A 60,948-nucleotide genomic window follows, 5' to 3' on the forward strand; every position below is an offset into this window, starting at 1 on the left:
AATATCTAGCACCTGGTAGCTCCTCAGTAAGTGGTAGCTTTTATTACCTCATTCCAAAGAGAAAAATATTGAAATATTGTATTAAGAGCTCTATATCCCTTGTCATACCAGAAACCAAGGAAATGTAAATAATAGTCTTATGTTCTTTATTCTTCCTCCCTCTCTCCTCTCTCTTTTTTATTTTTTTGTTTTTTCACCTATTCCTCCATGCTAAAGATGGTTGTAGTTTCTGTGGTTTGTGCTCTGAAGTGAGAAGTTCTAGAGGTAGAGCCCTTGGTACCTGCAGCTGTCAGCTCCCCTGTGAGAAAGCGCTGTCCTCCGTGTGACACATTTTCCAGGGCTCATAGTGCTATCGTCTTGCAGCCCTAGAAAGTTGGCAGAGCCTCCACCTACAGACTTTTCACACAATAGATTTCTGTGCCTTAGAACCTGCTTTCTCTGACCTTAATCCCACTGGGGGAGGGCATAGGCACTGCTCTTTAGCCACTCTTCATGTGTCTGCTGCACAGCCACACTGGCAGAGCACCCAAAAGTAACAATTCAAAAGTCTATCCCCTCTGCTATTTCAGAAGATTTGATGGTGACAAGCACTGCAGTCCAGGTTTCAAGGAGAACTAGTTAGATGGGTATTCTTGGTGGTAATTTCTGAGCTAGTTTGAATCACTAAACATACTTCATCATCCTCTAGCATATTTAGTCCTGCCATGGATATAAGAATTGTAGAAATACAAGAGGAGCATCTTACCACTCTTTTTACAGAAGAGGAAAGAGTTGCCAAGATCTCATTTTATATATCTGTCGGCTCTTTTATACCCAATTTGGAAACCAAAAAGGTTAAATAATGGAGAAATCTATCTCTGTGTGAGGCCCAGCAGATTAAATTTTGAAGTTCTTCTAAGCCCCTGATAAGACAGTGGTCATCAGTTAAAGGTACAAACTATTATTAGGTATTGAGATAAACATACCTATTAGCTTATTGAGGAAAAATAGCCTTAAAGTATATTAGGAAATAATGATGTATAAAATTTTCCTAATTACTCAAAGGATGTTTCTAATTACCAAAAATTTTACTGACCAGAAATTCAGAAGATTCAGGATGGAAGAATTAAATGTGGTATAATCTATAAAGATATTGATCACTATGTTTATACCTGACACTAATATAATATTGTAAATCAACTATGCTTCAATTTTTAAAAAGTAAATGGAAGAAATAGATAATTATCTAAATGTATTTGTGGCAGGCAGAATAGTGGGTCCTGATAGATGTCTACATCTAGTCCCCAGAACCTTGGAATATGTTACCCCACACGGCAAAATGGACTTTGCCAGATGTGATTGAGTTAGGGATCTTGAGATCCTGGATTACCTGGTTGGGCTCAGTGTAATCACAACAGTCCTTAAGGTGTGAAAGAGGCAGGCAGAAGAGTTAAAGGAGTTGTGATAACAGAAAGAGAGGTTGGAGTGATATACAATTGCTGGCTGGGGGCCCAAACCAAGGAATGAGGGCACCCTCTAGAGGCTGGAAAAGGCAAGGAAACAGACTCTCCCACAAATCCTCCAGCCCTGCTTACATCTCGATTTTAGCCCCATGAGACCCATTTCAAAGTTCTGACCCCCAGAACTATAAGATAATAAATTTTTGTCATTTTAAGCCACTAAGTTTGTTTGTTCCAGCATCAATAGGAAACTTTTTTGGCTATTAAGGTTAATGTGCATTTTGGTGAGAACATGTTGATCAAAATGGTCAGCAAATTCTGTGATGTTCTTTTTGTGTGTGCTCAGTGATACTATAAGGTAATTTTAAAAGAAACGAAAGGGGAAAAAAATTTTAAGAAAGAAATGGAAGGCAGAGTTACTATAATCTAAGTGGAAGGATTAAAACCACAAACTTTATGGAATATATAGCTGTAAGCAGTTCCACACAGAGACACAAAAAGAGGGTAATAAAAATGCTATAAGGAATCTGGTGTTATTCCCAATGCATGTCTCCACAACTAGTAAGATATCACAGCTGTCAGTGGACTATTAACCATGCTTAAAGCCCACCTCTCCCCATATAGAATATCAGCCTAAAAATCCAGATTTATAGTTTCTCAAGCCCCCTAAAAAATGGCATGCACTGGAGAAAGAATATTTAATAAGCAAACAGCTCTATAATGTTGCTGTTGCTTCTCAATATCTATCAAAATTTTTATGTAGGATTACCTAAAGTATATATAAGTCTCAGAACAGGCATACCTTAGAGATACTGTGGGTTCGGCTCCAGACCACTGCAATAAAGCAAATATCACAATAAAGCAAGTCAAATGAATTTTTTGGTGCATATAAAAGTTATTTTTACACTATACTGTAGTCTATTAAATGTGTGATAACATTATATCTTAAAAAGTACATACCTTTATTTTAAAATACTTTATTGCTAAAAAATGCTAACCATCATCTGAGCCTTTAGCAAGTCATAATTGTTTTGCAATAGTAACATCAAAGATCAATGATCATAGAGCACCATAACAAATATAATAATGAAAAAGTCTGAAATATTTCAAGAATTACCAAAATGTGACACAGAGAAACAAAGCAAACAAATGCTGTTAGAAAAATGGCGCCAATAGACTTGCTCAACAGATGGTTGCCACAAACCTTCAATTTGTAAAAAAAAATAATACAATATCTGTGAAGGGCAATAAAATGAGGTATGCTTGTACATTACCCTCTGAGTTAGGTCAGATTATCAGAAAGCTGTATACATATACTATATTGTTTTGCCTCCCCTGCTGGGTCTCTTCCATTCGCCTTGAATTTCTTTCACTGGACTTCAGTGCCATTGCTTATATTGAGAGACATTACATGGTAGAGCCCTTGAGAGACTTTTTGCTGTCTTTGAGAATGTTATTTGCTTCATTATATATTGAATAGACTCCCCTCTATGAGAACCTCTGTATAAATCCATGTCTTAAGGTCTCAGTACCAGAAACAGGTAAGCTGCTTCTAAGCAGAGGGTGATTCTGCTTTTTAACTCTTATTGAAATATAATATACATCACATTACACAGTTGTCAAAAACCATAGAACTATACAACGTAAAGAATGAACACAAATGTAAATTATGGACTTCAGTTAACGTAACACTATTGGTTCTTCAATTATAACAAATGTACCACTAATGCAAGATGTTAATAGTAGGAGAAACTGGAGGAGAGGGAGTATATAGGAACTCTGTACTTTCTGTTCAATTTTTCTATAAACCTAAAACTTCTCTAAAAAATAAGGTCTTTTTAAAGTATACATACAGGAGATTCTGGGAAGATAGTGGCAGCAGTGGCAGCAGCACACCTTTTCAATCTCTGAATCCTCACGTAAAAACAGATAAGCAACTAGAAAGCAAAACTAAACCCTATGGACATTCACAGTAAAGCTTTAATGATAAAGTATCCCCATGAACCCCAAATGAAAGCAAGCAGGGACAAATCAAGAGTCACAAAACCTGCACTGTATCAGCATGTGTGAGAAGAAGGAAGAAATGAGGCAGTGTATGATGGATCTGAGAACAGAACTCCAAAATAGCAACAGGTACAGAAGGCACAGGTGAAACTGGGAGAGTACAAAGGGTACCCAGTAAGGACTGAGGAGGCTGGGGCAGTTTGGCCCCTATGAACTCTCAGAACGCAACTCCCAGGGCTTCCTTCCAGAACAGGGCCCCCTGCTGGAGAGAAAATGCAGGGAGTAGAATCAAAATTGAGCAGGACAAGGACAAGAGAGAGGCAAGGTCCTGATCAAAGTCCAGGAAGAACAGATCCCACAAATCTCAGAAAGCAGGCTTCATATTTTTAACATTATACCAAAACACAGAGGGATCTTTGTGAAGTTATAAAAAGTTTTCCTGCCTCATTCTAAAAGTTCAGGAAGAATACATAAAAATCAGCAACAAAAAAAGGATTTAGGTTGAATTCTCATGAAGTTGTTATGTTAAAAAAAAAAAAAAAAAGAGTAAGGAACAGAATAACATCCCTACAAACAAAAGAGCATCCAGAAAGACATACCCACAAAACAGACCAAAACTGTAACCTATTATTTCAAAATGAGCTGCAAGACATTAAGAATATGATATAAATCTTACGTGCAGCTCAATGGGTTTATACAAATGGATATACCCATGTAACCACTGCTCATTTTAAGAAGTGGAACATTACCAGCATCCTTGTGGATTCCCTTGTGCCCCCTCCTTATCAACAATGGTGTTACCTCCCCAAAGGTAAAACCATCTTGAGTTCTATCATTTTAGTTTTGCCTGTTTTCAAAGGTTGTATAAATGAAACTTATAAATACCCTTGTGTGCCTAGCTTTTTTCTCTCAATATTATGAGATTGACCAGGCTGTTGGGTCTATTCTTCATCATTGCAGTAAAGACACTGTATGTGTTTACCACAACTTTTCCGGTCTACTGCTGGTGGATATTTGGGTTGCTCCCACTTCAGTGCTATTATAAAAGAAGCTACTATGGACATTCTTTTCCTTGTCTCTTTCAGTCACTTCTGTTAGGTATATACCGTAGGAGTAGAACTGCTGGGTCATAGGGAGTATGTTCAGCGTTAGTAAATACAGCCAAACAGTTTTCCAAAGTGGTTTTGTCAATTTAAACTCTTACTAGCTGGCATGAGGATTCCAGTTTCTCCACTTCCTTATCAAAATTTGGTATTGTCAGGGTTTTTTTAGCAGCTATTCTGATAGGTGTGTACTTGTTAATTTGCATTTCCCTGATGACTAAGAAAGCTGAGTACCCTTTTATTTGCTTACTAATCATTTGGATATCCTCTTTTTTGATGTGCCTGGTCAAGTCTTATGTATATGCATTTGTGTTGTTAGACTTTTCCTTATTGGTGTGTAGGAGTTCTTTATACTTAAAGTCCTTCATCAGATATGTGTTTTTGCAAATATCTTCTCCCATTCTGAGGCTTGCCTTTTCATGATTACTGGTATCTTTCAATTAATAATAATTCTTAACTATAATGAAGTTCAATTTATCAATATATTTCCTTTATGGTTAGCGATTTTTGTATTTTGTTAAGAAATATTGCCTCTACAGTCATGAAGATCTTCCAGAAGTTTTACTGTTGTACCTTTCATGTTTATATATACAATCCATCTGGAATTGATTTTTGTGCATGCGATATAATAGGGTCAAGGCTCATTTTTTTTTCATCAGCCATCCAATGGATCCAGCACCATTTGTTAAAAAGACCATATTTTCTCTGCCAAATTGCAATGACACCTTCATTGTAAATCAGGTGTCCACATATGTCCACATATCTGCACTCTATTCTATTGCATGGGTCTTTCTATCTATCTCATACCTAATACATCCAAAACTGAATTCCTGATCTTCTTCCCTAAACCTGTTCCTTACTGTCTGCCCTGTCTCAACTGTGGACAATTCCATACTTCCAGTTGCTTAGGCCAAAATCCTTGGTATCATCCTGACTTGTTTCTTTCTCTCACATTCCACTTGTAATTCATCAGCAGATCCTGTTGCCTTTACCTTCAATTACATCTGGAATAACTACCTCTATCACTCCCCCCCTGGTCCAAGCCAACATCCTCCCTCATCTAGACCAGTGCAATAACTTCCTAACTGGTCTCCCTGATTAGTGGTAACTGATTGGATGTAAGGCATGGGAGAGAAGGAGGAGTCAGATGCCGTCCAGGTTTCTGGGCTTGGATGGTAGAAACTGCTTTCCAAAGTGGGATAGGAAAGAAATTGGCTTGGGGGTAGAGGGAAGAAAGTCACCCCTTCAGTCCCTTCTCTACCTAACAGCCAAAGTAACTGTTAAGTTAGCTTGTGTAAGTCAGATCATGTCCCTGCTCTACTCAAAACCCTCCAGTGGTGCCCCATCTCATTCAGAGTAAGAGCCAAAATCCTTACAATGACCAACAAAGCTCTACATAATTTGGCCTTCACTAGCTCTTTCCATACACTTCACTTTGATGTAGACACAGTAGCCTCTTTGATATGCCTTGAAAAACCAGGCATACGCCCACCTTGGGCCTTTGCATTTGTCATCTTCCCAAATACAAAAATGGCGAGCTCCCCCATTTTCATCAAGTCTTTGTTAAAAACGTCATCTTTTCAGGGAGGCCTTACCCTGACTGTCCTATTTAATTGTAACCCAATCCCCATTCTAATACTCCTTATCAGCTTTTCCTGCTTTATCTTTTTCCTTAGTTCTGATCACCTTCTAACTCTGAACTCAACAAAAGCAATGTTGAGACAGACCAGGCCAGATTCTACAATGAGAACCATACAGCAGAACCTTCTAAGGAATGCATCATAACATCCATAAATGACTTTTTTTTCAATAAATTTATTTATTTATTTTTGGCTGAGTTGGGTCTTTGTTGCTGTGTGCAGGCTTTCTCTAGTTGCGGCGAGCGGGGGCTACTCTTCATTGCGGTGCGTGGGCTTCTCATTGCGGTCGCTTCCCTTGTTGTGGAGCACGGGCTCTAAGCATGTGGGCTTCAGCAGTTGTGGCTCACAGGCTCTAGAGCACAGGCTCAGTAGTTGTGGCACAGGGGCTTAGTTGCTCCGCGGCATGTGGGATCCTCCTGGACCAGGGCTCGAACCCACGTCCCCTGCATTGGCAGGCAGATTCTTTTTTTTTTTTTTTTTAAACATCTTTATTGAAGTATAATTGCTTTACAATGGTTAGTTTCTGCTTTATAACAAAGTGAATCAGTTATACATATACATATGTTCCCATATCTCTTCCCTCTTGCATCTCCCTCCCTCCCACCCTTCCTATCCCACCCCTCTAGGTGGTCACAAAGCACCGAGCTGATCTCCCTGTGCTATGCGGCTGCTTCCCACTAGCTATCTATTTTACATTTGGTAGTGTATATATGTCCATGCCACTCTCTCACCCTGTCACATCTCACCCCTCCCCCTCCCCATATCCTCAAGTCCATTCTCTAGTAGGTCTGTGTCTTTATTGCCACTAGGTTCTTCATGACCTTTTTTTTTTTTTTTTCCTTAGATTCCATGTATATGTGTTAGCATACTGTATTTCTTTTTCTCTTTCTGACTTACTTCACTCTGTATGACAGACTCTAACTCCATCCACCTCATTACAAATACCTCCATTTCATTTCTTTTTATGGCTGAGTAATATTCCATTGTATATATGTGCCACATCTTCTTTATCCATTCATCCGATGATGGACACTTAGGTTGCTTCCATGTCCTGGCTATTGTAAACAGAGCTGCAATGAATATTTTGGTACATGACTCTTTCTGAATTATGGTTTTCTTAGGGTATATGCCCAGTAGTGGGATTGCTGGGTCGTATGGTAGTTCTATTTTTAGTTTTTTAAGGAACCTCCACACTGTTCTCCATAGTGGCTGTATCAATTTACATTCCCACCAACAGTGCAAGAGGGTTCCCTTTTCTCCACACCCTCTCCAGCATTTATTGTTTCTAGATTTTTTGATGATGGCCATTCTGACCGGTGTGAGATGATACCTCATTGTAGTTTTGATTTGCATTTCTCTAATGATTAATGATGTTGAGCATTCTTTCATGTGTCTGTTGGCAATCTGTATATCTTCTTTGGAGAAATGTCTATTTAGGTCTTCTGCCCATTTTTGGATTGGGTTGTTTTTTTTTTGTTATTGAGCTGCATAAGCTGCTTGTAAATCTTGGAGATTAATCCTTTGTCAGTTGCTTCATTTGCAAATATTTTCTCCCATTCTGAGGGTTGTCTTTTGGTCTTGTTTATGGTTTCCTTTGCTGTGCAAAAGCTTTTAAGTTTCATTAGGTCCCATTTGTTTATTTGTGTTTTTATTTCCATTTCTCTAGGAGCTGGGTCAAAAAGGATCTTGCTGTGATTTATGTCATAGAGTGTTCTGCCTATGTTTTCCTCTAAGAGTTTGATAGTGTCTGGCCTTACACTTAGGTCTTTAATCCATTTTGAATTTATTTTTGTGTATGGTGTCAGGGAGTGTTCTAATTTCATACTTTTCCATGTAGCTGTCCAGTTTTCCCAGCACCACTTATTGAAGAGGGCAGGCAGATTCTTAACCACTGCGCCACCAGGGAAGCCCCCATAAATGACTTTTTAAAAATATTTGTATATTTTGTTGACTGCTCTATCCCTAGCACTAAGAAGAGAGCCTGATATACAGTAGATGTTCAATAAACACTTTATTGAATAAACTCAATGAATGAATGAATGAATCAAGCACATCTTAAAGACTGCCAACATTTAAAGGTTTAATGAAAGAGGATGAACTTTCAAAGGAGACAGAAGGAACAGCCAGAGATGGAAAAAGAACTAAGAGAGTCTAATACCCCAGACATAAAGGGAATTTCCTGAGTGATAGAGTCTTTTGTTATTCATAACAAGCCCTTTTCAACCATACCTGAATTTATACTAATGAAGTTACTCAGGGCAGACCCCTAGATTATCTTCAGGATTGGGGAACCAACCATGTGATTAGAGGCTTGGAACTTTCAGTCCACCCCCTGACCTCTGGGGAGGGGAGAGGTATTGCGGATTGAACTCAATCACCAGTGACCAATGAGTTAATCAATTGTGCCTACATAATGAAACCTCAGTAAAAACTCTGACAAGATTTGGGGGAGAGTCCAAGTTGGTGAACTTGATGTGCTGGGAGGGTAGTATGCTAGAGGGCATGGAAGCTCCGCACCAATGCCCCTCCACCCTCTCACCTCTACCCCAGAACTTGTATTTGGCTGTCCCTGAGTTATATATCCTTTATAATAAAATTGTTATGGAAATTATATGCTTTCTTGAGTTCTGTAAATTATTGAATTGGGGTGGGGGGTACAGGGAGAGGGACATGAGAATCCCTGAATTTATAGTCAGCCAGGCAGAAGTGGCAGTAACCTGCGCACCCCATTTGCAGCTGGCATCTGAAGTGGGAGCAGTCTTGTGAGATTGGGCCCTTAATCCAGGGTCTGTACTGACTCCAGATAGTTGGAGTCATAATTGAATTAAATTATAGAACACCCAGTTGGTATCGGAAAATTGGAGAATTGGTCATTGTTTGAAAAAACCAAACATTCAGTCAGGAAGGGACAGAGTCTGATTTGAACCCAAATTTTGTTCCACAATGTAGTTAAAGAATAATTAAGGTTGCCAGATCATGCCACATGAAAAGAAAAGAGGGCAGAGGACAGATGTCACAAAATTTAGTAAGAAAGTAAATGATTCCACAAAGAAGCAAATTTCCAGAGACATAGGAATTAAACTTGGATGAGTTGATGTTGAGGAAACCAAGAGAAAAGGAAGTTTAAAGGAAAGTAATCAATACTATTAAATGCTGTGAAGAGATTAAATAAGACAAGGCTTGACAAATATCTACTAAATTTAGTAGTTGTGGATGACAATTCAAATGGTACCTGGGGCCTGAACATAAAGAGCTGAAAAATGTGTTTGTTTTATTTTCTTGAGAACTTTGGCCGTGGTAGAAAGAGAAGGGATAGCAATGGGTTAGTAGTATAGGAGTGAGGGTTTCTACTATAATTATTGATTGTTGTTTTGGGTGAAAGAGGCTTGAACAGGTTTAAAGAGAAATGGGCCAGAAGTGGAGAGTGCTTAATGGTAGATGCCAGGCCCACAGCTGAAGAGTCTGGTCAAAAAGCAGGCTGACAAGTTTTTACTTTTATTTTTATAACTTCTGTGTTGTTAAATTTTCTCAGCATGTACAATTGATGTTTTCTCTGTATTTAAAAAAAAAAAAAGAAAGAAAGAAAGATCCTTATTTCAAAAAACAATCCTTTCTTCACCCCTGGCTGCTGCCCTCCCCCTCCTCAGGGTAAGGTGTCTAAAGAACAATCATTCTATTCCTGTTTGTATGAATTTGTCCACATGCCACTCATCCCTCTGCAACCTCCAGTCTGGCCTCCAGCCTCACTTCACATAAGCAGCATTTGCTAAGGTCGCTAATACGTTCTGTGTCATTAAATCAAAAGACATTTTCAGGTCTCTCTCTCAAATTCCTGACTTTTCTATTTGCACACTGGACATCTCCACAGGTATCTCTAAAACAGAGCTCACCTTTCTTCCCTCTGCCCCCAAACACTTCTTTTCCCACTTTGAAGAGTACCTTCCACCATCCCCCATCCAAGCTCAGAAACCGAGTGACACCCTGACTCCTCCTCTCTCCATGCCCCAGGTCTCATCCATTACCAAATCCCTTCACTCCAACCCACCCCCACGAGTCTCAATTGTATTCCTGATTCCAATACAATTTTAATAGTCTCCATCATGATCTTTCTGAAATATCGATCAGATAATGTCCCTCAGAGGACATAACAGTCCTCCTTGGCTCCCGCTGCCCAGAGTAAACCCCCAGCATATCAGTATGGGTGGTAATGATCCTTCAGGATCTTGAAGGCCCCAGCCGCTTCTCCAGCCTCGTCTCTCCCTACACCCTTGTCCTAACCATGCTCAAACCTCAGAAACTGTTGGTAGTTCCCTGAATTTGAGTGACCCCCATGCTGTCCTCTGGCATGGAGGATGACGCCTGGACACCCTGTATCTGCAATGTCCTGTCCTCTCCTACCTCATTTCTGGGCCAACTCCTAACTGCCCCTCAAGACTTAACTCAGACCTCACCTGCTCAGGGATTTAGTAACTCATGCAGGGACAGTGTTACTGTTAATCTATTGTAGCTTTCCTTTCCAAGACTCTTAAGGCATTTGGGTTAGTGTCTAATCCTAAATGGTTTTATACAAAAGTAAAGGAAGTATGGCCTATAGTAATGCCACAACTACAGAAGTGGATTTGTTTTAGGTACATGTTGGTGCCTTAAAATTTGTATTGGGCATTTGTAAGTATTTATAAATGGTGCTTTTTATTACTCATGGCATACCAAGGTGAAAATAAGTTTTGTTAAATCAGAATTCTGTGAAGAATGCTTCTTATCCAGTACAACAGACCCCACTCATTACCAGAATCTTTATCTAACAGCTTGGATCAACCAATCCAGGTGTCTTTACGTAACAAATCTTACGGAAGTCTCTAACTCTGAATTCAATGAAAGTAATGTTGAATAAGACTGATCCAGCACTCTGTAATGAGAATGATATAGTAGAACCTTCTTAGGAATGCATTATAGCATCCATGAAACCCTACATTTGATGATGGCACTGGACCATGTAATTTTCTCCAGGGGTTTTATCTGTAAAATAGGGATAATAATGGTTCTTTCACACAATTATCCAGATGATTAAGTAAAGAGAACTTTGAACTGGAGATAAAAAGTTGGGAGCATCAGCATATGGATGGTGTTTAAATTGAGAATTGATGAGGTAACCTAAAGAGAGAAGGTTCAGAGAGACAAATAAAAAGCCCCAGCCCTCTTTCCAAATGTTTCCCATGCATTTGTTCATTCAACAACTATTTTCTGAGTGCCCATGATCAGTCAGTTACTGTACTAGACACTAGGGATGCAGGGGTGAGCCAAAGAGACACAGAGAAAGCTTATAGTCTCCTGAGGGAGGCAGAGAAATATATATTTAACTACAAACTATAATAAGTGCTTTAAAGGAAAAGTTCCAGCCATTATGGGAGAATTTAATGAGGACCTAATTCAGATTAAATAAAATATTGTATGTAAAGCACTTAGTATAGTGTCTGACATACAGTAAACCCTCTAGCCAAGGAAGGCCTCACTAAGAAAGTGACAATTATGCTGACAGCAAAGGATTAGTTGGAGTTGGCTACGTAGAGAATGGGGTGAAAGAGCACTGCCAGCTGAAGAACATACAAGAAGGTCCTGAGGCAGGAAAGAGCTTGGGATGTTCCCAGAGCTGAAAGGGGACCTGTATGGCTAGAGCACATGATAGTTGGGAAATGATAACACCTTCTACCTGGCCACCCAAGGTAGAAATCTCCCTTTCCCCCAAGTGACGAAAATCATTTTAAGAAACCACACAACAACACTGGATCCTACACCAAAATAGTAATGATGCAAATGAATTGTATCTGTCTGAAAATTAGCCTGCAGTCTGCTTTCCAACTTCCCCTTTCACAGTCACCCTTCTCCCACTATGTACCCTCACCTACCCAGCATCTCACTTTGGTGCATTGTCCCGGGGATAAGAAGTCAAGAATAAGTTCTTCCTGAGGAAGAGTCCTGTGATAACAAATCAGAGAGAAATTCAGCAAGAAATATTAAATGAGGCAGCATCTTACTGTCATCCAGGCTACGTATAAATGCAAGGTTCCGAATTTAATTTAAAATTCAAAAGTGAAATGGTTATCAGAGCGATACATATTAACACCATTATTTGAATTGAAAAATTACAGACTTTATCTAATAGAAAGATTGATTTCACTGACTGATTTTCCAATGAGGATTGATTTTGCCTATTAGTTCATATGGCAAACATTTTCCAAAACTTAAATGAGCTAAATATGCAGCCATAAGATTTTGACAAAAGTATATTTAAAGTACATATTCATTATACAATACACAAAAATTATAAACCTTATAACTATTTAAGTTTATGAGAAAAAATTTAAATATCAATTTTAAAATGTATGAGAACACATAATTTTTCAAAATTATTTTCAGGTTACTCTAGCAAAAAACAAAAATGTGAAGACCACTGGCTTACAGGGTTAACTCAAGAGTGTCTGCTAACTGAATGGGGTATAGGAATGTGAAACAAGGAGAGGTCAAGGGTGATCCCTAGATTTATAACCAGGAAATATAAATTTGAGATTAACTCACAATTCATGTATGTTCACATAGAGAATTGACAACAGTGCAAATAACTCCTGATGAGGGTAGCTGACTTTGTCTTGTGTATTTGCAATAACCTGCAATTATTGCCTTGTGAATTTATATTTGTATTAACAAATCCATTTTAGCATATGTGATTGCATTTATGTATCTGCTCTTTGAATTCTACATTAAAATAGTTGTATATCTCATTGGTTCCCTCATTACATAATAAGTATAATAATTTTAAAAATTCATGTATGTTCATGGTTCATTAAGGTACCTCTTAAATTTTTTCCATTATACTTCATTAAATTTTTTTTTTTTGGCCGAGCCCTGTGGCTTGCGGGATCTTAGTTCCCCGACCAGGGATTGAACCTGGGGCCCCTGGCAGTGAGAGTGCTGAGTCCTAACCACTGGATCACCACTGGTTCCCTAATAAAATTATTAAATTTTAGAGGAGATGGTATATTACGGTGTAGGGGTGGAAAACTTTTCCCTTCTTCCTTTCTGGCTGGTCTAATAATTAACTTGACATAAAGCAGATTAACAGAAGAAAAACAAATTTCATGCATATCGGAGCCCCAAAGATACTCAGGCAATTGAGGTTTATATGCCACCCTCAGCTAAGAAGAAGGGGTAAGGGTCTGGGGCTTCAAATGGGAGGAAGGCAATTCACAGGAGGATGAGAAGAGCAAATGTTTGGTGAGCAAATGTTTGATAAACAAATGTTTGCCATACCACATAGCTAAGTCTCTCTGATAAAAAGTTATCTTTGGTATTAGCTCTTTTCCTGCTGTCAATCTAAATTCTTTTAGGCAGTTAAGGGGAAGGTAAACAGCTCTTCCAGAGTCTGTTGGGCCTTGTTTGTCATCAACTTAAAATCCACATGCCAAAGTGGTATATTTTGGGGTCACATATTCTGCTCCCCCTCAATGGTAATATCGGAAATTTTGGAGATTTGTGAAGGTCTTGAAACTTAACTCTCAAGACTATCTAAGGTCCACTATAGCTTATATGTTCATGTTCATTCTGACTTCTGTTTTATAAAGAGGTCTAAGTTTGCAGTTTTTAAAAAAGTAATGTAAAAGTTTACCGGGGGGGTGGGGTAAGTTTACCAGGAAATAAGGCACCCAGTCTAAGGTTAAAAATTAAAGGACCGACTTGTAGTCCAAGATGCAGTAACAAGGACTGGATTTACCCTCTCACCTTAAAGAACACTGACCCCACCCCACTCCCCACAAAAAACACCACCACCACACAAAATATATGAAACAACAATATTCAAGATACTGGACATCAGCCAATGAAGGACAGTGATCCCTGAGAGACTGGAAATAAATGAAGAGAGAGCCCTACGATTAACTTAAGAGGGTTTCCAGGCTGCCACACAGGGGAGGTGAACTCAGGTGAACCTGTTGGACTCCCTGAGTTGAGGAAGTGCAGCTGAGAGTATGGAGAACCCAAGGTGGCTAGTGTTTGTGGGACAGAGTGCTAGAGAGGACAGACCTGTACAGAGAAAGAACTCTGGAGATCTGCAGAGGGTATTCAGAGTACTCATTGGTGCCTTTGTGCGAGGAAACTATCCCAAAGATGCTGAGGAGAGAACTATTGAAAGAATGAGAGTAAACAGGAAGAGAGCCTGCTCCCAACAGCTTAGACTGGAAAACATCATGTTTCATAGGGCATTGGATAGAGTATCAAAAAGGTCTTTCTTCAGTAGTGGGAAATCATTAACCCCTGCCTAATGGTTCTCAGCCAGGGGTAATTTTGCTTCCCCCGCCTCCAACCAGGGGACAATGTCTGTAACATCTGGAGACATTTTTGATTTGTCAGGGACTAGAGGCAAGGTGCTACTAGCATCCAGAGGAGAGGCCAAGGATGCTACTAAACATCTTGCAGTGGACAGGACAACAAAGTATTATCTGGTCCAAAAAGTCAACAGTGCTGAGGTTGAGAAACCTTGTCACAGGCTCAGCGCTGCTCTGGTCCTTCCTAACGAATCTTAAAAGCAAGACTCAAAAGGATCATACTGTTTCCAAGTAAATTAACTGCATCCCAGAGCAAAGCTCAAGATTTACAGGAATACAAAACTATCTGGCACCTGACAGGGTAAAATTCAGGATGTCTGGCATTCAGTTCTTCCTCATCTAAATAAAGATCACCGGGCTTGCAGAGGTGCAGGAAAATACAACCCATATTGAGGAGAAAAATCAGCCAGTTGAAACCAATCCAGAACTGACACAGACATTAGAAGTGTCATAAAATGACATTAAAACAGTTATTATACATGTATTCTATAAATTCAATAGGTTGAGATATGGCAGATATAAAAAAAGACCCAAATCAAACTTTTAGAGATAAAAGTTACAATGTCTTAGATGAAAAATACATTGGATGGGATTTAACAGCAGATTACATATTTCAGAAGAAAAGATTTGTTAACTTGAAGGTATAGCAATATAAACTATTCAAAATGAAACACAGAAAAGAGAATCTTTTTAATGAAACTTAAAAAGGAAGAAAAGGGCAACAGTGAGCTGTGAGACAATGTTATGTGGCCTAATATACAAGTATTTGGAGTCCCTAAAAGAAAGGGGAGAGAGGAGAGAACTGAAAGTAAAGTTGAAGAAATAACAGCCAAAAATTTCCCAAATTTGATGAAAACTATTAATCCACAGATCCAAGAATCCCAATGAGCCCCAAACACAAGAAATATGAAAAAAAAAAAATCAAGGCACATCATAACCAATTGTTTTAAAAAAAAAACAGTGATAAAGAGAAAATCTTAGAAGCATCCAGAGAAAAAAGACATCTCATGTATAGACAAAAATAAAGATGACATCAGATCTCTCATCAGAAATAATGCAAGCGAGGGCTTCCCTGGTGGCCCAGTGGTTAAGAATCCGCCTGCCAATGCAGGGGACATGGGTTCGAGCCCTGGTCCGGGAAGATCCCACATGCCACGGAGCAACTAAGCCCATAAGCCACAACTACTGAGCCTGCGCTCTAGAGCCTGCGAGCCACAACTACTGAGCCTGAGCGCCACAACTACTGAAGCCTGCGCGCCTAGAGCCCGTGCTCTGCAACAAGAGAAACCACCCAATGAGGAGCCCACGCACCGCAACGAAGAGTAGCCCCCGCTCGTCACAACTAGAGAAAGCCTGCGCACAGCAACAAAGACCCAACACAGCCAAAAATAAAAATAATAAATTAATTAATTAATTTTTTAAAAAAGAAAGAAAGAATGCAAGCGAGAATATAGTAGAGCAGTATCTTTAAAATACTGAAAGAAAAAAAACTGTCAACATAGAATTCTATACTCAACAAAAATCTTTCAAAAGTGACAGCAAAATAAAGATATATTCAAACACATGAAAGCTGAAAGAACTCATTACCACACTACCCACTAGAAGAGCCCCACACCACACACAGAGACACACAGTACAAGAAATAAAGGAAGTTCTCAAGCAGAAGAAAATGATACCAGATGGAAATCTGGATTTCCACAAATGAATGAAGAGCACCGGAAATTAAAACTACATGGTTAAATGAATAAGATTTTTTTCTTATTATTTAAAATTCTTTAAAAGACAAATGACTGCCTAAACAAAAATAATAGCAATGTACTATGAGGGTTTTAACATTTACAAACGTAAAATGCATGACAAAAAGAGCATAAAGGCCAGAAGAGAAGAAATTACAATACTGCAAGGTTCTTACAGTAGGAATAGTCCTGCATCTATCAAAGAAACTGAATGCATGGTTAAAAGCCTTCTCACAAAGTAAAGTCCATGCCCAGGTGGCTTTACTAGTGAATTATATCAAACATTTATGAAAAAAATGCCGATTCTATACAAACTCTTCCAGAAAATTGAAGAGGATAATACTTCCCAACTCACTCTATAAGGCCAGCATTACTTTAATATCACAACCAGAAAAAGATATTACAAGAAAAGAAAAGTACAGACCAATATCCCTCATGTGGTTTATCTGGGGAAAGCAAGGTTAGTTTTACATTCAAAGTCAATCAGAGTAATTCACAATATTAAACAAATTTAAAAAGAAAAACGACACGATCATCTTAATAGATGCAGAAAAAGCATTTGATTAAATCCAACGTCCACTCCTAATAAAAACTCTCAGCAAATGAGGAATAGGAAGGATTTCTCCATGTGTTAATGAGCATCTATCAATACAACAAATGTACAGCTAACATCATACTTAATGGTGAAAGACTGAATACTTTCCCCCTGAGATCAGCAACAAGGCAAGCATATCTGCTTTCATCACTACTATTCAACACTATACTTGAGGTTCTAGCCAGTGCAATAGGCAAAAAAAAAAGCTGTCCAGAGAGTGAAGGAAGAAGTAAAACTCAGATAACATGATCATCTACGTAGAAAATCTAAGGAATCTATTAAAAAGTTACAGATAAAATGTTTGTCTATGTAGAAAATCTAAGAAATCTAATCAAAAGTTACTAGAACTATCCGCACGCCTAGAGCCCATGCTCTGCAACAAGAGAAGCCACCGCAATGAGAAGCCCGCGCACTGCAACGAAGAGTAGCCCCCGCTCGCCGCAACTAGAGAAAGCCCACACGCAGCAACGAAGACCCAGCGCAGCCAAAAATAAAATAAATTCATATAAAAAAAATTTAAAAAAACAAAAGTTACTAGAACTAGTAAATGAGTTTAGCAAGTTTACAGATATAAGATCAATATATTAAAAAGTAATTGTATTTCCATATATGAGCAATAAACAATCAGGGATTGAAATTTTAAACGTTATTTACAATAGCATCAATACATATGAAATACCTAAAGATAAATATTACAAAAGATGTACAAGACCTGTATTACAAATTATAGCTGAGGGGAATCACAGAAGATTTAAATAAATGGAGATATACAACCTGTTCATGAAAAGTTTTGTTGATGAGTATAACTTGCTCATGAGAAGACTCAATATGCTAAGATGTCAATTCAAAACCCCAGCACGTTTTTTTTTTTTTTTTTTTTAGAAAGTAAATCATCACCTTTTTTGACCAGGATTCTTTATTTATTTATTTATGGCTGTGTTGGGTCTTCGCCAGCACGTTTTTTGTAGGTATTGACAAACTTATTTTAAAATTCATATGGAGGGCTTCCCTGGTGGTGCAGTGGTTAGGAATCTGCCTGCCAATGCAGGGGACACGGGTTTGATCCCTGGTCCAGGAGGATCCCACATTGCGGAAAGCAACTAAGCCCGTGTGCCACAACTGCTAAGCCTGTGCTCTAGAGCCCGTGAGCCACAACAACTGAAGCCAGCGAGCCACACCTACTGAAGCCCACGCACCTGGAGCCCGTGCTCCGCAACAAGAGAAGCCACCACAGTGAGAAGCCCGCACGCAGCAACAAAGACCCAATGCAGCCAAAAATAAATAAACAAATTTATTTTTTTTAAAATTCATATGGAACTGCAAAATATCTAGAATAGCCAAAACAACTTTGAAAAAGAAGAACAAAGTTGACAATAATTTCAAGACTAGTCACAAAGCTACAAGAATCAAGACAGTATGGTACTGGTGGGACTTCCCTGGTGGCGCAGTGGTTAAGAATCCACCTGCCAATGCAGGGGGCACGGGTTTGAGCCCTGGTCCGGGAAGACCCCACATGCCACGGAGCAACTAAGCCCACGTGCCACAACTACTCAGCCTGTACTCTAGAGCCCGCGAGTCACAACTACTGAGCCCACATGCTGCAACTACTGAAGCCCGCATGCCTAGAGCCTGTGCTCTGCAACAAGAGAAGCCACCACAATGAGAAGCCCGCGCACCACAACGAAGAGTAGCCCCTGCTTGACGCAACTAAAGAAAGCCCACGTGCAGGAACGAAGACCTAATGCAGCCAGAAATTAATTAATTAATTAATTAATTTTAAAAAAAAATCTACAAACAAGAAATGCTGGAGAGGATGTGGAGAAAAGGGAACCCTCTTGCACTGTTGGTGGGAATGTAAATTGACACAGCCACTATGGAGAACAGTATGGAGGGTCCTTAAAAAACTAAAAATAGAACTACCATATGACCCAGCAATCCCGCTACTGGGCACATACCCTGAGAAAACCATAACTCAAAAAGAGTCATGTAGGGCTTCCCTGGTGGCGCAGTGGTTGAGAATCCGCCTGCCAATGCAGGGGACACGGGTTCGAGCCCTGGTTTGGGAAGATCCCACATGCCGCGGAGCAGCTGGGTCCGTGAGCCACAACTACTGAGCCTGCGCATCTGGAGCCTGTGCTCTGCAACAAGAGAGGCCGCGATAGTGAGAGGCCCGTGCACCGCGATGAAGAGTGGCCCCCACTTGCCGCAACTATAGAAAGCCCTCACACAGAAACGAAGACCCAACTCAGCCATAAATAAAAATTAAAAAGGAGATTAAAAAAAAAGAGCTCCTGCTTTTTAAAAAAAAAGAGTCATGTACCACAATGTTCACTGCAGCACTATTTACAATAGCCAGGACATGGAAGCAACCTAAATGTCCATCGACAGATGAATGGATAAAGAAGATGTGGCACATATATACAATGGAATATTACTCAGCCATAAAAAGAAACGAAACTGAGTTATTTGTAGTGAGGTGGATGGACCTAGAGTCTGTCATACAGAGTGCAGTAAGTCAGAAAGAGAAAAACAAATACCGTATGCTAACACATATATACGGAAGCTAAAAAATATATATATGGTTCTGAAGAACCTAGGAGCAGGACAGGAATAAAGATGGAGACGTAGAGAATGGACTTGAGGACATGGGGAGGCGGAAAGGTAAGCTGGGATGAAGTGAGAGAGTGGCATGGACATACCTACACTGCCAAATGTAAAATAGCTAGCTAGTGGGAAGCAGCCACGTAGCACAGGGAGATCAGCTCCGTGCTTTGTGACCACCTAGAGGGGTGGGATAGGGAGGGTGGGAGGGAAATGCAAGAGGGAGGGGATGTGGGGATATATGTATATTTATAGCTGATTCACTTTGTTATAAAGCAGAAACTAACACAACATTGTAAAGCAACCATACTACAATACAGATGTTAAAAAAGAGTATATACTATATGATTCTATTTAAAACGTGAGAAATTGCAAACTATAAGTGACAGAAAGCAGACCAGGGACTTCTCTGGTGGCGCAGAGGTTAAGAATCTGCCTGCCAATGAAGGCGACACGGGTTTGAGCCCTGGTCTGGGAAGATCCCACATGCCTCGAAGCAACTAAGCCCGTGCACCACAACTACTGAGCCTGCGCTCTAGAGCCCACAAGCCACAACTATGGAGCCCGCGTGCCACAACTGCTGAAGTCTGCCCGCCTAGAGCCCGCGGTCTGCAACAAGAGAAGCCACCACAATGAGAAGCCTGCGCACCACAACGAAGAGTAGCCCCCGCTCGCGGCAACTAGAGAAAGCCCGCGCACAGCAACGAAGACCCAACACAGCCAAAAATAAATAAAATAAATAAATTTATTTTAAAAATAAGAAAGAAAGCAGACCAGTGTTTGCCTTGAGGGTGGGAGGAAGAGTTTACAAAGGGCATGAGGAAACTTGTGGGTGACAGGCTCATTATCTTGATTGTAGTGATGTTTTCATAGGTGTCTACATGTAGCAAAATTTACCAACTTGTACACTTTAAATACATGCAGTTTATTATCTGCCCCCATTAAACCTCTATAAAGCTGTTTACAGTATTAAAGGAGAATGGTGAAAACACAAGTTTCACACAGTTGGCTTATTTCATTAAAGCATAGTTTTATCAAAAACAAGGATGAAAATTTATTCTTTGCGTAAGCCACACAAACATCCAAGAAAAACTTCCATTTCCAAGACTACCAATCCTATTCCTAGACCGTCATCCGCCCCATCTCCCTCCAAACTCGGCCAGACATTTCATATGTGTTGTCGACATGAATACCTCAGATAAATACCTGGTGAGGAAGCCAGGTCAGAGTGTGGGTGACTCTTCCAAATGCATTGCCACTACCTGACAAATTTGAAAGTTATACTGAGTGTAACTGACCTAGAAGAGCTGTTGGTACATTTACAATCTTAGCAGGGCTGGAGTCTATTTATGGGTTTTGATGGACTCTAGCTACATTGTAATTTGTACATACATACAATTTTAAGTTATCTGTATAACCTATCTTCTTATTCACTAACAGAAGTCATCTTGATTTATGGGTTTGTTTTATAATGTGCCTCTATCTGCATGCACCACATGGAAAGACAATAAACACAAAAAATACTTCGAGTTCTTGCTGCTAAACAAGTATTGAAGCAATGTGTGTGAGTTATTAAAAGAAGTACTACAATTAACAAGACAATTTGGCACTGTCCACGCCCTCAGGAAACTGGAATACTATATTGAAAAGGAGACAACTTCTCTTAGAGATACAGGGTATGTGTGTTGGGGGAAGGCGGGCCATGAGATAGTCTCCTAAAATTACAGAATATCAACAGCCACCCCTTATGCAGAATCATCTTCAGTTTGAGTCGCTCTTACAAGCCTTAACTCTCAAATTCTCTCTGTCTCAGAATGCTATACCCTTACTCCCAGTTAATATGGTGGGTTTAAAATACACCGGCCATTCTTTGCTACCGACAAACTGATGGAGAAGTTCATGTAATCAAGGAAAATATCTGATACTAATTGCTCACAAAAAAAAAAGTAGAAGGGGACTCTCTGAACTTAGACCCAAGCCCAAAGCCAAGTTTATTTATCTCTGATAAATCTCTCCTTATAATAATTCCTCCAGTCCCACCTTTACTATGTGAGTAGTTACACAGCTGTGTTGGTGGGAAAATATTGTGTAATGATGTGCTGGGGGTAAGCAATTCTAGTAACCCGTTATTCTAGTAACCATTAAGAGTCTTAAAACGTCACCTCGGGATGGACCAAGACTGTGGTATATTGGTAAATATTTAATAAGGTAAGAAAGGAAGGCCCTCATTTGCAGTATCTAAGTGAATACTCCCAGTCGGCCAATTTTAAGCTACCACTGTGATGTGACTAAATGTGATGTTGGGAAGATGTGTGCCTAGTATTCCCCCCATACAAATGAGATAGAGATAAATAACCTCAAGAGCACATACAGTAGTAAAATGCACTAAAAATAATTAGGTAGTTACAGTTTTTAGTATCTAATACTGTCACCGGCCAAGCCCATTAACAATTCCCGGGAAATAAAAATAGAATCTGGGTAATAAGACAAAGTTTAAACTTTTTCTTTTTCTTTGTGCTTAGTCTAGTTTCACTTGCTCACAGGGTGTTGCATGCAGAGATCTTACACCAGGCCCTTCAGACCAGAGTTCCTAGTGTGAAAAGGCTGGGCCTGGCACCTCAGCTCTGGGCCCCTGTCCAGAAGTGCTGCACAGGCACCTGCAATCCAAGATGGCAGGGGCAGGCCCAGTGCAGATGTACTGCACCCACACCTCCCACACACTGCTTTCTGAAGCCTTGAGCAGCAAACGTGGGGGGGGGGGGTGCCTGCGCGGACCCGCCCCCTCCCTGCTGACAAGAACCCTATAAAGCAGCCCCAGCCAAACGCCTTTGGGGAAGAGCAGGTACACGAAAGCTTGAACTCCCACCTCTTCATTCTTTGACTTCCTTTGCGTCGGAACCAAACTCGGTCTCCTACTGGCTCCAAGATACCGATCAGAAGGACACTTGCTGGGGACTGACGGGGGAGTGTCATTACAATACCTTCATTTTTTTAATATTACTTAATTGTAAGTTTATATAAATTTTAATAATGGCAGTGTTTAAGGATTGGCTAGCGGAATACTTACAATTTTAACGAGACTGTACAAGTCACCTTCAACACACCACTGGCCTGGGGGTACTTTCTTTCTGAGGTGAATACAAGGTAACTTCAAGTAACTTCTAACTTCGGTGACTCCTACTGAAAGAGAAGGTCCTGGCAACAAGTAAAATTTGATATATTCTTTTTAATACAACAATGTAGAAACAAGAGCCCAGGTACAATTAAAGAGCGGCAAGGTGTTAGGTGGTGGAGTGGGACTTGGAGCTCAGATATGTCTCCAAAGCTAAGAGATGAATGCATCCGTCAGGTGTTGCTACGATTTCTAGTTGAAAAAGCCAGACTCGAGGACTTTTAGCTCTGCCCGAGCCTTAAGGGTGTGTGTGGAGGGGCGGCGCAAGAGATAGAGAACGTAGCTTTGTAAGCGTATGTCCTTTGCACCCAGAAGTCTCTCTACAGATCAATCCCAACCATGGATTTGTCCATGGCCTCCAAGAAAATATTCTATTCCTACAATCCGCTGTGTGCGCTCCTACCCACCTGACGGCTTAAGTCTTCTGCGGGAGGGAGAACTACTAGGGAACAGAGAGCACAGAATTCGGTCGGCCGGCGCGAGATGGGAAAAAAGCCAGCGAATCCTCATTAGTAGCGCGTGGCCGCCTGGGCTGAGTGGCTGAGGGGCTGAGGGCCGTGAGCTGTAGCCGCGGACCCACCCTCCCAGGCCTCCTCGTCCTCCCCAGGCCGCCGAGCCGCCGGCGCCGCGCGCGCAGCTCCAGGCGCCCTCTCGAGGCTTGACATTTGCTCCGGAAGTGGCTCCGGCGCCCGAGGAGGGCCTAAGATTTTACCGGAAGAAAAGACTGACGCCCCCGCTGCCTTCACGCCCCGCCCCCACCACGCGCGCCAGGCCCCGCCCTCCGCTTCCCTAAGTTAAAGAGGAAGAGCGGGCCGTTAGGTGGCTGGTTGGGTGAATTGACCTCTGCCGCGGCCGCGAGCCAGCCGCCGTGCTTCCGGCGGCCGGAGCCCCGCGCACGCTCGGAGCCATGCTGAGGAGCTGCACCGCGGCACTGCGCACGCTCCGGGCCCTGCGCGGCAGGCGGGCAGCTAGGGACCCGGTACCCGCGCGGGTAAGTCCCGGGCGCGGGGCGGCGGAAGTGGGCAGAGGGGTGGGGCTTTCCGTCAGGAGCAACCCTGCGATATGGATATGTTCAGCTGTTTATCCATTTCCTCAGCCAGCTGACCTCAGAATAAAAGCTAACATCAGCTCCAAGAGGCATCAATGTTAACGGGGTCACCTGATCTTTCAGTCCTGAGATTCAAGCCGTAAGAAACTGCACAGGAGGGTGACGCTGTTTGTTGGTTTTTTTTTTTAACATCTTTATTAGAGTATAATTGCTTTACAATGGTGTGTTAGTTTCTGCTGTATGACAAAGTGAATCAGCTGTACGTATACATATATCCCCATTTCTCCTCCCTCTTGAGCCTCCCTCCCACCCCGCCTCTAGGTGGGGTGACCCGTTTTGAAGCAGTGTGCAGGATGCTTGAGTCATGTCAGCAGGTCAAGGAATACAGCTGCTACTAATATTAATAAAGAAAGATTGTGCCTTAAGCAAGGTCACATAAAAAACACGTGGTACAGTTGGAATCTGAACCTAAGCAGTCTGCCTCCTAACCATTACATTATACCCTCAGGAGAAGAGCACGTCTCTAACAAGGGTTTAATCCTAGTTCTCTACTACTAGTTTATCTACTACTTTACTTATCTACTAGAAAAACTGTTAAGATATTCTGTCTTATCATTTTTCAGTCAGCAATTAATACAAATATTTGCTGCCTCTCACCAGCTATATCCAAGGAATATCTAAAGATAATAGTTTATAGGGATATTGGCTTAATTCTAGATAATGCAATTAAGTAGTACTGCTTTAAATTGTCCTCTCTGAAGGAGATCAGTTCAATGAAAATAATCATTTTGGACTCGTAAAGGACACACACAAGTGGATCCCATTTAATGATAGTTAAAACCATTTTAACGTCTCTGAAAATGTTAACTTCAAGGATTTTTTTTTTTTAATATTGATTTATTTTATTTTTGGCTGCATCAGGTCTTAGTTGCGGCACGCAGGATCTTTGTTGCAGCTTAGTTGTGGCATGCGGGATCTTTCGTTGTGGTGCACAGGCTTAGTTGCCCCGCCTCATATGGGATCTTAGTTCCCCAAGACCAGGGATCCAACCCGTGTTCCCTGCATTGGAAGGCAGATTCTTAACCACTGGACCACCAGGGAAGTCCCAAGTTCAAGAATGTTAAAACAATTTCTATACAGTCCTTATTATTAAGCAGTCTGCTTGAATTGAATAATGAAATAATGTTCACTTTGGGAGAGTCAAGGTAACTAATAATAATTTATAATGAAATCAGCTTCCTTGATTGTTTTAATATTAGAAATAATAAAGACAACCAACATATTAAAATAAGTAATAGTAAACGGTTAAAAAATTTTAAGGTGAAGTTTTTAGCAAAAAGAAAGGAGAGGCTGGCACTTCTAATAGAAACATTTAATAAATATTGTAATGGGATTCTAATGGTGTTAGCTTTAGGGAATAAGTAATAATTGATGGAATGAGGATGTTTTTATTGGCAGTTATTTCCTCAGTTATTTAAATTTTTCCACTTGAAGTCTAAAAACTTGTGGTTGAATATACAAAAGAGCATTAAATATGGGCCATTTATAAGAACAAAGACATCAAAAGAGAATTCTAAAGTTACAGTCTCACTTCCAGGCTCGTGCAGAATATCCTTCTCTTTTCAACTTTGGGTTAAAATATCTACAAGACTGTGGTTGGGAGCCTCCAGATAGGGCTATGCAGTAGTCATGTTTCTTTCTTCTGGACCTTGTGTCTTCTACCAGTTCTTCTCAATCCTTTGGAGGCAGGAGATGATACCTCATTCCACTTATCACCATTTTAAGGCATTCAGGATTGTCTTGAATAAGTGGTTCAGTTTCTACTGTCTTACTTAAGAAATTCTTCGATATAAGAGGAAACCTGACTTTAGCAAGGATGTCAGCCATAAATGGCTGGTGATTGGGTTCATCATATTTCAACCACCTGACTGCAGCGTCGTAAACCTGATCCTCTGCTCTCACAGAGTGTCCTGGTTGAGGAGATGTGTAACTCGCCTGGCATCAAGTTGTAGAAATTCATCAGTTTTATAAAATTCAGTAAGATGCTGATGAATAAAGTCATCTGCAGTTGCGTTCAATTTAGGACAGTCTAGACACTCTGCTAGCCCACTTATACCAAGACAATTGGAAGCATCAACTTGTTCTTTGAAAACATCAACACACATTTCTTCACAGGTTCAATCTGGTACTGGTTTGCTGCATCTAACAAAGACTGAACATTGTTGCTATTCACAGAAATTCTAATGCTATAAGCGAATTCCACAAGTTATTTAATAATGTCAGGTTCAGCATCTTTGAGTTCTACTTCAAAGGACTTTGATTCAAGCATGTTAGTTGTGAACATTAAGTTTAAAAAATAACTGGCTGCAGCAAGGACAACACAGTGAACAGCTATCTTTCGTTCCTGGACCATAAGGATCACATCACACAGTGTTTTCTTTGGATTTATGTAGCTTGTCAACAAGGTTCTGCAGTCAGTCCCTCCCAGCGTGATTTCAAGTTGACCCTGGGTATAAATCCCTGGGTGGACTGTAGATTCAACTATAGTTGGGTGGTGGATCTAAATCACTGTTTCCGCATGTTATCCATGACGCCCATGAAGCTTGCCAATTTAGCTTCCTCTCGAGCAGCAAGTTTCTTCTCGGTCTTCTTGCCGCTCTTCTCCACCTCCGAGGCTGCCATCCTCCGTCAGCATGGTTCACGCCTGAACCGCCGTGCCAGGCGAAGGGTTGCAGGCTCCCGATACTCTGGGGCTTCTGCTTACCAAACACCTTGACCGGGATGGGGTGGCTGCAGCGCCCTGCTCCCGAACCAGCGAGCCAGCAGCGGACCACTGAGGTAGGACAAGGCCCTGTGGCCCCGCCAAGCTCGCCAGGAAGCGACGACGCGGGCTCTGCTGCGTCTCCCGCAGAACCGAAGCCCAGAGAAGGAGCCTGTGCCAGCTTACTTTTAAAGAATAATGAGTGCAGATCGGTTATTAATCCTGTACCATCATGCACTTTGGAAAATAAAATGCCCTGTGCTAATCTCACAACAAAGATAGATTCGTTTCTTTAATATGTTGGTGTCTTGTAATCTATGTTGAGAATATTTATATTAACAGTATTTACGGGCTTTATAACAGTAGTATTTACAGGGCTTACAAATCATGCTTCTTTTGGTTCAGTAACTTACTCTTAAAAAGAGACACATTAAAAAGTTGTAACTTAAGTCCCACTTGAAAAATACATAATCAAAGATCTAGCAAGACCTTTCCTCTATTCAGGGGAACGAAAAATAGTGATTATCCCTCACATTTATCCCTCATGCACAGAGTCTATGCTGTGAATTTACAGGTGCCTTTACTTCAAGTATCTCTTAATTCTCATCTCCTTGGACTGAAACTTTCATTATTTTTATTTCTCACAACATCATAGTGTTCATCTGTGGTCCCAAACTCAACATGCCCCAAACTAAAATTAATGGTTTCACTCCTACTTTCCGCCTCCTGACGTGTACATGAACACTAAGGAAACCTCCTCTTTCTTTTCCTTCTATCCACTCCAACCTTCAAACCACAAGTCAGGAATCATCCAAAACTCTTCTACTTTCTCTTCCCCCATGATCAGTCACTCTCCACAATCCTTGGTCCCAATATCCTAAATATCTCTTACATCTTTTTCATTCCTCTCTACCTAGTTCACCTTCTGACCACATTTCTCCTGGACCTTTACAACAATCTTTTAACTGGTTTCCTTACCACTGCTTCTCACCTTACAATTCATCCTTTACATCAGAGGGAGCTTTCTAAAACCTAAGTTCATGTTACTGCTTTGCTTAAAACTCCTTAAGCCTCCCCATAATGGAAAAAGTACTTTGCCACTCAAGTACCACCTTCATGATTCTTTAAAGACTCCTTTCTTTAATTAGCTTCATCCTAAGCAGTAACATTTATGAAATCCGAAGTGTGATGTGCTATTTATGTCCTTTTATTGATATAATATTCATTTAAAAATACATATATCATTGTCCTTGTGCCAGCTAAAATCATCTTTCGTGTTGGCCTTTGGAAACATTAACCCAGAAGATGAAATTTAAGCCTTCACAGATGAAAGGTGCAAAGAGAACAGCAGCAAGACAGGGATGGCAAAGCAGAAGAGGGATGACACTACAGTGTGTAGCGTCATCCCTCTTCTGCTTTGCCATCCCTGTCTTGCTGCTGTTCTCTTTGCACCTTTCATCTATGAAGACTGAAATCCTAGCAGTTCCCCATCTCTCTGTGCCTTTGCTTGGAGCAGCCCTCCTTTCCTTAGTGAACTTTTCATACGTTAGAAATCACTGTATTGGTCCTCATCTTTTTGAAGTTTTCCCTGAAAGTCACTCCTTCTGTGTCTGTATCTATTTCTTTTGTAACATTTTTCACACTCGAGGCAGCAGTCACTTGAGGACAGGGCCTAAGTCTTCTCTCTTTGTATTACCTGTTCCTGGCACAGAACCAGAGCATATAGTAGGGCTCAAAAAGGTTCATTGCGGGACTTCCCTGGTAGTCCAGTGGTTAAGGCTCTGCACTTCCACTGCAGGGGGCGTGGGTTTGATCCCTGGTCAGGGAACTAAGATCCCACATGCCATGCAGTGCCAAAAAAGGGGAAAAAAAAAAAAGATTGTTGCATTTAGCTGAATCCCCCAGACTTTCAAAGTCACAATCAGGTAGGAGAGCCCAGGGTCAAGGAAGTCATTCTAATTCCTAAAAGCCTTTATTATCTCTGTTGCACTGGTCCATGAAAGGATGCTAGAACTGATCAAACCTAGAGTTCCCTATTTAAGATGAGACCTATGGATGCGGTAAGCCCAAATTCACAACTCCAAAGCTTACACATCCTATTCTACCTCTTAATTGACAGGTATCAGTGAATACATATTAATTTATGACTAATTGTGTGTGTTAGGTTACTTCCAGAATTTATGTACTTTAAAAACTACATGATTGGGGTGGGTAGGGAGGGTGGGAGGGAGGCGCAAGAGGCAGGGGATATGGGGATATATATATACATATAACTAATTCACTTTGTTATACAGCAGAAACTAACACAACATTGTAAAGCAATTATACTCCAATAAAGACGTTAAAAAAAAAAAAGCCATCAGTGCATACTGGAATTTGACGGCAAGAATAGGCACATGAGTAATAGATTTGAAAAATAAATAAAAAGAGAAAAAAAAAAAACAACTATATGATTGGGACCGGATTCTAAGGAAATAATCCAAAGTAGAGAAAAGACTATATTCACAGTGTTCCAATGATCCGTTTCATTTAAAGCAGCAAAAGATTGGAAACAATTTACATGTACAATTTAAATGGTTAAGTAAATTATAGTATATCATTTTAAAGGATTATTTTTCTGCTGTTGAAAATGGTGATAACTGAGATTAAGGGCATGAGAAAGTGAACACTAAAGAATTTTAAGTGATGAAGCAAAAGAAAAATTATATTTCTTACTGAGATTACAAGTATATTAAGAAAAGCTGTAGTTAAAAAAACTTGGAGGAGGGATTTCTGTGGTGGTCCAGTGGTTAAGACTCCAAGCTCTCAATGCAGGGGGCCCGAGTTCAATCCCTGGTCGGGGAACTAGATCCCACATGCTGCAACTAAGATCCCACATGCCGCAACTAAAAGATCCCTCATGCTGCAACCCCGCATGCCTCAACTGAAGATCCTGCATGTGGCAACAAAGATCCCACATGCCGCAACTAAGACCCAGCACGGCCAAATAAATAAATAAATAAATATTTTAAAAAATAACTTGGAGGAAATATATCAAAATTTTACCATTAGTTATATTAAGATGGAGAGGTAATAAGTGGGTTAAAAATTTTTGTTTTTCTTTTCTTTCCTTCCCAAATTTTCTGAGCTGAAAGTCTGAAGGGATAAGCCAATCCAAAACCATAGGAAAAAACAAAGGTACAAATACTGAGCTAGGGAGTGGAGTGGTCTCAACCCTGCTCATGTTTCCCCTCACGAATTCAAGACTTCCTTTTGTTAGCCAGGAAGTTTTTAGTTCCATAGGGTTCTTGGGACAGGCTCCCTAAATTCTTACCATCAGGCCAGGATCAGAGCCAGCCCAGAGGTCAGCAGAAGGCTGGTTGGCTGGTTCTTCCATCACAATAACAGCACCTCCCTGTACCCTGGGGTGTAGTCCAAGTGTTGTAGGTACATTGAATCTGAATGAATTGATAAAGGTGCCTGGAAGTAGAATGCCACAGAGTTGATAGCTTCTGTGATCTTAATGTTCCAGGATTTCTGCAGAAGTCAAAATATCTGATTTTCCTTTCTGGTGCCGATGGGCATTTGCTTTGTCCAGCTCTTTTGTAGGTGACACTTTGTCCCCCAAGTCCTCCAAGGCCCATGTACCTTTCCACCTGCTGTGTGGGCACTGGAGTGGTAGCAGTGCTGAGTGCTACAGAGGAATAGCACTGGTGGAAGCTGTGGTTATTATGACACCAAGAACTCTTCCCCTCCAACCCCCTCCTCCTCTTTCTTTGTATTCTCTTTCTTGGCATCTGGCTCTGTCACCTACTCTGTTGAACAGTTCAGAAACCTGAGATTGGCTCTTGTATTTTTCTTCTTCCCTCACTCTCCTTATCCAAATAGTCACCTAGTTCTGCTTCATGCATTCATAATTTTTCGCCTGAGTTATTCCAGTAGCCTCTAGACAGGGCCCTCTGATTCCAATCTTGAAATCACTCCCACTTTCGTATTATGGCCAAATCTGATCTTGTCACTCCCCTATTTAAAATCCCTCCGAGAGCACTGCAGATGCAATTCAAACCAGTTAACTTAGTGTGGAAGCTTCTCACAATCAGGCCCTTGCCTACGTCTCTGCAGCCATCTGCTCCTCCCCTTGTACTGAAACAATGCCAAGCTTCCTTGAGGCCTTAGTTTCATCATCTGTAAAATGGGGATAATAATTAGTACCTACTTCATATGGTTGTTGTAAGGCCCCTCAAAACTGTTTCATGCCTCCTTGCCTTTGCACACAGTGTTCCTTTGCCTACAATACTCTTTCTATCTGGCTAATTTCTGCTTGTCTAATGAAGATTCAAGTCAAAGAACCCCTACCTGAATACCCAATCTGAGATGAATTCCTCTCCCCTGTGCTCTGGCTTCCCGTGTGTTTCCCACTGGTAACACTTTTTACATGGAGGAAAACTGTCTGTCCTTCATCTCTCTTTATCACCAGTTCCTGGCTGCTGACTTTAAAAAAATGTACCACATGAGAGTTGCGAATTAAGTTTTATTTGAGGCAAAATCAGGACTATAGCCCGGGAGACAGCATCTCAGATAGCTCTGAGAAACTGCTCCAAAGAGGTAGGGGGGAAGGTCACTATATATGTGATTTTGGTGAAGGGGGAGTACATGCAATCAAGCTAGTCTATAGTGAAGGTTACTGCTAGTCACAAGGAGCAGACGTCACCATGAAGGATTTTAGTGCTTTTCTAGATATGAGGAGATACAAGAATTGGGCTCATAAAATCAGGTCCTGAAAATATCTAACTATCCGAAGACCTGTTCTGCCAGTTTTTCTCAGAGCACAGGATGCCTCATTTCTGTCCTCCACCCTGAACTCCTTTCAAGGGGTGTTGAAAATCAGCAGCTGCAGCAGCATCTGATTTAATCCTTGTAGAGGTGGACATCAAGTGCCAGTTTGTAGTTGACGTGGCTCACCTGTGCTTGATTAAGGTTTAAAAAAAAGAAGGGGGTCTGCAGACCTGGGCTTAATACCAACTCTGCCAATGGCTAGTTGGATGACATTGAGCAAATCATTTATCCTCTCTCAATCTCCCAATTCTCCCAAGGAGGGAGGAACAGGTGATCCTAGAAATTTGTTTCCACTTCAAAACAACAAGCTTTTGGGAAGAGGAAAAGCAGCAAGATAGTCTTAGAAAATAAGAGAATATGTTATGAAATAGGATGTACCTCCCATTACTCTCCTTTTTTTCCTTTCTTTTAGAGGTGGTTTTCTACTGAGAAAGTCATTCTTAAGGACCATGCTCTCCCCAACCCCAGCTGGAGCAAGGACTTAAGACGCCTCTTTGACCAGTTCATGAAGAAATGTGAAGACGGTGCCTGGGAACGTTTGCCTTCATATAAAAGTAAATATACTCAAAAGAGTGAAGATTTCAAAACCTATTTTCTTGGTAGGAATAGCTACACTCCCATAAAGAATATTTAAGTATCAAATATAAAACTAAGAACAGATTGAAGTACTTGTTACCACTTGAAAAAGGAAGGAGGATAGTGCAGGGGGGTTGCTATATTCTCCAGTTTTATAGGCCAGAAATCTCAATAACTTTCACAGATTGTGGGAGAGCATAAAGTCTGTTGCCATTAATAAGAATGCCCCCACCATGGCATCATCATCACCATTATCAGGAAGGGACCCCAGAAAGCCTCAACCCTACTACATTCTCATCACCTTTCTGTCTTGAGGCTGTCATCACTAACCTCAATTTACTATTTATCCCAATATATGGCACTGTCACCCTAAGAAGCTCAGAATACTCAAGTCATCCCCTCATCTCCCAGACTCTAAACTCCCAAGGCAAACTACCCCACCTCCAACACTCCAACACATACACATTGCACTTCCTGTCCTGTGTGTGTGTGTGTGTGTGTGTGTATGTGTGTGTGTATGTGTTTTAATTAATAGACTTCTTTTTTTAGTAGTTTCAGGTCTATAGAAAAAAGAGTGGAAAGGTCCACACCACGTTCTATCAGGTGTGAAGCCTCTACGGTGTGAAGCCATCTGTTCCTGGACTTTTGTTTGTTGGAAGATTTTTAATCACAGTTTCAATTTCATTACTTGCGATTGGTCTGTTCATATTTTCTATTTCTTCCTGGTCCAGTCTTGGAAGGTTATACCTTTCTAAGAATTTGTCCATTTCTTCCAGGTTGTCCACTTTATTGGCATAGAGTTGCTTGTAGTAGTCTCTTAGGATGCTTTGTATTTCTGCGGTGTCTGTTGTAACTTCTCCTTTTTCATTTCTAATTTTATTGATTTGAGTCCTCTCCCTCTTTTTCTTGATGAGTCTGGCTAATGGTTTATCAATTTTGTTTATCTTCTCAAAGAACCAGCTTTTAGTTTTATTGATCTTTGCTATTGTTTTCTTTGTTTCTATTTCATTTATTTCTGCTCTGATCTTTATGATTTCTCTCCTTCTACTAACTTTGGGTATTGTTTGTTCTTCTTTCTCTAGTTCTTTTAGGTGTAAGATTAGATTGTTTATTTGAGATGTTTGTTGTTTCTTGAGGTAGGATTGTATTGTTATAAACTTCCCTCTTAGAACTGCTTTTGCTGCATCCCATAGGTTTTGGGTCATCGTGTTTTCATTGTCATTTGTGTCTAGGTATTTTTGATTTCCTCTTTGATTTCTTCAGTGATCTCTTGGTTATTTAGTAACGTATTGTTTAGCCTCCATGTGTTTGTGTTTTTTATGTTTTTTTCCCTGTAACTGATTTCTAATCTCGTAGCGTTGTGGTCAGAAAAGATGCTTGATATGATTTCAATTTTCTTAAATTTACTAAGGCTTGATTTGTGACCCAAGATGTGATCTACCCTGGAGAATGTTCCATGCGCACTTGAGAAGAAAGTGTAATCTGCTGTTTTCGGATGGAAGTCCTATAAATGTCAATTAAATCTATCTGGTCTATTGTGTCATTTAAAGCTTGTGTTTCCTTATTAATTTTCTGTCTGGAAGATCTGTCCATTGGTGTAAGTGAGGTGTTAAAGTCCCCCACTATTATTGTGTTACTGTCAATTTCCTCTTTTAGAGCTGTTAGCAGTTGCCTTACGTATTGAGGTGCTCCTATGTTGGGTGCATATATATTTATAATTGTTATATCTTCTTCTTGGATTGATCCCTTGATCATTATGTAGTGTCCTTCCTTGTCTCTTGTAACATTCTTTATTTTAAAGTCTATTTTACCTAATATGAGTATTGCTACTCCAGCTTTCTTTTCATTTCCATTTGCATGGAATATCTTTTTCCATCCCCTTACTTTCAGACTGTATGTGTCCCTAGGTCTGAAGTGGGTCTCTTATAGACAGCATATATATGGGTCTTGTTTTTGTATCCATTCAGCAAGCCTGTGTCTTTTGGTTGGAGCATTTAATCCATTCACATTTAAGGTAATTATTGATATGTATGTTCCTGTTACCATTTTCTTAATTGTTTTGGGTTTGTTTTTGTGGATCCTTTTCTTGTCTTGTGTTTCCCACTTAGAGAAGTTCCTTTAGCGTTTGTTGTAGAGCTGGTTTGGTGGTGCTGAATTCTCTTAGCTTTTGCTTGTCTGTAAAGCTTTTGATTTCTCCATCAAATCTGAATGAGATCCTTGCCGGGTAGAGTAATCTTGGTTGTCGGTTCTTCCCTTTCATCACTTTAAATATGTCATGCCACTCCCTTGTGGCTTGTAGAGTTTCTGCTGAGAAATCAGCTGTTAACCTTATGGGAGTTCCCTTGTATGTTATTTGTCGTTTTTCCCTTGCTGCTTTCAATAATTTTTCTTTGTCTTTAATTTTTGCCACTTTGATTTCTATGTGTCTCGGCGTGTTTCTCCTTGGGTTTATCCTGTATGGGACTCTCTGCGCTTCCTGGACTTGGGTGGCTATTTCCTTTCCCATGTTAGGGAAGTTTTTGACTATAATCTGTTCAGATATTTTCTTGGGTCCTTTCTTTCTCTCTTCTCCTTCTGGGACCCCTATAATGCGAATGTTGTTGCATTTAATGTTTTCCCAGAGGTCTCTTAGGCTGTCTTCATTTCTTTTCATTCTTTTTTCTTTATTCTGTTCTGCAGCAGTGAATTCCACCATTCTGTCTTCCAGGTCACTTATCCGTTCTTGTGCCTCAGTTATTCTACTATTGATTCCTTCTAGTGTAGTTTTCATTTCAGTTATTGTATTGTTCATCTCTGTTTGTTTGTTCTTTAATTCTTCTAGGTCTTTGTCAAACATTTCTTGCATCTTCTCGATCTTTGCCTCCATTCTTATTCTGAGGTCCTGGATCATCTTCACTATCATTATTCTGAATTCTTTTTCTGGAAGGTTGCCTATCTCTGCTTCATTTAGTTGTTTTTCTGGGGTTTTATCTTGTTTCTTCATCTGGTACATAGCCCTCTGCCTTTTCATCTTGTCTATCTTTCTGTGAATGTCAGTGCTTACTTTTTTTTAAGCCAATTAAATAAACGTCATTTACAAATTAACCTCAGCAGCATTATCCAAAGAGACACACATACTGAGACATACATATACCTAGACAGACACAACGGGAGATCTATATAGCTTCATTTTCTACACTTAGTCATGAATCAGATATCAAAATATAAAACTCACTAATTTATAACTAACAGTTGGAATAAGAAAGAATTTTAAAGGCTTTGTTCCCTGTTATTTTCCTCAGACTCAGGACTTAGAGATGGTCTATATAAGATAATTGTTCCTGAGAGCCCTAGTTTCAAGGCACAGGGAGAGAAAATCAAGTTCTCCTAGTAGGACTTGTTCCTCAGGGTCAGAATTCTGAAGAGATATGTTTCTGTTTTTTGGGTTTTTTTTTTTCCTTCAAGCTAGCTTTCTCTACTAGTTGGGAATTAAATGGGGGTTGGTTAACCTTCGACTGGCATTGTGTACTTAATTGGCACAATTGAAGGTTCATAATTTTCGTAGATACCCCCTTTTCTTTCTTTTTAATGGTTTTGAAAAGTTGGTCTGATATAGTTTCAAGTAATTAATTGTTGGTTTCCTGAAAAGAAGTTACTCTATCATCTCCTCTTTTAGAAGCTTCTAGATACCAATCAAAGTAAGCATTCCATTCAGTCTGTTTGATCTCATGGCTGGCTTTTTTCTAACTGTGTGCGCAAAAATATTAATTTTGGAATATCAAAAGAACCCCAATTTGGTCATTTTAGGTTGAGATCTCCTTTGGTATATTTCCCCAATTAAGTAGGTACTTGCAAATGTGAGTTTTGTACATACATAAACCTGCCTGGAGTGTTAATCAGAGGCTGGCTTTCTGATGCCCCTTGTTTCTGTGTTTGAGAGGCTCTATCTCCCATTTTAAGTTGAATTTGTCAGGGATAAAATTTACTAGTGAAATTGTGTGGTGGGCCAGTGTGCTGCTTGTGAGCTTAGCTCCTCTAGGCATCACCCCAGAGTTGTTTCAGCCCTCTTACATGTCTCAGTTTTTCCCTTCAGTGGTCTAAGGCCACTGCGGGTGCTCGGATCACTGAATGGCCAATTCTTATGCATGCCCCTGGATGAGGAAGCCTTTTAATTAATGAGTAGGTTTCCCTATGGGATCACTGCATGGCATGAGGACTCTGCCTTCACCACTCCCGTAAATTTCTCAGTCGCCTGAGAAAGCCAGAACAGGCCGGGAGGAGTCTTGTGCCCTTTCTTCGGAGCAAAGCTCTCATGTAATATCTTCACTTTTATCTTGACAAATTCTATTAAGGCAGCTGAACTGAGGAAAAGCATCAGATCGGCCTCTTACCTAACCACTCAGCACAGACCACTCAGTCTCCTACAACTGAGCAAACCCTGGTATCTTTCAACCAGCTCCCCCTCCACAGTATCTTTCACCTGGGTGGGTATTCCCTGGTATCTTTCAACCGAGCCTCCCCCAGTATCTTTCAACTGGGTGGATATTTCCCTGGTATCTTTTAACCAGGGCCCCCACCCCGTATCTTTCAACTGGGAGGAGGCAGGTACCTGCTACTCTGCCAAATAAAACTCAGGATCATCAACCAACACGGGAGATCCGAGAACCAGGAGAGACTTACCCAAATTCATCTGGACTTTCCAAGGAGGCGGATGGGTGCAAGGGGCCTCTGCTGGTACCAAGGCTCCGGTTCCTCGTAGAGTTTAGGTGAAGGAGAGAAGTCCACTCTGGGTCCCTTCGTGGTCGCCATAAAACTGTTAACTTGAAAAAAAAATGCACAATGTGAGAGTTGCGAGTTAAGTTTTATTTTGGGCAAAATGAGGACTGCAGCCCAGGAGACAGCATTTCAGATAGCTCTGAAAAACTGCTCCAAAGAGGTAGGGGAGGAAGGTCAGTATATATGTGATTTTGGTGGAGGGGGAATGCATGCAATCGAGCAAGTCTCTAGTGAAGGTTACTGCTAGTCACAAGGAGCAGACATCACCGTGAAGGATTTTAGTGCTTTTCTAGATATGAGGAGATACAAGAATTGGGCTCATAAAATCAGCTCCTGAAAATATCTAACTATCTGAAGACCTGTTCTGCCAGTTTTTCTCAGAGCACAGGATGCCTCATTTCTGCTCTCCACCCTAAACTCCTTTCAGGGGATGTCGAAAATCAGCAGCTGCAGCAGCACATGATTTAATCCTTGTAGAGGTAGATGGCAAGTGCCAATGGAAAATACCAATTCATAGTTGACATTTCATAAGGGCAGAGATTTTTGTATGTTTTATTCCCCACTATATCTCCAGTGCTTAGAAGAGTACCTGATACATAGTAAGTGCCCTATTTATATTTGTAGGACGAAGAAAGATAAGAAGGAAGGGAAGAAACACACACCAGGGAACCTGCTTAAGATGCTCTACTTGGTTATTTTTTTACCTAAAATCTCTTCCCTCCTGTAGTGAACACTCTAGTGATGAGAGACAAACCACTAAAAACCGAAAACAAAGTAGGTCAGATGGTGATACATGTTGTGAAAAAAATAAATGCACTTTAATAACAACAAAAAAAAGGAGATCCCTCATATAGGAATTGGGAGGAACAGTGGACTGCCTTCTTTTCTGCCCGTTGCTTTCTTTAAAAAAGAAAAAAGAAAAACCAGAAGTTTATTAGCACATATACCTCATGTATACCTGGGAGATGCCCAGGGAAAAGTGAGTAACTCCCTGAGGTAGCCTAAGCCACCAGTTTATTTTTTGTTATTAATTAATTAATTTGTTTGTTTACTTTTGGCTGCGTTGTGTCTTTGTTGCTGCACGCAGGCTTTCTCTAGTTGCGGCGAGCGGGGGCTACGCTTCGTTGCAGTGCGTGGGCTTCTCATTGCGGTGGCTTCTCTTGTTGTGGAGCACAGGCTCTAGGCACATGGGCTTCAGTAGATGTGGCATGCAGGCTCTGTAGTTGTGGCTCACGGGCTCTAGAGCACAGGCTCAGTAGTTGTGGCTTGTGGGCTTAGTGCTCTGTGGCATGTGGGATCTTCCCAGACCAGGGCTCAAACCTGTGTCCCCTGCATTGGCAGGTGGATTCTTAACCCCTGTGCCACCAGGAAGTCCTAAACCACCAGTTTAAATACCATTTTCAGCTAAAGACAAAAGGAGGGTGTTGGGGGTAGGGGGCGTTGTGAGGAGATTACCAGGAAAAGATGTAAGTTGCTGCTTTCTCCATTGAAAAGATTCTCTTGTGATTTAGAGTTGTTCTTCTCTTCCTGGTACTGAGAGGGAGACACCCTTACAAATGTAGATTTCCTTTATAAATGTAAATTTTCCTTGCAAAAGGTTAACCTCAGTTGTTTTGGAATAGAAAACGGGTTGGGAGCTACAACTATAGTCTTAACCTTCCTCTGTCTTCTCCTGCTTTCTATTTTAAACCTTACAGCCAGTCATCTGGGCTTAATTTGAACCCCTCCAATCATGGAGTACTTGGGACTCAGGTGCTTTTTTCATTTTGGACAGCTCTAACTGTATTGAGCTATAATCTCTCTTGTACTTTCATCCATTCAGTTAGTTCTACCATCTAGGAACACACAGAATAAGCATAATCCTTTCATTTGGCATCGTTTTATATGGATTAGAATATATCAATATATATTGGAATTTAGGAATCAGATCTATGTATCTCACTCCTGTGTACCTGCCAATTTTCATTGCCAGGCCAATCTTCTCTGTTGTTTTCTGGCTTTTTTCCCAGAGGGTATTTCAGTCTCCTTCACATTCCTAGTTGCTTTTCCCAGGACATGTTCCAGTTTCTCAGATCCTTAGTATATGCTTCCCAGAACTAAGATTGAAACTCAAATTATGGTCTTTCCATGCAGAGTAAGACATTAGCACTAAGTAGGTAGCCACGTCACACTGTTGACTGACAGTCAGCTAACACCCTGTGTCTTTCATTTGAATTATTTGTCTCCCCTCTTCTGCACCTATGTGGCTGACTTACTGAGCCTAACTGAAGAACTTCATATATATACCTAATATATGTACATTCTTCATTTTTAGAGTCAGCCTGTAAAGACCTTTTTGCTTTCTTATTCGCAAGTCACTTAAATTTTCATTCAACAACTATCTGTTGAGTATCTGTGCTGTGCAAAGTGTTGTATTCCTGAAACAAGCCTGAGTACATAGATAGGGTTCCTGACTGCATGAAGCTTATACAGATATTTATTTTACTCATTGTCTTTTAATCATCTAAACATACCTTTAGTAGGTGTTTGGGGATTGTGATGTTTGGAGTGTTTTTTCTTTGTTTTTTTTCTTTTGGCCGCGCCACGCAGCTTGCGGGATCTTAGTTCCGTGACCAGGGGTGGAACCCATGCCCCCTGCAGTGGGAGCACAGAGCCCTAACCACTGGACCTCCAGGGAACTCCCGTGATTTTTTTTTTTTAATGACCTCAAGTAGGCCCTTAACATTGCCTGACAATCATATTTCATTTTTCCCTCGTCTACTCACTCTCCTGCTCTCCTAGATGACTATTTCCTACCTTCTTTTTCTCAAGCCTCACTCTCAGCTGATCTTGCCTCCTGTTTCACAGAAAATAAAAGCAATCAGAAGAGAATTTCCAAGCAACCCCTGCCTCATTTACCCGCTTCCCTGCGTCTGTGCCTGGTGTTCTGCTTTTTCCTGTTATGAATGAACTGACCATACTCTTATGAGAGGCCAAGCCTTCTATTGGTGCACTGTATTCTCTGCTAGATCTTTCTCATCAGTGTACAGACATGCCACAACTGGGTTTCTCTCTTCCTGGTCTCTCTTAAACCTCTCCAGGCAGACTCTCACTCCCACCACTCCATCAGAACTACTGTCACCGGTGACCTTCATGTTGCTAACCAATGACCTTGCTCAGCTTTTGGCACAGCTGATAGCTCCTTTCTCCTTGAACTTGGCTTCCAGGACACCATAGTCTTCTACTTCACTGGTTCTTCCTTTTTAGTTTCTTTTGCCAGTTCCTCCTTGTCCTCAAACTTAATGTTAGGGTGCCCCATGTCTCAATCCTTAGTACTCCTTGCTTCACTATACTCTGTTGGTAATCTCATTCAGTCACACGGCTTTAGAAGCCATCCAGAAGCTGACAACTTAACTAATTTCATGGTTGAAATATAGTGAGTGGGTTCAAATTCTGGTTCTACAACTGAAAGCTGTGTGACCTTGGGCAAGTTACTTTACCTTTTCTTGCCTCAGTTTCCTCATGGTATTTGCTGAATACTTCAATATTTGCTGAAGAAATGAATGAAACAGAGGCTTCCCTGGTGGCGCAGTGGTTGGGAATCCGCCTGCTGGTGCAGGGGACGGGTTCAGTCCGTGGTCCAGGAAGATCCCACATGCCACAGAGCAACGAGGCCCTTGCACCACAACTACTGAAGCTCATGTGCTCTAGGGCCCTCAGACCACAACTACTGAGCCCATGTGCTGCAACTACTGAAGCCCACGCACCTAGAGCCCATGCTCTGCAACAAGAGAAGCCACCAAAATGAGAAGTCCACGCACCTCAACAAAGAGTAGCCCCCGCTCACCACAACTAGAGAAAGCCCGTGCAGCAACGAAGACCCAACACAGCCAAAAAAAAGAAAAAAGGAAATGAATGAAACAAAAATAAAACTACCTTAACCAAGAAAAATGGTAGAGTTCATAAGTTTCTTTATAGAACCACCAATATAGAGAGAAATAAGAATTAACTCTGTTTTACGAACGAAGGGGAAAATTAGTAATTTGTGTTACTAATTCCATTCTAACTATTTATCATATCACAAAGTTAATTGCATGTCCTTAACCCAGTGCAATCTGGCTTCTACTCTAATAGCTCTACTGAAATTTCTTCACTTAAGCCGCTAGCGACCTAATTGCCATATTTTGTGGGCATTTTTCAGCCCTTACTGTGCTGGACCTAACTGTTAATCTCATTCTCCTTGAAATGTTTTGTCTCTTGGCTTTCACAAACCTCTGACCGATTTTCCCTTTCTCCTTCTACACACTCCTTAAATGTCGGTAGTTTCCAGGGTACAGTTCCCACATGTTTCTGCTCATCCCTTCATCCAACCTAACTATCATCTCTTGTCGGAAACTTGACCCTCTCAGAAGAGGGAGGAGTTTGAGGTCCTCCTTGCTACCCATACTTGCTTTCAAATTATTATTTCCCCTGCTTCTTAGAAAACCCCCATTCCTTTTGAGGTTTATGCCATCTCACTTTTTCCGACTTTATCACCCTCAACTTCCCCTTCTTGTAGCTGTCATCTACCAACCTCTCCCTATATGTTGAGTATTTCAGCACCTGGTTAACTGTTTTCCTCTCTACCCAACTCTATTCACCATTCTCAGCAACCCACCATCCACACCATGGCTCCTCAGTTTATTTACCTTCTCATCACCTATGACCTTTCTTTTGCACAGCCCCAGCAATGCACTCCTGAGGACATCTTGAGCCTTACCATCTTCAGAAAGTGCACAACCTCCAAATCCACACATTTAGACATCCTTTTTCTGACCACAACCTTTTTCCTTCCAGCTTACTTGTTCAAAGCCCCCACAGAAAAAATTCTTTGGCCTCATTAAGACCTTCAGTTCATTGAGTCCTCTACTTTCTCATTGTCCCCATAGCCCTCTTTTATCTGAACTTCTGTAGCGTACTTATCTAGGAAAACCCCGGCCCTGGATGAATCTAAACATCTGCCATCTCTTATTTGCTCAGGCCCTCACATAGCTGAACATAGCTGGAGAAAATCACCCCACCAAGCAGAAAAATTTGGTGATTGTGATTTTATAGTGTTTCAGTGATCTTCTCACTCATCTTTCTTATCCCTCTCCTTTCATCCAGCTAGCAGAGTGATTCAAAATTCAAATCTGATCGTGTTACTCCTCTGCTACCTTCAGTGTTATCCCATGTCTTAAAAGATCAGTTCCTCTCAGATTGTAACATGAATATGAAGCACCTGGTAGTCTTGTTAAAATGTAGGTTCAGCTTCGGTAGGTCAGGGGTAGAGCCCAATATTCTGCATTTCTAACAGACTTCCCCACCATCTTTATTTTTCCCATTTTTATGAGGTAACCTCAAGGTTTAGGTAATCTAAAGCAGAAATTTTGAACTCCTAACTAAAAAATTAGAAGGGTTTGATGCCTATCTTATCCTGAAGTCGCAGAGTGTTAGAGTTGGAACAGATCTTAGAGGTCATTTAGGTTTATCTCCTCACTGTATGGATAAAGTATGGAGAAGGGAGCAAGTTCTAGGCCAAAGCTAAGTCATGAAAAATTTCCCAACTTCCAGGACAAGGTTCTTTTCTACTGTACCGTGAGACTGATTCTCAATTTTAAGTTTCTTTCTTTGGCCCTCCAAATCGTTCAATTTCTCAACCACTGCTAGAGCGCATATAGTGTGTGCCTATCTGCCAGTTCTTGAGCACACAAAGTCCAAGAGACAGGGTGCCTGCCCCCAGATGCTCAAGGCCTAAATAATATCCTCCCTTGTCCTCCCCACTTCTCCCAGATCTTCTCATCTCATATCCTTTTCCAAGTTTGTAAATGTAAATTTGGTATCAATAAAAGAAACAGCGTTATATGTGTCAAATCATGATGAGCTGTGAAAGAAAGCTAAGAGTTTGGGGAATTAAATCTTAAAATGGGTGTGAAAGGACAAACATGCCCTTCCCTCAGCAGTAGCTTTCAGTCTTTATTTTGAAGTTACCTACATTTTGACTCACAACCCAGAACACACGACTTGTGGACAGTTGTATAATTGAAAAAACATATCTAAATGAGCACACTAGTACTTATCCAGGATATATGTGAAGCATTCAGTTTCTTTTTAAAGTCTGCCTACAACCCACTAATTTGATTTCATGAACCCTAATGGTTCTAACCGTGAGTTGGAGACTCAGGAGTCATAATCACATTGAATATTGGGCTGACCTGCCTCTGTTTCTGATTCAGTATGATAACTATCTTCTCAGGCTAAACTCATGTCTGCAAGGAAAACCTCTCTACTGTTACATTACTCACTTTCTTTAAATCTCATTTAAATCACACTTATTCTAAGAAGGATTTCTGTCTATACCTTACTGTTTTATTCCATATACCCTTTGTATTTATGTACTATATTTCCTGATTGCCATGTGTTAGTACTTTGTTTTGATTTCATTTATTTTTACTATGTTCCCAGTTAGACTAATTCCACTGGAGCAAAGATCCTGTATTCTGTTTCTTTGGGACCCTCCCAGCCCCTTCAGTTTTGCACCTGGTTGGCATTTTAATCAATCGTCCACTGACCTGTGATTCTTGCAGGGTACAGATATTTGTCTCTGTCATGGTAATTTTCTCATACCTGTTTCTCATGTGCCCATCCACTTCATTTCCTTACAGACTCAAAACTTGTGAAAGAACAGCTGTCACAGGCCCAGCTCTTCACCAGAGGCTATGAGGATGGCCTGGGCTTTGAATATGTGATGTTCTATAACGATGATGAGAAAAGGACAGTTTGCTTGTTTCAAGGAGGTCCTTATCTGCAAGGAGTACCTGGGTAAGAATGATAGCCTAGAAATGTGGATCTAAGAGGTTGTTATCTTATAGTATGGCCCTGTATCCATGGACTACAATGAAGACATTAAAGTGGTAATGTAGATATATATTTATTGACATGGATAGATGTTTATTGTAAATTATTAAATGGCAAAAGTATAGGACATAGGGCAAAAGAGTATAATTTTAGAGAGTATCATTAACATGTTAATATTGGTTTGTCACTAGAGAGCCTTATAATTTTTAATTTCTTTTTCTTTTTCTTCTGTTTATCTGCATTTCCTAAATTTTTAAACAATGATGTGTATAGTTAGTTTAATAAAAACATAATATAAATTTTCTAAATTGGATTTTAGCTTTTTGCTTGCTTATGACCTGATTATCATTAGGTTCTGGCTTTGTTACAAATACTACAGTGTTATGCTCTGAACAAAATGAAGGTGAGAACATGGATATAATTTGACATTCAGTACATGGAACATGAATTAAGTGGAACTTTCAGAAGTAGATTATATGGGAGGCTTAGATAATTTTCTCTCTTAAGGGGCTGTTTTCAGAACTTGTGAACACATTTCTCTTCCTCTTGTAACTAGATTCCTTCATGGAGGTGCCATTGCAACAATGATTGATGCTACTGTTGGTATGTGTGCAGCTATACCTGGGGGAATTGTCATGACTGCCAATCTCAACATCAATTTTAAAAGGTAAAGTCATGGGTATTCTTTACTTCTTAGGTGTCATAAGTCAGGTTCCCCAGCAGCAGACTCTGAGAAAAGGATTTCTATGCAAGAAAGGAAGTACTCCCAGAGGAAACTAGCTAGGGTGTAGGAGAGGAAGGACAGGGAAGGGGAAGAAGCCACCCAAGGTTAGGCTTTCAGTCCTGCAAAGGGTAGCTTCAGCCTGATCATGTAAGGAACTCTGGAGTGAAATGTGTGCCTCAGTATTTTCCCTACCTCAGGCAAGGGAGCTGGTGTACTCATATTCTCTCACACGTTCGTCATAGGATAAAGGCTATCCTGGGGATTATAAATTCCCAGGTACTTCTTGCTCACTGTGTTTGAGCAAAGCAGGCTCTAAGAAAAATATCCAAAAAACAAAGGTGAAAAAAGGATTGAAGGGGATCTGAGTGAAGCACCAACATCCACTACATAACAAAACATAAGTTTTACATAACTTCACACAAAGAAGTAAAAGGGCAGCAAGAAAAGTTTGGTATCCATCAAAAACAAAGCTCAGCATGAGCTTATTTAATTCTTCAATTATGCAGCTATATCTCTACAGTCAAATAGTATGGATACTGGCATAGGCACAGAGAAAGAGAGCAATAGGGCAGAACAGAGTTTAAGAACAGAGTTCAATAGAGATCTCCAAATGAGGTTCTGTGGGTTATTACTTCACACAGTAGGAAGCATGTAGGAACATCTCCATTTTATACCCCAGAGAGTTGTATGGCTTATGTGGCAGTCATCAGGGAGCCATGCTTCATAGATTATGGGTTTACTTATTGAATACTTTAAGTAATACTTAGCCAGGCATATCCTACTCAGGGCATTCTATAGAAAAGGACTCTTCCCCCCTAGCAAATATCATTAGTTTATTTCAGGGGTCATCACAACTTTTTCTATAAATGTTTTATGCTTTGCAGGCCATACAGTTTCTGGCACAACTAGTCAACTCTGCCACTGTAGCACAAAAGCAGCCACAGACAATATATAAATAAATGGGTATAGCTGTGTACCAATAAAATTTTATTTACAAAACAGGCAGCTGGCCAGTGAAACAGTTTGCCAACTCCTGGTCTATTTACCTGCAGGCCCAGTGAGAAAAAATTAGACAGGGTCACTTGCCTCCTTTTTTTTCCCAGGAGTGTTTCTCTTTGCTCCCCACCACACACACACACACACACACACACACAGTGAATAAATTGGAGGCCAGCTGCTATAACTTCCTCCTCCCCAGCTGCCAGTATTAGTAACTTCAAAATAAAAATGACTTAAGATAGAAATTTATCATGTGAAAGGAATCTAGTATGGCAGCTCCCTGGTTCCCAGAGATGCAAGCTCTTTGTAGCTCATCTTTTTACAGTCCAGAGTGGCAGCAAGAGCCATCATCACATGTCCTACACAGCAGGATTGAGGAAGGGGGGAAGAGCTGTCTTCTCTCTTTCAAAGAGACTTCCTGGAAGTACTACACAACACACCCATTTAATCTCATTAGCATTAAGGGAGATTGGGAAAGTGGTCCCTTAACTGCTATCACTATCACCTCAAATAAATTCAGTGTCAGCAACTAACACAACCACGGACATATTAATAAATCCATGCTTATAAATAATACAACATAAATTATTTTAAATACTGAAGCATTAATTAAAAACATAATCAGATTTAACTAATTCAGTAAAGAAAATAACAAGCCTAGTATGGTAGTTTTTTCTAAGCAAAATTATCTCAGTGATTACAAAACTTATTATTTCACCTACACTTAGCCTATTAAATTTTTTTCATTCTGGGTTTGATTAATTTCTTCAGGCTGTCAATACCTATATTTTCCTGAGGTTAGAATAACTCATAAACTCCCCAGGCTTATGGTAATTGTGTCAGACTGTAAAGAAACCAACTCATATCAGCCAAATTTGTAGGTTCTAATCTATCAACCTGGTGATTCTTGATGTGACAGGATTTTGCCTTTGAGGATGATTGGAACATGAGCCTAAATTCATGAGGCTGAGCTCTTGGAGTTGAGGATTCCTTGCTGTGTCAGGGGGACTTTCCAAATCTACACCTGTCCTTACAACCTAGTACTTCCCCTTATTTAGTATCTAAGTCTACTTGTCTTAGTCATATTTTTCTGCCTTGGTTTACTGATTACCTACAATTAAATGCATCTCATTTAATTGGCAGAGGTAACATCTCTCAGGAGATAGGACAAGTGTCTATGTAGTTTTCTTTCAGGGATATTCAACTGGGCAAGACATTCACCTTCTTTCTAGCTGGTTCTTTTCTGTAATCAGTCCTTTCTGTTAGGGGAATAATTCTTGCATTTTGTTAAGGGAATAATTCTTGCATTTTCCAGAATTGTTTGGCTTCCTAACAGTTCTCTGCCTATTGGTGTGGGGGAGGGGATTATTGGGGGTTCTTATGGAGATTATGCAGGACTTTGAACCCCCAAATGGCATACATCCATGGATGTAAATCCACTGAATGTGCATAAATATTCTTTTCACCTGTCAGCTCACCTGCACCTCACACTCTTTGGGGGAACATAAGAGGTAACAGCCCTGATGCAGATGCTAAGGGCTGTACAAGTCTTTGCCTTGTTCATGCAGACTCTCAAGCCTTTTTGACTAACACATGAAAGACTCCTTGATGAACATAGGTATCCTCTACATACCTCTACCCACACTTTACAGCTAAGAAAACTATTGGTTTGCTTATGCCATGGTGTGTGTAAGCATAATTCTTTGAATATAGCCTCCCCAAACCTTACCTGTACACACCCCTTACTCTGTGTCTACCATTTCCTACTTCTACAGAGTAAAATACATATAAGACAGATACATACTTCATAGAAGAAACACTTACTTGTCAACACTCTTCTCTATGCGTAAACTGCTTAAAAAATTAAACTTATCCTATCGTAGTCGTCCTTGAATTATAGCTATGGTTTTATACTCCTTGAGCTAGCTTTTCCTTTTTTTGAGAATCATTAGGAACTTTCCATAATGTAGTTAGCTGTAATTATCACCCTCTTTTCTATGCTTATGTTACATTTGGCCGATAGAAGTCTCTTTAGACTGACTCCTTGTGCTGTCTGACTCCTGTGCTAGCTTTTAAATACTCTTGTCTCCTGAGAGACAGTATAATCACTAGTTAAGAGGACAGACATTGGAACAGGTTCAAATGCCCATTTTGCCACTTATTAGCTGTGTGACCTTCAACAAGTTACTTAACCTCTCTGTGCTTCAATGTCCTCATCTTTAAAAAGAGGATAATAATACCTACTTCATAAGGTCATTGTGAGCAATAAATGAATTAACCCATGCAAAGCATCTAGGACAGTATCTGGCCCCATAACAAGTACTCAATAAGTGTTAGCTGCTTGTTATTTTTATCATTAACATTGTTGTTATTATCATTACTTTTACTTCTAACGACAATGTTCTAAGGTACATCTGTGCCAAGACATAGAATAGCTAGTCTACAAAGATCCCTGATTCCTTTTAATGAAGAATAGTGCTAAAGACCAGAAAAATATTAGATTGTTCCACATGTATTCTCATGGTGGGCAGGATGACCTTGCTGCTAGGCCATTACAGTGTCAGAGCTGGAAAGTTATTAATGTTTAATAAGGTCATGAGTTCACTCTGATACTTTAGATTTAACATCTTTCATGCCTTATATTTTTAAAATATTTTTTAAATTTCTAGCTTTAGTTAAAAAAAAGGCATAACATAAAATTTACTGTCCTAACCTTTTTTAAATGTACAGTTCAGTAGTATTAAGTATATTTACACTGTTGTGAAACAGATCTCCAGAACTTTTTCATCTTGCAAAACTGTAACTCTGTACCCATTAAACAATAACTTCCCATATCCCCCTTCCCTCAGCCCCTGACAACCATAATTCTACTTTCTGTTTCTGTGAATCTGACTACTGTTGTTACATCATATAAGTGGAATCATACAGTATTTGTCTTTTTATGACTGGCTTATTTCACTTAGCATAATGTCTTCAAGATTCATCCATGTTGTAGCATATAACAGGATATCCTTCCTTTGTAAGGCTGAATAATATTCCATTGTATGTATATACCACATCTTGTTTATTCTTTCATCCGTTGATGGATATTTGGGTTGCTGCCACCTCTTGGCTATTGTGAATAATGCTATAATGAACATGGGTGTGCAAATATCTCTATGAGGTCTTGCTTTCAGTTCTTTTGGATGTATACCCAGAAGTGGGATTGCTAGATTACATGGTAATTCTGTTTTTAATTTTTTGAGGAACCACTATACTGTCTTCCATAGCTGCTGCACCACTTTACAGTCCCACCAGCAATGCATAAGGGTTCCAATTTCTCCACATCTTCACCAACACTTGTTATTTGGGTTTGTTTTGTTTTTTAATAGTAGCCATCCTAATGGATGTGAGGTGATAGCTCACTGTGCTTTGATTTGCATTTTTTGAATGATTAGTGACATTGAGCATCTTTTCATATGCTTGTTGGCCATTTGTATATCATCTTTGGAGAAATGTCTATTCAAGTCATTCACTTGAAGGAGCATTTTTTAAATCAGGTTTTTGTGAGTTTTTTGTTGTTGGATTGTAGGAGTTCTTCATATATTCTGGATATTAACCCCTTATCAGATATATGATTTGCAACCCATTTTTTAGGTTGCTTTTTTACTCTGTTGATTGTGTCCTTTGATGCACAGAAGTTTTTAAGTTTGATGTAGTCCCATTTGTCTATTTTTTTATTTTGTTGTCTATACCTTTGGTGTCATATCCAAGAAATCATTGCCAAACCCAATGTCATGAAGCTTTTCCCCAATGGAGGTCTTCAGTCCATTTCACATTATTTTTTGTATATGGTTTAAGGTAAGGGTCCAACATCATTCTTCTACATGTGGATATCCAGTTTTCCCAGCACCACTTTTGAAGAGACTGCCCTTTCCCCATTGAGTGGTCTTGGTCACTTGTAGAAAATCATTTGACCATATATGGGAGGGTTTATTTCTAGGCTGTATGTTCTATTCCATTAATCTATATGTCTGTCTTTATGCCAGTACCAGACTGTCTTGATTATTGTAGTTTTGTAATATGTTTTGAAATCAAGATGTGTGGGACTTCCAACTTTTTTCTTCTTTTTCAAGATTGCTTTGGCTATTCAGGGTCCCTTGAGATTCATGTGAACTTTAGGATGGATTTTTCTATTTCTACAAAAAATGCCATTGGGATTTTGATAGGGATTGCACTTAATCTGTAGATCGCTTTGGGTAGTATTGACATCTTAAAAATATTGAGTCTTCTAATCAATGAACATGGGATGTCTTTCCATTTATTTGTGTCTTTAATTTCTTTTAGCAGTGTTTTGTAGTTTTCAGTGTACAAGTCTTTTGCCTCCTTGGTTAAGTTTATTCCTAAGTATTTTATTCTTATTGATGCTATTTTTAATGAAACTGTTTTCTCAATTTCTTTTTTAGATTATTCATGGTTACTGTATAAAAATGCAACTGATTTTTGTGTGCTGATTTTATATCCTGCAACATTGCTGAATTTATTCATTAGTTCTAACAGTTTTTTTGTGGAATCTTTGGGGTTTTCTACAGATAAGACCATTTCATCTGTGAACAGAGATAATTTACTTCTTCCTTTCTGATTTGTATGCCTTTTATTTCTTTTTCTTGCCTAACTACTCTGGCTAGGACTTCCAGTACTTTGTTGAATAGAAATGGCAAGAGTAGGAGTCCTTGTCTTGTTCCTGATGTTAGAAGAAAAGTTTCAGTCTCTCAACCATTGTGTATGATGTCAGCTGTAGGCTTTTCATATATGGCCTTTATGATGTTGAGGTAGTTTTCTCATATTCCTAGTTGTGCCTTAGATTTTTAACCCCTCACCCAGACTGTTACTGTAGCTCTTTCTCTTATATAACCCTATGTCTCATCAACCACCTCTCTGTATCAGTTGAGTGAAGCAAATTAAAGTTAGAATAAATTTGTCAAAATCTACCCAAAAGCAAAATGTGATTTTGATAGCAGTTATGTTGACTTTAAAGATTTTTTTTAAATAAATTTATCTGTTTATTTTTGGTTGCATTGGGTCTTTGTTGCTGTGCACAGGCTTTCTCTAGTTGCAGCGAGTGGGGGCTACTGTTCTTTGCAGTGTGCGGGCTTCTCATTGCAGTGGCTTCTCTTGTTGCGGAGCACAGGCTCTAGGCACGCGGGCTTCAGTAGTTGTGGTACGCAGGCTCAGTAGTTGTGGCTCGCGGGCTCTAGAGCGCAGGCTCAGTAGTTGTGGCACACAGGCTTAGTTGCCCCATGGCATGTGAGATCTTCCCACCACTAGGGCTCGAACCCATGTCCCCTGCATTGGCAGGTGGATTCTTAACCACTGTGCCACCAGGGAAGTCCCAACTTTAAAGATTAATTTGGGAGAAATTGTCATCCTTGCATGTACTCAATATTTTATATTATTTATGACTAAATATTAGATTCTAGAAATGCCTTTCTTAACATGATAAATAATATATTTTAAATTATGTTTTAATATTTTTCCTTATTTCACAATTTTTAAAATATTTTTCTATGTTCAAATAAAGGTGAAGAATGCAGTACAAGCTCCCTTCTCAACAAAAAAGGGGGTTCATTTGAAAACAAGCTCAGCAGAGTATTTTGATTACAATTTAGCTCAACTTGTGTTTGTGTACTGAGCACATGCTACTTGCCAGGTCCTATCCCTAGTCCTTGTCTCATCCAAAAAACTATTCACATAAATCAGTTACTTAGCTATTCATTTGTTACCCACAATTGGAAAACTTACTGAAAACAAGTTTTACCTGAAGTCACATAGATAGAGAGAATATAGCCGGGATTAGAACTCATGTCTTCTGACTCTAAGTCTGGTTCTCTTCACTACAATGCACAACCTCCATTCTCTTCTATTAATTGATGATTAAAGACCAGAATAAAACATTAGATTATTAGATTGTATAAGTAGTCTACAACTTTATCAGACCCTATATTTTTGTATAGGGTTGTTATAGTCATAATAATAATAGTAATAATAATAAAAACATGTTTAATCTAATCAATCTTTGGCCCTCCAGGATGCTAGAGACAACCACTGGGATTAAAATTTAATTGAAGATAATTTACAGTGTCAATCATCAGGTGTCTTAATTTACCTTCCTTCTTCTAAGAAGCAAAACTGCTTCTTAATCATCCCAAATACTTTCCAGCCCCCTGATCCAAATGTCACACTTGATTTATTTCCTTGTGCTTAGCACATTAAGATAAGTAGACAAAGAAGCTAATGATCAGTGGTGGCTAGCCAGCTGAAAGGATCAATATTTCAACATTTCTATAACCCATTCATGGCATATTGGTTGGGAAGGTCTGGATTAGACTTCTTCATGCAACAGGGCAGACAAGAAATTCTGAAGGACATTCCTTGTTCAGAACAACTAGATCCTGTGCCAAATGTGTAAGGAAATAAACCACCATAAGTGAGAACCAGCAGAAACGATAAATAATGGACTTGGACCCTCAGGGGCTTAAGATATCACAATAATTAGATACACAGTATAAAAGAACTATGTATGAGATGTTTAAAGAAATAAAAGATGAAATCACAAAAAGAGAAAGCAACAAGAAACTATAAAAATTAACAGATTTGCCACAGAACCTAAAACTTTTAGAAATGAAAATGTAATTGTTTAAAAACAGAAGCACCTCAGTAGATAGGTTAAAGGGCTATTTAAACACAGCTGAAAGTGGACAGAAATATAGAGCTGAAGAAATTAACCTGAATTCAGCACAGAGAGAAAAAGAGGTGAAAAACAAGAGAGGTTAAGCTAAGAGGACAAATGAAAAGTCCTAATGTGCTATAGTTGGAATCCTAGAGGAAGACAGTAGAATGAATGGAAGAGATCTAGTAGTTGAAGAGATTATGGGTAAGCATATTCTAGAACTAAAGAAAGTCATGAGCCATAGATACAGAAAGTACAACATATAACAAGCAAGATAAATAAAAATAAATCTGTATCTTGAGATATTATAGAGAAATTACAGATACTAAAGGCAAAGAGATCTTAAAAGTAGTCAGAGATAAAAGACAGGGTACCCATAACAGAGTAGTCTTGTCTCTTAGAAGCAGTATACTTCTTATCAGCAACAGTGGAAGTGAGAAGATAATAAAATATCTTCAGGGTGCTAAAAGAAACATGTAACTTAGAATCATGCTCTCAGCAAAACTAAAGTTCAAAAATAAGCAAAATAAACACATTTTTATTTAAACAAAAATGGGAAAAGTTTACAAACAGCAGAACAATACCTAGGGAACTTCTAAGGGATATACCAGAAAGAAGGAAAGTAATGCCACTAGGCAGGAGGATGAAAGAAAGAATAATAAGCAACTACATCAGTAAATATGTTGATAACATAAATCTCAACAAAGTCTATATGTAAATAGTAATAATAGCTATATTCTGGGGATTTTAAAAAGGACAGCTAAAATACTGGACAAAAATAGTATGTAGTTTGGGGAGGAGGTGAACATAATTAATCTTTGTATTTTTCAGTGGGGAGGGTGATTACAATAATAAAAAATGAGTGAATATAATTAAAGCCTAACCAGTAGAAGAGTAAAAACCAAATAATTAACTAAATAAATAGAAAATTTTAATTTTTAGAAATGCAGGAAAGAGGGGAAAAAAGCATCATTAGAGTCAAATAGAACACCAGAAAAAGATGGTAGAAATAGCTCTTAATAAATCACTAATTACACTAACTGTAAATGGACCAAACCATCAGTTCAAAGAAAGGGACTATAAAATTGAGTTTTAAAATACGAAAAGCTATAAACTGTTTATATGAGACATATCTAAAACATGACACAGAAAATGGAAGAAAAAATATGCCAGGCAAAAGCTAGTCAAAAGAAAGTGGAATATCAGGAAAAAATAATAAATTATCAAAAAAGTAATATTGGGGAGAGAGAAGACTACTTCATAGTAATGAGATTCAATTCAGCAGCACATAGTAACAATTCTAATTCAGTATGTACATAATAAAATAACTTCAAGGTATATAAACAAAATTAGTAGATTCATAGGAAGAAATTAATCCAGTTTCATAATGGGAGATTCCAGCACACTCAATTATTGATCAAACAGACCAAAAAAAAAAAATTAGAAAAAAAAATTTAAACAAGATAACAAGTATGATTTATTGGACATATGTAGACCCCTATATTGAGTAATTAGAGAAAAGTACATTTTCTTCTCAAGCATTCATGGAACATTTACAAAAACTGGTCATAGATTGGTCCATAGATCAACTCTCAATATATTGTAAAGAATCAAAATTTTACAGGCCAAGTTCTCTCCACATTAAACTAGGAGTAAAAAATAAGGACTTAAAGAAAAAAAATTGTAGGGCTTCCCTGGTGGCGCAGTGGTTGAGAATCTGCCTGCCAATGCTAGGGACACAGGTTCGAGCCCACATGCCACGGAGAAACTGGGCCCGTGAGCCACAGCTACTGAGCCTGCGCGTCTGAAGCCTGTGCTCCGCAACAAGAGAGGCCACGATAGTGAGAGGCCCGCGCACTGCGATGAAGAGTGGCCCCCGCTTGCCACAACTAGAGAAAGCCCTTGCACAGAAACGAAGACCCAACACAGCCATAAATAAATAAATAAATAAATTTAAAAAGAGCTCTAGTTGTTATTTAAAAAAAAAAAAATTGTAGTAAATTAGTTGGGGTAGCACTAGGTACTATTACAAACCCTACATTTTACCTACTTAAATCAATAGACTTTTTTTGTTTACATATAGTCTTGTGTGTGAAAGTTAGTAGAGGACTCACCCCTGAAATGATTCAAAGACCTGGGCTCCTTCCTGGGTGTGGCTTCTCTATCCTCTTAGGGCTTCAATGTCTTTTTTATTCAATTATTCAGGCTTTCTAATCCTTTTTTGTCAATTTCGATAATTTTTTTTTTGCATACTTTTCCATTTCATCTAAGTTTTGAAATTTATTGACATGAAGTTATTCACAGTGTTCTCAATTTTTCTTACCTCAGTTAAGTATGTAGTTATGTCCTTTTTGGTCCCAATAGTATTTACTTATGCTCACTCTCATTTTTCTTGATCTATTTTGCCAGAGATTATTAGCCTTTTCAAAGAGCCACCATTTAGCTTTTTAAGCCTCTCTGTTATATATGTATGTTTTCTCTTTTATTCTTAAAATTTGTTTATCTCTGTTATCTTTTTTTTTTTGCCTTTAACACAAGTCTAAGTAAGTTGTCTAACAAAACTGGATAAGTGAAATGATCTGAAGCCTGCTTTCTATGCCAATGAGACTTACCGGTGCCTAAATATTAGTTGCATTTAGAAAATTATACTCTATAAACAGTTATTATATTATTTTGTATTTCTCCTTTCTCTTTCTCTTATTAATCAAGGAATTTTTCATTGTAAGGGATAGATCTCTTTTTTTTTAATGTATCGGTGGTGGTGGTAATGTTTTTAATATTTATTTTATTTATTTATTTATTTATTTTATTTTTGGCTGCATCGGGTCTTAGATGCGGCACGTGGGATCTTTGTTGCGGCATGCAGGATCTTTCGTTGTAGCACGCGGGCTCTCTAGTTGAAGCGTGTGGGTTCAGTAGTTGTGGTGCATGGACTTAGTTGCCCCGCGGCATGTGGGATCTTAGTTCCCCAACCAGGGACCAAACCTGTATCGCCTGCGTTGGAAGGCAGATTCTTAGCCACTGGACCACCAGGGAAGTCCCAGGGATAGATCTCTTAATTCACAATAGCTTAAGGAAAAAACATATTGGCTTACATGGTTGAGAAGACAGTTATGGCTGGGTGCAGGTATTCAATAATGCCATTAGGAATCTGTGCCTGTGTCTCAGCCACACTTTTCCTTTAGGTCTTCTTCATCCTCGGGTAGCCTTTCCCAATGTAGTGCCACAGCTACCAGGCAGGCTTGTATCTTGCAAGCCTAGCAACTCCAGCAGAAAAAGAACCCAGCCCCAAGGGCTCCAGCACAAGCTCCAGGATTGACAGTTTCAACCCATGCCCACCTGCACAACCAGTCACTGGGCGGGGGGGTTGGGGGGAGGGCAGGGGGCATACGGGGTGAGAGTCAGCTGTCAACTCTAGTTAACCTACATGGGCTGAAAATTGAGGTGATTCCCCAAAGAAGGGGGAATGTAGGTGTGTGAATGAGAGAGTGTGGTGAGGAGTAGGACAGATGGATAAATGAAAGACGCAATGTTAGTAGGAAAGGGAGATGCTGAGCAGGCAAGAACACCTAATGTCCCCTGGGTCTTAGTAAATCCTGGATTGGCAAAGCTCAGTTGTTCCTCGAGAAATTCAGGAAAATCTACTGGGAGCAAAAACTGGACAGAGGGGTAATCAGAGTGTTCATTTCCTTTCCACATGGAGTAGTTCCTTCACCCACATGATGGTACTATAGGAACATAAAACACATCTCCCTACTCTACATTATGTTTCTACCAACTAAAATTATACCTTTAAAGAGATACCTTTTTCATTATAGTACTATATCTCTAAGATTCCCAGAGGTGACTGTAACCACTAGATATATATAGCTATATAAATTTAAATAGAAATTAATAGAAATTAAATAAATGTAAAGATTCAGTTTGTCATTCACAATAACTACATTTTGAGTGCTCAGTAGGCATCTGTGGCTACCATATTGGACAGCTCAGCTGTGGAACATTTCTGTCATCACAGAAAGTTCTGTTGGACAGCACTGACTTAGCACATTAAGCTGTTACCAGGAGTTTGTTATTCGGTGTCTTTCTAGTGACAGCTACTCTAAAGGGGATTGGGTGAGAAATTTCAATTATGACAGAGAAAATGAGAGAAGCTGACTGGGACCATCCCATGGTCCTGTTTTCATTTCTTTAAAGGACTTCAGCTCCCTTCAGATGGGACAGCCTCTGCCATCGCAGAGCTGGAATCATCTGGTGATTTCTTTGAACCTAACCCACAACAGCAGTCTCTGGACCGGGTGCCCAGGAGCCGCCTGAGAGCAATGGTGCTTGGGAGGAAGGGGGTGTGAGCAACTGGTGGTGTCAACCCCTTTTAGGAGCATTTTATCTAAAACAGCACCCACTGATACCAGGTATCATAAATTTCCACCCCTGTCATGCACTTGATCATCTCTCAATGCTACATAAATCTGATAAAAGCTGGATTTTTTTCTTTTTTTTTTTTTTTCTGCAGACCTATCCCTCTTTGTTCTGTTGTTGTGATAAATAGCCAACTTGATAAAATTGAGGGGAGGAAATTGTTTCTTTCTTGTAATGTTCGAAGTGTTGATGAGAAGATCCTGTACTCAGAGGCAACAAGTAAGAAGCTGCCACTTTCTATTTTAGGTTTGGTTTAATTTATTTTGGGTTTTTTTGTTTTGGGGGGTTTTGGTTTTGTTTTGGTTTGGTTTTATAACCCATACATGCCAAGAAATTCTTAATTCCCTGCATGCAAAGAACAAGTTAAAGGTATTCTTACTCATTGCTGGTAGAGAGCTGGTATATCTCTCAAAATTATAGTCATGTACCTTTTGACCCATTTTCAGGATTTTATCCCATACGTATACTAACATGTGTGCAACATTACAACGTGTAAGGTTGCTCTAGGGTTCCAGGAATTGTGCTACTCATGCAATGTTATTCGGACTAGCAGAAGATTGGCAAAACATAGATATCTATCCACGGGAGACTAGGTAAAGAGACTACAGTTCATCCATAAACTATATTGTGTGTGCCATAAAAAATATTGTGGAATATCGTGGTGCCATAAATAAGAATAAGGAAACTCTTTTTGTATGATATGGAGCTATATATCATTACTATATATTGAATGAAAAATACAAGCTACAGGACAGTGAATGTGTTTATCATCAGTGTAGAAAAAATAGAGAGGTTCTTCCCATTCTCTTGCCTTTTTCTTCTCCCTTCCATTTCACCCCTTCCTTCCTTCCTAAATATTTCTAAAACTATTAGGTAGAGTTGGGCATGGTAGGCTGGGGGATAAGGGGGAAGCCACAGGGAGGGGTGGCTACAACAGCCCATCGCTGTCTGGGAGCCTGAGTGGAGTGGAGGGTGTCTGCACAGGGGAGCGGCCCAGCACAGGATGTCAGAGCCCAACTATGGGAAGGAAGGAGTCCACATGGGGAGCAGCGTGGGTGTCAGAGCCCACAGGGAGAGGGTGGCGTCTGCACAGGCTGGCAGCCGTGACGGGAGCCAGGTTTCTCACATCAGAGGAGTTCCAGATATGGAAAAAGAGTTAACAAGAATGAGCCCTGTTGTGTTGGATTGGAGTTGGAGATACTGGACATGGATATTTTCTCAGTCTTTTGCTCTTGCAAATACTGTTGTAATGAGTAACTTTGAATATCGTCAGCTGTCACAGGGCCTTTGCAAGTGAGGGGTCCTGGAAGCCTCACCTTCAGTAAATTCAGACTTAGACAAGTTAATTTAGATATCCAATGCTTTTTGTTTTGTTTTATTTATTTATTTATTTATTTAATCTGGCTGCTCCAGGTCTTAGTTGCAGCATGCAGGATCTAGTTCCCTGACCAGGGATCGAACCCGGCCCCCTGCTTTGGGAGCATGGAGTCTTAACCACTGGACCACCAGGGAAGTCCCTTTTTGTTGTTTTTATTTTTTATTTTAATGGACCTCAGATGCACATGTTTGGGTTACTCAGAATCTTGATTTAGGATTCACAGCCATTATTGGTACGTGAATGGTCATCTTTTACTTACTCATTCACTAATGTATTTATTTTTCTAATTTAATAATAAACAACCTGAAACCTACAATCAAACAAGAACCAGAATCTTAATAATATTATATCCCTACCTAATTACTTTTCCCCACCTCATCCTCCTGTTTTTCCTTCAGAGGTAACTGATCTAGAATTTTGTGATTTTCATTCCTTTATACCTTATTGGTTTTTTTTTAAGTTTGATTAAGAATATATTTGTGCCTAAGTAATATATTGTTTAGTTGTTTGTTTTTGAACTTTGTAGAAAAGAGATTGTGCTATATGTGCTTTTCTGGGACTTGATATTTTTTTTTCTACCCAGCTTCATGTTACTGAAGTTCACCCATGTTGTTGGCTATGAAGTTTGCTCATTTACTGCAGTATAATATTCCATTGTGTGACTATACCACAATGGATTTATCTCTTCCTCTAATGGTGGGCCTCTGACTATTATGAATGGCGCTATTATGAACATTCTTATTCACGTCTCCTGCTGGTGTATATGGGCAAGAGCTTGGCATATACTTAGGAGTGGAATTTCTGGGTTGGAGGGTATAAGAGTGTTCAGCCTTACAGGGAAATGCCAGATTGTTTTCTAAAGCTGTACCGAATTACATTCCCACCAGCAATATATGACATTCTGTTGATCCCTATCTTTTCTAGCAATTGGTAAAGTCAAATTTCTTGATTTTTGCCAATCAGATGGTTATAAAATGGTATTTCAGTGTGATCTAAAGTTGCATTTCCCTGATTACCTATGGAGCTGAGCATCTCTTCATATATTTATTGACCATATTTGTTTCCTATTCTGTGAAATTCCTGATTTCTCAGCCTGTTTTATTGGTTTTTTTCCTCTTTTTTTTTTTTTACTGACTTATAGGAATTCTTTATTTTTTATAAAACGAATCTTTTTGTTGGCTATATAAGTTGCGCATATCTCCTTCTAGTATATAAGTTGTCTTTTATTTGCTTTAAGTTATCTTTTATATTAACAGAAGTTTTTAATGTAAATGTAGTCACATTTATTAAATTTTTTCCTTTATGGTTAATGCTTCTTGTGTCTTGTTTAAGAAATCCATTTTTCTCTTAAGTGTCAGCTGTTTGCAGGAATGATAGATAAAAGAAGCAGAAGGAAGATCATGAATAATTTGAATCCACAGTCAATTTAAAAATCCTATTCCAGGCTGTGGTTTATACTTTCTGTCTCACTAAACCTTTCAGTGTCATAAAGGTAACAGACGGCTCAGTTGTAATTTTACTTCCTTTCACTTCCTTGACTATCTCTAATGGAAGTGGTAATGAACCATGAAATGACCAAGTGGCAGAGGACCTGGTTACCCAGGAGAGCTAATACAGTATTGTGAGAATCAAAAGTTGATTCTTTTTTTTTTTTTTAATAAATTTTCTTAAGGTTCTTTTCTTTTTTTTAATTCTATTGTTTTTATTTTATTTGTTTTTGGCTGTGCCAGGTCTTGGTTGGGGCACACAGGATCTTCACTGCAGCACGCGGGACCCTCCCCTGTGGTGCGCAGGCTCCTCAGTGTGGAGCAGGGCTTCTCTCTAGTTGTGTCACACAGGCTCCAGAGCACGTGGGCTGTGTAGTTGCTGTACGTGGACTCTCTAGTTGTGGCCTGCATGCTCAATAGTTGAGGCACGTGGGCTTAGTTGCCCTGCGGCATGTGGGATCTTAGTTCCCCAACCAGGGATCAAACCCGCATCCCCTGCATTGGAAGGCGGATTCTTAACCACTGGACCACCAGGGAAGTCCCCAAAAGTTGATTCTTAATTTGGCTGAAAAATGAGAGTGGGCAGATATCCTGAAGGTACCAATACGAATCAAAGTGCTTTTGTGTGTGTATATATGTATTTCTACTTAGAGAAGTCCCATCAGATTGAAGTCAGTTGACTTATAATCATCTTCTGTTATTTTGTTGTTTAGGCTTATTTATAAAGCTGGATCCTGAAAAAAGTTTGACATAAAAGAGCTTCTGGTGAATTCCACACCAATCTGCGTAAGGCTGTCCCTCCTCCAGAAGAAGCAGTTGTCTTCAGTCCTGTTCTACTCATCCACTGTTGAATCCCCCATCGGGTGAAGCCTGCTAACACGGACCTTCCTAAACAAGTCTTTTGAATACAATTCCAGTAGCTCCATTTCCACCTTCCAAACTTTTTTACACAGAGACACTCCCTGTGAGAGTATCAGCAGTTCTTTCTGTCTCCTTAGGATAAGTGTCTGGTTCTCCTAAAATTTGAATGGGCTCCTTAAGTTTGCATAGGTGTGATGTCTGATCCATTGCATTCTGGAGAAAAAAATCATGTTGAAACTTTTACCACAAACTTGGAAATGCCAGAAAACCAAAGGAAGGAATAAATATGTGGGTGCACAAATATGTGTGTATGTGTATGTGTTGTGTGTGTGTGCATTATAAATTACAGAACCAGCTTTGTTGTATCTAAACAAATCTTTTTGGCTACAGTAGGAAACACAACTAGTTCCTATAGGATTGGATACCTCACATCTGTTGTCTTGGATTCTAGGGATTAAACTACTGTGCCATTTTAACATAGGCTGTGTTATTGTATCTTACCAATAGCACAGTATTGGTAATATCATCACTGGAAGGAGCCTGTATTCATTTCCTAAGTGTTTTAATCCATTTGGACTTCTGTAACAAAATACCACAGACCAGGTAGCTTATAAAAAACAGAAATTTATTGTTCACAGTTAAAATGGAAAGTCCAGGATCAAGATGCCAACATGGTCACCTTCTGGTGAGGGCCCACTTACTGGTTCATATCTGGTACCTTCTCACCGTGTCCTTATTTGGTGCAAGGAGCTCGAGATCTCTCTGGATCCTTTTTTATAAGGACACTAATCCCATTCATGAGGGCTCCACCTTAAGCACTTACCCAAAGCCCCACCTACTAATACCATCACACTGGGCATTAGGATTTCAACATATGAATTGGGCTGGGTTGGGGG

At 39.8% G+C, this 60,948-nt stretch overlaps 1 protein-coding gene across 4 annotated transcripts; it reads left to right on the top strand.

The window, feature by feature from the left end:
- Window positions 1-23,440: 23,440 nt before the first annotated feature.
- THEM4 (thioesterase superfamily member 4) lies at window positions 23,441-60,353 on the top strand. Of its 4 annotated transcripts, none has more exons than XM_061186005.1 (6): window positions 23,441-23,656; window positions 31,702-31,843; window positions 43,283-43,439; window positions 44,032-44,142; window positions 56,421-56,545; window positions 57,740-57,794. In XM_061186005.1, the coding sequence occupies exons 1-6, from the start codon at window positions 23,573-23,575 to the stop codon at window positions 57,772-57,774; spliced, it is 654 nt and encodes a 217-aa protein (XP_061041988.1). In that variant the 5' UTR covers window positions 23,441-23,572; the 3' UTR covers window positions 57,775-57,794. The 4 variants fall into 4 exon arrangements, 3 of the variants coding, with proteins under 3 accessions (XP_061041988.1, XP_061041987.1, XP_061041989.1); XM_061186004.1 differs by lacking the exon at window positions 57,740-57,794 and adding an exon at window positions 59,905-60,353 and having other exon boundaries at window positions 23,442-23,656; XR_009700494.1 differs by lacking the exon at window positions 57,740-57,794 and adding an exon at window positions 56,105-56,319 and having other exon boundaries at window positions 23,444-23,656; window positions 56,421-56,477.
- The last annotated feature ends 595 nt before the right edge of the window (window positions 60,354-60,948 follow it).

Source organism: Eubalaena glacialis, chromosome 3 (assembly GCF_028564815.1).
Source record: "Eubalaena glacialis isolate mEubGla1 chromosome 3, mEubGla1.1.hap2.+ XY, whole genome shotgun sequence".
In the NCBI taxonomy this organism is placed as follows: domain Eukaryota; kingdom Metazoa; phylum Chordata; class Mammalia; order Artiodactyla; family Balaenidae; genus Eubalaena; species Eubalaena glacialis.

What these genes read in the sequence shown, in the direction of transcription:
- THEM4 (XM_061186004.1), top strand. Translation starts at nt 23,573, where the DNA reads ATGCTGAGGAGCTGCACCGCGGCACTGCGCACGCTCCGGGCCCTGCGC. An exon ending in ACGTTTGCCTTCATATAAAA is followed by an intron (nt 31,844 to 43,282) that starts GTAAATATACTC and finishes ATTTCCTTACAG; the next exon opens with ACTCAAAACTTGTGAAAGAA. An exon ending in CTCAACATCAATTTTAAAAG is followed by an intron (nt 44,143 to 56,420) that starts GTAAAGTCATGG and finishes TTTTTTCTGCAG; the next exon opens with ACCTATCCCTCTTTGTTCTG.